The 71,196-nt window shown below is 48.9% G+C and overlaps 2 protein-coding genes across 2 annotated transcripts; both read right to left on the reverse strand.

The window, feature by feature from the left end:
• Nucleotides 1–23,559: 23,559 nt before the first annotated feature.
• LOC308046391 (galanin receptor type 1-like) lies at nucleotides 23,560–24,885 on the reverse strand (the record flags this gene model as incomplete). Its single annotated transcript, XM_080354169.1, has 1 exon — nucleotides 23,560–24,885. One exon carries the CDS (start codon nucleotides 24,883–24,885, stop codon nucleotides 23,560–23,562), a length of 1,326 nt encoding a protein of 441 aa, XP_080210295.1.
• Nucleotides 24,886–36,942: 12,057 nt separating this feature from the next.
• GRIFIN (galectin-related inter-fiber protein) lies at nucleotides 36,943–39,188 on the reverse strand (the record flags this gene model as incomplete). Its single annotated transcript, XM_080353945.1, has 4 exons — nucleotides 36,943–37,107; nucleotides 37,534–37,696; nucleotides 37,791–37,870; nucleotides 39,177–39,188. 4 exons carry the CDS (start codon nucleotides 39,186–39,188, stop codon nucleotides 36,943–36,945), a joined length of 420 nt encoding a protein of 139 aa, XP_080210071.1.
• Nucleotides 39,189–71,196: the final 32,008 nt, after the last annotated feature.

Consider the following 71,196-nt stretch of genomic DNA (forward strand, 5'->3'; position numbering starts at 1 on the left):
AATGAACACATAAGTTTTTGATCGGGTGAAATATATACAAGTTATGGCCTTCTGCTTTCTATAAGCAGAGGATCCTTTTGGGGCTTACAATTAGTATGTTGCGATGGTTTATAATTTCTAGGATGGTCAGTCCTCCCTATTAACACCGTTTTGTTCTTCAGTTCTCCCAAGCAAGTCCCCGTTGTGTCCTGGGGATGCTTGTGCTGTGCAACCACCGTGCAAAGGCAGGTGTTGCGTTGGGTGTGGGACAGTCGGGCTGTAACAGCGGCTGTGGACATTGCTCTGGCTGTACATCCCTCAGCTCCTGTTCCAGCTGCCGTTAGCAGCCAAAGAGCGAGCCCAGCACACGCAGACACGGCTGCCGTGAGCACCGGCCGCTTTCCACTGCCTGGATCCGGGGATTGTAGCGAGTCCCTGGTTGGTGGGGCTGGGAGCTAATCCCTGCTTCAAAATGATGGACTCAGGATCCTGTTGGTTTTTCCTCTTCTTGCTTAAATGTCTCAAACCTGAGCTTTCTGGATTTCTTGGCTTCTCAAAATAGCATCAGGTTTCCTTCTAAGAGCTGCCAGCTGCCACAGGAGAAAGTGTGTAGTGTAGGGTGGGCGGTAAAACCCGTAGCGTTGTTCCACAGGTACTACCGAATCGTGGCAATTATCAGGTTGATTTTGCATTATATACACAGGTTTTCCTGGGGAAAATGAGGGTGCAAGGAGCCAGCCTGGAAACAAAAGCACTTTGTAAGACCAGGATGAACCGTGTTTTTGTTCCACCCCACAGCGCCAGGTTGAGAAGAAGCTGCTGGGTGATGAGGTCCCTGTCACCTACCAAAACTGGGTCAGGTTGGGACCAGGTCCCCCAGCACAGCCACAGCTCCAGGATTTCTGGGAGCAAACCTGTTTGAAATAAAAAGCAAAGCGTCTTTCATCAGCAAGTGAGAATGTGAATTCAAGATTTCGGGGCAGGTTCCAGATACTGTTGCACTTCGCATTTATTACATTTTTTAGAGCTTAGCGAAAGGTCAGTGCGCTTGGATGCAGTTCCTGACTCTTGGAAAGTCTGCAAGCTTGAGAGTAATGCTTTTCATTTTATTTGTAATAGGAAAACAGTCTGCTCACAAAGTTTGCCTTTGGAATTGAGATGCTTGCGGAAATCTAGCTCTTGAGTTTCAGTTTAGGCTAAAAAGACAACTAGGGACAAGTTAGTGGTTTTGGTTTGGTTGGTTTTGGTTTGGTTTTCTTTCTTTTTATGGTTTTTTTTCCTCCAATATACAGGGAGAAGCTTTCGGTATAGATTAGGCTGCTGGTGTTAGTTTAGCTTTTCTTTCCTGGCCATGTTGTTTGGAAGGAAATTTCCAATACAGCGTAGTTGCCAGAAACAGATTCTTTGGAACATTTTTGGTTAAATATTCTGACTTTTTCCTTGCAGCGATGCTGTTTAGTGTGACAACACACGGCAATTGGCTGCTTTGTTCTTAACTGAGCTTGACGTTTTCTTTATTTTTATTGGTTTGTTTGTGCTGGTGTTTGCTTTGCACAGGCCTGTTATCACGCTACGGAGACCGTGATGCCACTTGCATGTCCACACACAAAGTCTTTTGGCAGGATCCCTTCTTGGCCTGTGTAGTACGGGGAGTCAAGAGCAATGCAGGAGGGATCCCGTCAGGATGCAGTTAATATTCTGGTGAAGGACCAACATGTGGGTAAGGTCTTGGAGACAGCCTGGTTTTAGTCTCATCTTCTGATCTTCTTTCTTTCGTGAGTTAAACACTATGTATTTTCCTCCAGGATGTCATTTGCTGTCTTCCCAGTAAAAATGGGGGAACTGCATATCCATCTTGATCTGCCTGCCCCTGGCAAGGCGTTTCTGAGGTCACAGTGCTGCTGCAGCTCGAGGATTGACAGCGTGGTGTCGAGACATCGCTCTTCTCAGCCCTTGTTAGACAGTTACCCAAAGATAGCGTGAGCTGGATTTCCATTTGTTTTTCTTCTATTCTTGTTTGGTCAAAAGCAACAGGGGATGTTTCTCCACTGAAAGAACAGCAGTGTTTGGTTTGAGAAAGGATGAGGTCAAGACAAGGCAGGAAAAGGCTGTCTCATTGTGTTTTTGGTTGCTCGATCGCTTTTTTGCACCTGCACCAGACTTCCACTGGTGAGAACTGGGGCTTTGCTGGGCTCCCAGGACAGTGCTATCGGAGAGGAAACGTCTCCCACCCCCAGTTGCGTCCTGTGTTTTCCTTCTCACTCTGTCATCACCTTATAGAGGAAAATCCCGAGCTCATGTCAATCCCTCCAAGGTCTCTGGAGCAGCTCCGAGCAGGCAGCTGTGTCTGCAGAGCCCACCGGGCACGCGCCGACTCCATCCCCAAAGTGACGGAGCTGAAATTAGCTCTTCAGAAGGATTTTTCTGGCTCAGAGTTCTATCACAGGCAAAACATTTCCACTTCTGCAGTTAACCTGGAGATGGGTTTGCCTTGTGTGCTGGAAAACCGCTTTTAGGTTGAGAAACAAGCAACTGGAGTTGAGCTTACAGGAAGGTAAAGCTGTGTCTTCTTCAGCAAACGCAGCCACCACCTGCCACGTAAATTCTGTGCCCTCCTAATCACTGTGGCACGGAAGGGGAAGAAGAACCCAGGAGGAGCTGCATCAAATCTTTGTGTGTCTTGGCTCATGTCAATGGGACTTAATTCCATATGTCTGGGCAAAAGCTGATTTTATGCTTTTTGGTTCTTAAACACAAGCAGAACAGAGAAGCCCTGGGGTGAGGGATGAAGAGTGCTTTTCCCTTGACCCCCAGCCAGGGCTGTGGAGATGAGCCCATGTGCACTGTCCATGGCCGGGCTGTGGAGGAGCTCAGCTCTGTGATTTGTGCCCCCACATCAGCCCCGTCCCCCGCAGACGGCAGCTGCTTTCCGACAGTCGGATGCTGTAACAGCATCGAGTTTTTCCTGCTGTGCAGCGCAGGCTTATCTGCAGTGTGGGCCGGGAGGCTGAAAGGCTTTTAATGCTTTGACATTTACACAGCCTTGTGTTCCCGGCTGCCGTCAGGCTGGCAGAGTGGAGATCGGCAGCTGCGAAGGGGTTAATGAGTAGGTGATTTTAAGGGCTTCACGCTTCTAGGCTGTTTCAGTAGCAGTTTAACAGAAACAAACTCTGTGTGTGTAAATGTCTTGGAGCTGCTTTTGCTTCGCTTTTCCCAAGAGCAGAGAGCACCAGGACTGCGACCGTGTCCAAGGACCGGGATATATGACTAAGAGGTCGTGGTGAAGGGTTTTCCATCTTTAGTTCTGCAATTGGGTCACGCTCTGATCTTCACTGAGTCACTTATCTGCTCGATGCCTCCAGTTTTCCTGCGGTTACAACTACTAACATGTTTCTAAGGATTCAGAGACACTTTGGGCCAGGCAGATACAGAGGATTACAGAAAATGTGTTTTAGGTGAATGGCTGCAGCACCAAAACGGTTTCAGTTATTTCCTACCCCAGGCTGTGGTTCCATGGCAAGTTAAGCACACAATTAGGTTACTGCTGTGGCTCCTGTAGGGAGGTACTGACCCATTAAAAATCTTATTTTGCTGGACACCTTGTGCGGAGGTTTTAGTTTATGCTAGTTATCCTTAATCTAAATCAAGTGTACGTGATAGTTCCATGTGCTGCAGTTGGATCCTTTCCTGTTGTGTTTTTCGACGATGTGCGATACGTGCCTTGTATTAGCTCCAGAGCACTGTACACAAGATTTTCTGCGGGCAATAGTTTCTGGATTTTAATAGCTTACCGGGCAGGCTGATGGTAAGTTGACATCTGTCTAGTCCTATTGGCACCTCCTTGGTTTTAGTTTGCCTTAGGAAACTGCTGTGTGAAGCAGGCTTTTTTACTGCCAAATAATTTTTTCCTAGGGATTCTTTTTTCTTTTGGTTTTCCGATTCCTGTTTTAGCTTTGCCTGCTCTGCCTGTTTTAAAGGATGAAGTGGGCTACCCCCTGTTCTCCTTCCCTGCTCCCACACAGGCACCTTTTGAAGAGAACCGCAGTCTCAGTTCTGCAGTCTGAGCAGTTTGAGTGTGTTAGATACGCTGGGCTCTGACACCAGCTATTAGGTCTGTGTTTAGTCTAGCAGTATTTGAGATTATATTTGAACTGGTGGGGCTGGGAGAGGATTTTAGAGAGACTGGAGAAGCAAAGTTATTCCAAGAAACTGATATACTCAGGAGCCGCAGGGGCAGCAAGAGAGAGATAATAGAGATAGGTTACCTAAAGCCCAGGCAAATAAAATATTCGTATTATAACTCCATGGGCTCTATGCCAGCTCTGTGTAAGCAATATTTCTCTTTGCATCTCGCTTTGCCAGTTAATTGGACATCTATTATTTCATGATTTCAGCAGGAAACATAGCCTGAGTGATGGCTTTGGTACCCGGCCCAGTGCTACTGTGCACTTTGTGAGCCCTGAATTGTGGAAACGCTTCCAGTTGGTCTCTGCTTGTTCTCCAAATGTGTGTGTGGATTGTCAGCGCTGCTTGGTGACATTTTCTAGGGACAGCAGTTGTGCGACACGTTCCCCAGCAGACAGCTCTTTCCATGACGCTCAGGACCCTGCGAGGATGCAGAATGGAGGCAGCTCCTGCTTCCCCATCACCTGCTCGTCTCCTTGCCCTGCCTGGGGATGGGTTTTGCTGCCCCTTAGGGGACATTGGGGCAGCTGGAGGACAGAACCACACACAGGGATGTGGCAGCCCAGTGCTGGTCCCCCTGTGCCCAGTTCTCTTTGCTGTGCTATTTCAGCCGCAGTTACACCTCAAAGCATCAGTGGAAGCAGCTCATTTTAAGCTGATACTTTTTTCTTCTTTTTTTTTTTTCCCCAAGATCTTTATTTTGTAAACAAGTTTATTTACCCTTCTCACCTAACTCTGGTGTTATGCACACACAGCCAGGGAACGCAGACTGGAGTCTGAGCACAGTTATAGCTGCCTGCCCGGATGCTCCTAATGAATTGTTTGCAGACAAGCTTCAGACCTGCAATTACTCACAGAAATTATTCAGCAAATAGTTTTGAATAATGAATCCCTTTGAGAAATATGAGTTGTTTTGCAGGCAGATTCCAGACAGAGAACATGCTCAGAAAGCTGGAGCTTTTAACACATTTTCCCCTCTATTTGCCAAGCTGTGGATTTGGCAAAGGATCCATTTCCGATACCTTCATGTAGGATTAAACTCCTCCACCAGACACGTGTAGCACAGGGTGAAAGTACCAGCCCGAGAGTCTTCTGCTCTAATAGAGCTACAGGCACCCTGTGCCCCCAAGTCGCCCCACATCTCCTTGATGTCTCAGTTGATGTTTTTCCAGTCCAGCTTACCCGGAGGGAGGCAGAGGGGATGTCTTCACCCATAGATGCTATCAGCAGTGCAGAGCACCAAGGATTAGAGAGCTGAACCCTGCCCGGTGTCATCCCTTTTGGCCAATATTGTCTCTGTGGTCTGCAAAATCTGCACCTGAAATTGCCGCAAGGCTTTTGAACAGAGGGGCTGTAGAAATATAAAGAGTCAGGAGAGGTCTAGGTGAGATTTTGACATCCTAAGAACTAAAAGAGGAGGAAAAAGCAGCTTGTGAGGTCAAGTTTCAGTGGGTTTGGTCCAACTCCTGCTTTCCAGACAGTGAAACGTGGTGTGTGATGTCTTATAGCTGGGGGATGAAGAGCTTTTGGCAGGGAAGGCAGAAATGACTGACACCGCTTTGCAAGCTGAGGCTGCTCAGTCCCTGGGTCCCAGTGAAGGGCTGATTACTGTGGAATAAGAAGATTGCACCTGCTAGCAGGGAATTGCGAGGGCAAGGAGCTGAGGACCTGGCACTTTTTTTGTGCAAGTGACTTTCAATCACCTGCTCTGAACCTTGCAACTGGCCAGAGCGGTGGATGCTATAGGACAGACAGGGCAGATCCTGGTAAGTGCACTGGTAAGTAAAGGACACAGATCCTGGGGTGAAGAGGAGAATTCAGCCTGGTGGCGCAATAACCTGTGTAACCTCATCTAGGTGTTCCTACTCCGGCAGGGGGATTGGACTGGATGATCTTTCAAGGTCCCTTCCAATCCCTAACATTCTGTTTAAACTATTGGGGCCTGTTACTCACATGTCCCTAAATCTTCAGTATCTGTTTTTACAGAGCAGGGAAAGGCTCTGGCACCAAAGGAGAGAGGAGAGGTGATTCCCACCGAGATCTGCTTGAGCCTGGTTGGGAGATGCGTTTGGGGTAGGTCTCAGGGTGTTGTTCAGGTGGCCCCCTGCACATATGAAGGAGCTGCAGAAATCTCCCCTTTGAGACAAACCCTGCAGGGTTAGGCTGCATCTGTGGGGCTGGGGACCTTCAGAGTGAAGGAGAAAGGTTTGGGAGCTGTGATGGGTCTCCTCTCCTCCACATGTGGTCCTGTTCGCCCCAGTCAAGGGATGGGGGGGTCCATAAAAACAGAGGTGGCATTGCCACATCAGCCAGGTTTGTGAATCCTCACTCAGCACCCTGCAAGACAAACCTCCATGTTATCCCCCACCTACCTATGAGCTCCCATTGAACCAGGGCTGGTTTCCAGCCGCCTAGGGATTTCCCTTAGTGACCGCAGCAGTGGCACCTTTTCCGCCCCAAAGGGGATGTGGGAGGAGGAGAGGGGAAAGTCACAGATGGTGTGGAGAGGTGTGGGGCAACCATGCTGCCAAAATGGTCCATTCCTCATTTTGGAGCTGCTAAAGGGAGAGTCCGGTGGTGCTGCCCATGCAAAAGGCTTGCAGGCATCCACAGACCACGTGCCACACGTTCATTTATCCTGTGCCCGTCACAAGGAGCCCGCATACCTTTGTAAATAGATGGGCTCTGCGCTAACCAGGCACTGTTGTTTGCATATTTGAAGCACCATGGCCACAATCTGTCAGCGGGAGAACGGCAGTGAAGGAAACAGCGTTAGACGCTTGTGCGCAAATACTTCTGCCTGAAGGTAAGACTAGAATACAAATTAACCCGTGACCCTGTTGGGCTCTACACATTTAGATTTGCAAATCCTGCATTTGAAAGCACTCTAAAGTTTCCACAGCCTCTTCCGAAGGGGGAAATTCCCTTTCCCGGGACGTTTTGCCACCTAGTGCCCAGCTGGGAAATCTCAGCCAGCTGTGGGCAAAGCTGGGGCTCTGGGGAGGCTGAAGCACCAGGGAGGACGTTTTTGGGAGACCATCAATATTTTAGGATGACGAAGTGATGCAGCAGTCTAGATTTAGGGAATTCTGTGGGTGAGACTCATTGATAATCCACAGTGCTTATTGCATCTCATCTCATTTCAGATAGTATACCTCAAGTTTAAATTGTTCCACTGCTGTCATTCCTGTTGCATTTCTGAAAAGGCAGTGGTGGAAAGAGTGGAGAGGAGCAAAGATCTGCAGACCTGGGAGATGAGTATCACAAAGGGTTGTAGAGCTGGATGTGAAGAGAAATGCCAGAAAGGACAGGGATGACCTGGGGGAACATCAGGCAAGAAAACAAGTTGCACCAGTTCCCGGTCTGGGTCTGTCTTGGTTCCCTTATCCTTCAAATCCCTCTGCCTTGTTTTTGACCAGCCAAGGGCACCTCTTATTGCCGTTCCCCTGCTGCTCAGGAGGTGCTTGAAGAGATGCTGGTGATGGACAAGATCTGCTTGTGTGTCCTGGTAGGAAGGAAGAAAAACAGCACTACAGACCCAGACAGACCCAGTACTCGAGCAAACTCCCTCTCTGCCTGGAAAGCAAACGTCATCAGCTGGGAAATCAGATCCGTGATGGTGGCAAAGCACTTGCATTACTGTGACAGTTTCCAGATGATGGAGAAAATGCCCTATGGGTTGAGAAGGGTGAGAAGGCAGGAGATAGAGATGGAGCTGAAGAAGCACAGGTAAGCAAAGCCTGCCAGAGCATCCTGCTTTTTTCTTTAGTTGGTGTCAGCTCTCTCACTTGCTGTGTCTCCTACAGACAGGGCAGGAGCAGCACATACAGCCATTTCTGGTGCGGGGATTTGGCTTCTCTCTTCATCATCAGGTTTCAATGGGAAAGGGGGATTTGGAGAGCCACTGTCAGAGTCAATTCCTGCTGCTACGATATGCAGCCTTAAAATGACACTTGGAAAATGCTGAGGAACAAACGTCACAGTGCCTGGGAAATGGCTTGGGTGCTTTTCCTAGCCAGAAGCTGACTGTGGACAGAAAGGCCTGTTCTAAAGAAGCCTCCCACAAGCATCTTGCGGGCATCTGGAGGATGCTCCTGGAAAGACAGGGTGTGTACTTTGCCATCTGGGGGACCAGTCTGCCCAGCGCTGGCGTTAGCAGCACTGTGGCTGATCCAAGAGCAAGGACGGGCAATTGCGTGTGTGTCCTTTTGGCACTTTGTGCTGCCAAGTAATTCGGTGCTGCATGCATCTGATATCAAACACTTTTTGCTCACAAGGATCAGATTTTCAAAGCTGTTCGCATCCTAAATATGCCAATAGGTGACTAATGGCTTCTAAGTGGACTGTGCTCTAACAAGCCTGAGATGTATAAAGGGGCTCAGAAAAGACAGAAGGCAGCTCAGGGCTTTGTATAATTTTTTAAAATCCTGCTGCTCTCAAGTGTTTTGAAAGAATAATGTATCATATTCATGTCTAATGAAAAGAAGAACCTGAAAGAAGTACCTGAAATATTTCAGTTACTTTATCGATTGGTAATATATGTTGCTAAACTGTGTTCTGTTGTGGTTCTGCAGCAGCTGATAAACAGCATCCTTGGCAAGTGTTTTCACAAGCCCCTTGTTTATACTCCTCTAGTTTTCAAAATGGAGCTCCGTGGAGTTCAGCTTACTCCTATCTATTTATCTTAAAAGCAAAGTCCTAAAATACCACTGTAGCAAATACATGGATCATTTCAAGTAGTGTCCTTCTGACGATCTTAAAAATGGAAATACAAAATTGCAAAGCATAGGCATTATCAATGGCTGGAACAAAAATAGAACCACCGCTACATGCATTTTTTTATCATTATTTTGGAAGTTTTAAGGTCACACAGAATCCAGTTTTGTTGTTTGCTTTAAAAGCTCAGTTTTTGAGGGAGTTCAGATCAGAGCAGAGATAAGGCTTTCTCCCCATAAATGAAAATTGATGTAAATGACAGAATCCAGGTCTCTGACCTGTGGGAGACATCAGGTTGATGCACAGGGAAGAAGCTACAGTTCAAAATCACCATAAAGTCATCAGAAAATCTTTTCAAAGTTGTTTTTATCTCCAGCTGGGAAATATGGTGAGATGTAGAGTTTCCTCATGCCTCACAAAAATTGGTGGGTGAAGTAACTCGTCTATAAATAATTTAAGTTCCACTTATATGGAATGAAGATTCCAGTATGTCATCATAAAGACAATCAGCAGCTTGGATCCTGTTTCATCACAAACCCCTGTGGAAATGTGTTTTTATATATTTTCCTGAGCTGTGGTGCTGTAGTGTTAAAGCGAGCAGGGGTGCAGGGCCGTGATTCTGCTGAGGCATTGATGACATTTCAAAGCTGAACTCTAAAAAACAACCCTCTCAACTTGTCTGTCTGGTATATGTTACAGAAGCATGGGAATTAAACTTAATGGCCTTTCTTTGTAGAGTCCAGAGTTCAGTTCTGGGCCCCTCAGGTCAGGAAAGAGATTGAAGTGCTGGAGCGGGTCCAGAGAAGAGCAACAAGACTGGGGAAGGGACTTGAACACAAGCCCTATGGGGAGAGGCTGAGGGAGCTGGGCTTGTTCAGTCTGGAGAAGAGGAGGCTCAGAGCTGAGCTCAGCACTCTCTAGAGCTTCCTGAAGGGCAGTTCTAGCCAGGTGGGGATTGGGCTCTTCTCCCAGGCATCAGCAATAGGACAAGGGGGCTTAAACTTAAATTTAGACTGTATATTAGGAAGAAATTCTTCACACAGAGAGTGGTCAGGCATTGGAATGGCTGCCCAGGGAGGTGCTGGACTCACCGGCCCTGGAGGTTTTTAAACTGAGATTGGACATGGCACTTAGTGCCATGATCTAGTCAACGGACTGGAGTTGGATCAAGGGTTGGACTTGGTGATCTCTGTGGTCTATTTCCAACCCGGTTGATTCTGTGTGATTCTATGACTCGGTAATTTTAATACTGGATTGTTTTCAAGCTCATTTTTAATGTGACGTTACATTTTAAATCAAGTGACTTACAGAATGGCTGCATGGTACAAGTGAGGGATGGGCCAGGAACCCTGGGCTGTTTTCTATGGAGCTGGAACTGACAAAATACAAGGAACCACCATTTCAGATGTCCCACAATTTGCTCTCAGGACACTGGGTGTCTCTAGGGAACAGTGACATGCCCAGCCATCGTGGAGAACTGGGTCATAAAAGCACTAATAGCTTCTCCGTAGGTCAAATGAGGTATCGTATTGCAGCGGCAGACCCAGGAAAATGTGTGACTTTATATTCATTTCAGATCATCTTAAGGATCTCTGCACCAACTACGTCATGGAGAAGTTTATTACTTCTTCAAGAGCCATAGAATCTGTGATGGTGGAGATAAATCCAGATATCAAATGTTCCAGGTATCTACCTGAACACAGTTTTGTGAAAAACTTGGGTTAGTGTCAAGCAATTTAACAGAGGACAATACCAAACTGGAATCTTCTTGTTACAATCCCTCGGTGACTAGCACAGCACATAATTCTTTAGGAACAAGTTTTGGGAAATCTTTATACAGTCTGTGAAACCTGAAAGGAAAAGAGTAAGGATGTGCATTCTTTATAAGAACAGAGTGAGGTCTGCTCCTGTTGAAGGAAGCTGCCCGTGAACAGAGCACAGGTGAACTCCATGAGCTCAGAGCCGGAGCCTGGGAGCTCAGGGCTTGGGAGGAGGACTCTTGTTGGAAATCCACGCTGACCTTGTGGATGTGGGCAGCAGGGGCACGGGAGGCCACTTCCATCACATGGTGGAGGGGCTGGGTGCTTTCATGCATGCCAAAGATGAGGCCTGGAGCCACCAAGGAACACAAGGATTAGGCAGGTTGGAAGCCAAACACATCAACTGAGGGCAAAACCGAACGAGAGTTAGTTCAAAAGCAGTTACTTAACATTTCTGTTGGATGTTCTCTTTGGTTTATATTTCTTGGATGTAGGAGGAGAAATGCGCACATAGCATTTCCTAGTTAAAAGCTAGCATGTGGTTCATGTGTGCTCACCAGAAAAAGAATAGACGTATCCCGCTTTGCTATTTTCTTTCAAGACTACAGAAGGAAAGAGCCCATGGAGGAGGGTCTCTCACCCATTTGCAGGGAAGACTCTGTGAGATGGAGCCAGTAGCTCTATTGGATTTTGGAGGTGCTTTTGTATACCCTGCACGTCGACAGTCCCATGTTACAGCCCGGCTCTGTGCTGCGTTTCCCCAGACACCACGCACATGTGTCTTGGACACAACAAATGACTCAGGTTTCAATTCCTCCATTTCTCAGCTGTTTCTCTTGACACCCAGTAGATGGTGCCACCATGTAGTGCGTTTGTTTGAGGGGTTTCTTATCGGGGGCTTTTTATGTTTCACTCAAGGACTGCACATATCCAGCAGAATTCCTTCCTTTCCCCTCTAGAAAGACGTTTCTTCCCCCACTTCTGGAATATTACCCCAGAAAGCATTTATACCTTTAAATTTTCCCAATTTTTGTCATACCATCCATTTAGCATCATTTTTACAGTAAGCATATTTAGAAAAAAAGCCCAAATTGTGATTGTTTATATAAAAATTTATATAATTTCCTTGGCTTTTCATGTTCTTTGTGTAAAACTCAGTGCTCGGAGTTTTGTATTGGGCCAGAACCTGGTGTTAGAAAAACCCTACAAAGCAAGTGGCTCTGGAGAAGTGTTGCAAGTGGGTGCTCAGTGTCCTTGGTCACGTCTTGAGGAGAGTCTTACTCTCTCTTTTGAGGGCCCTTGGCAGCATGTTTGTAATCACTGAGAGATCCACCATTAGTTTTACCTCTGGAAGTCATAGTAGCTAATTTCTTGTAACCAGAGCTGACAGCAAAGAGACAAATGATGACCTCCATTTCTGGCTTAGATGTCTTCTGCTGCATCAGCCCCCAAATGAGAATACCTTCTGTGTAACACAAATGCTTTGATAATTCAGGCTGTCAACTTGTCTGCAAAAGGCAGAAGAAAAGGGTATGGGAGAAGGCTTCCCTGTGGCCAAAATGCAAGGCTTCATTCCCGATCCTTTGTTTTCTTTGCTTGTTGCAGGTTTCACCCCTGGAGCATTTGGGTTTCTGTGTCTCAAAGCATGGGTTTCCTTTAGCAGGCTGTTTAAATATTTACCTTCCCTGCCCTTCTCATCCCACTGTTTCAAACTGGAAGAGGGAACATTTATCCACGTGCAGACTGGAAGATGCTTTGTCTGAGCGAGTAACAAATATTTGCAGGTTAATAACGACTGGAGCTTTCAGTCTGTGTGGGAGCACGTATTTCAGTCTCAGTTTGGAATAGGTGATGAGGTGATTACTAAACCCTGGTTGCCATGGGGAAGGGAGGAGGGTGATTGCTTTTTGATTGAAGAAACCAAGAGGTACCTACAGTAACTTATTGCTAATATACACTCAAGGTGCACTCGGCATCAATGCATCTTACAGCGAGCAGCATTCCGTCTCGCTAACACCTAAGGAGACAGCTTTAGCAATATTAGTTATTGATGCTGAAGGTCAGCTTTTCATGACTGGCCATTCCTTGTAACGTCCTTTGAATTTTGTGCGGCTGTGGGAGTGATTCCCACAAGGACGGTTGATTGAATTTGTGAGCAGTTCCAGGGTACCTGCAAATCAAGCCGACAGCTGGGTACCTACAAACCGGCGCTTCGGCAGCACAAAGCATTGGCACAAAATGGAAACTGAAGGCTGAGGGCTTCTTAATAAGTCAGATTATTGAGCTGGTGTGCTGGAGAGCAACTCCTGCCTCAGAATTCAAAGATCTTAGAAGGAAAGCTGTGCTGTGTGTGGGCTGTTCATGGGGTTGTAAAGATGCTCCAGCTGAGCGGTGCGTGTTGGAGCATTTGTGTCTGTGTTTTGGTGCTTGGAGCACAAGGCAGAGACTGGATTAAATATACCAGGCCTGACTCTTCCCTCCCTGGGATAAAGCTGCAGCAATCCCTACCCAGGAAAAAGAGAAAGGCAAGGGGAGTACAAGAAGAGAGCAAGAATTGCGCATAGCAGAGGTCATTTTCCATCACTTCAGCGATTGTTTAGAGGGAGACCCCATGGGCTCCACAGCTGCTGGAGGCTGTGAGATGGTCTGCAATCATGTTGTGGCTCTTGGGGAGGCATCTGGACACCGGCACCTTGCCAGGGCACAGCTTGGCCTGTGACAGCAGCACCAGGCTGCGGGTGGGATGGGGTTGAGCACATCTTCAGGAGCTCGAGAGTGATGGAGGGACTGGAGCAGGTCGTGGCTGCTCTATCTGCTGGTGCTGGGAAGCACCGAGCACCTTCATCCTTTCCTACCTGCCCTTCATGCATGAGCGTGGCTGAGGACTGCTCTTGATGTCTTGTTTCTCTCTGAAAATGGGAAGTATTTTGGGTGCAATTATTGAAAATATGGGCTAATTCCTGTTGGCTTTACTGGTTGTCCCCCCGGCATTTCTTTGTACACACAGGTAACAAGCCACTTGAGTCACTATGGGTTTTCCACCTTGCCCTTTTTCTCTGCTTACTGCTTCTCATGTTGGAAACAGTCCCCAGGTCGCCAGAGTCTTCAGAATGACACTTAATTCTCTTATCGTCGTCCTTAATGATCAGACAGCAGTGGAGTCACATCACTGTAATTGTGTTTGTCTCTTTCACTGGTTTTTCCTGGTAAATTTGTTTCTTGCGTTTCTTTCTGGATGGCAGATGTGTTAATGGATGGGTAGTTTCGCTGTGTTTATCTTTTGTGTGCTGTAAATTCTGGACGTATAAGCACTGACAAGAGATAAGTGCGTAGAAACCACTTCTGCATTAATGCCAGTAATTCAGAGATTATAAATATATATGAGACAGTTTCTGTGATTATGAGTATATTTTACTGTTTTGCTTAATGCATTGACTCTCTGAGGACCAAACAAGAAAAAAACCCCTCTCATTTGTATAATTTAAACAGCTAGCAATAAAAATAGGAGCAGAGAAGGGACAAATTAAATAACTGTGCTTTCAAATGTACGCAGATAGCATTTCATTTAAGGACCTGGTCCTTGCAATGGAGGCTTCAGCCCGTTGTTTCAGGGACCAAAGCCTTGAGCTGCGGAGCCTGTGGGACCATAGTCCCAGCATCTTCTTGGGGGTGGCAGGACCGAGGGAAGTGGAGTCCCAGCCTGTGCAGTGGTACAAGGGAGGCATGAGGAGAGTCTCATGGCATTTTCCATTTGAGGGGGCCATGGAAAGAGCAGCAGGGACTGCCAAAACCAGTTGTCATCGCCTTCTCCTGGGTGGATGGCAGACCATCACGTACTGAGGGGAGAGGCACATAGGATAAGACAAATTCATGTAGTTCCCAAGTTGGCTTTCTTGGTTTTGGAGCAGCTCCTCCTAGCAGAGTAGGTACATACGTGTGCTTACCGAAGGATACTTCATTTATTAATATGTTCTTTCTTCCTGCTTCACAATCTAAGCTGTTTACAACTCTGTATGTGTCCAGCCTTTTGTTAAGAGTCACACTCTGTCATCTCACCCCTTTATTTGTAGATTTCCCTTGTTCCAGCACAGTGTGCCAAGGAAGAATAATAATAATAGTGATAATAATAATCATCATCATAACTTTCCTCACAGTTGAGAAAGGACTTGGGAAAACAACAACAACCACAAAACAACAATAGTCTAGCAAAATATTTCCCATGGGCAAAGGCTGCTTGACCGAACATGCTCAGGCTTATCAGCAAAAATGAAACACTACTTTTCTCTTTCTCACTCCTTTTGAGTCCTTCTCATCAGCAGAGCACATCTCTGCACCCACAGGGCAGGACATGGACCTTCATCAGAAGGTGCCATGCCCTGAGGATTTCCTCCAGTCAATTCCAATTGCCAAGGTGAGAAGACGCAGTGGGTTATTAACCATACTCTTGTGCTACAAAAGCAGGCAGCAAAGAATGCCTCTGGTTGTCCGTCTGTTTAGTGCTGTGTTTAACAGCTTCAAGTCTGCAGGTAAGAAATTTAAGGTCTTGCTGTCTGGTTGCATTGTGCCCTTGCAGTCAACTGAACGTGGAGTGAGGAGCTTTCCCCGAGTCCCAGCGGTGTCTCTCTTGGCTTCCCTTGGGGATGGGCATGGAGGAAGGGGAAGCATTGTCCAGACTCCTGCATCCATCTCTGCCCCCCATTTTTGCAGGTTTTACCTATTGCTTGCTGGAGCAAGAGACTTGGGAAAGAGTTGTTTGCTGTTGCTAGGAGTTCTGGCTTCCAGTTCTGGCATCGTGCCTTGCAGAAAAGCTTTGCTGTTTCCATGACAATTTTGGCAGCTTTCTGGCTTCTGGGCTGTCCTGCCTTGAGATCAAGAAGAGTATGTTGTTATTTTGCTTGAGAACAAAGACTTTTGCACCCTACAGAGTCTTCCCGCACTGTGTGTGCAGATGCAGACATGTGTCTGCTGCAAATGTGCTTTTCTTTTGGGACGTGTGTCTCTGTGGATCCATTTCTCTCTCCTGCAGTCAGTCCTGTGTGACGTGATATTGGTTAAGCCATGAATTTCCATTCACAACCTATGGTCACACTGATATTCGCTGACTTCTGGAGAAATGAGGGTGTTTTGAATTTGATATACCTGCACCATTATGGGCTGGGAAGGGTACTTATATGTAAGTATTCTTTATTTCTGAAGTAGGCAAGAAAACTCCATATAGCTGGAAACCTATTTTTCCTTCACTATCTTAATTTTCACCTCATCAGGCTGCTGCATTGTTCTCGGTGAATTGCTGGAGGATTCCCTGGAGGATACAATTGCCTATATTGGCCCCTGAGAGTCCGTGAGGAATGAGCAGATGGCTGAAAAATATCCAACCTTGAGACTTGAAGGGAACCTGAAAACATTAGCGAGAATTTCACCTGGGAGAAAAATGAATACATTGCAGCTCAGACCTCTTGGAAAGATCTAATGTGGTATTTATTTCAGATATAAATTTGACTATATAAAAATGACACCTTTGCACTCAGCCTCTGGTGTGGGATCCATCTCTGACTTGTAAATTAGGAGCAGATCCATTAAGTCGATGGAATTACCGCAGCTGATGTGACAGCAGCCTCACCTTGACAGTATTTCATTCACTGGGGGCTTCACTAATCTCCTGCTGGTATAAAGAAGAAGAAACTCTGCCAAATTCACCAGCAGTGGAGAGGAAATGAAAGAGAAGCAGAATCTGCTTGGTTTTGGGCAGCGTTTTTTTGCGCACCCTCCTGGACGGAGGAGGCAGCATCGACTCCACCTCTCCAGACACTTGGGAGCTGCGCTGAAGCGATGCCATCAAAACCATTTTTGTGCAGACTCTCGGCCATCCTTTTGTGTTGCTGCACGGATGCACCTCTGCACCCCCTCCCTGATGTGCCCTGGTCACCACGTGGACCTCACCAAGCCGCTCATCCCACCCCAGCCTGTTTCTCCTCCTGCTCACAGAGGAGCGGACTGCAACGAGGATTTAGGAGGAGGATTTCTGATATTTCTGCTATTGAATATCCTTTTCTTGATGCATTTCTGCCAGAGGCTGTGTTACATTGTTAGCTTTTGAAGGAGAACATCCCAGCCTTTGTGGAAACTTTGAGTCAGCCCACTCCAAATACTCATCCGTAATGCAAGGCTGCGCAGGAACTTCTTGTTTTCTCCTGTGCTACCCAGAGCCCAGAAGAACAGCCTGAATAAGCAGAAGTGTTGAATGGAGCCTTAGGAAATCTGTGTTTGCTTCCCAGCTGAGGGAGGCAATTAGGGAGGTTACTGAATCACAGCCACTCAGCAATTACAGTGACAACTCAGGTGCAGGTGCAGCTTACCTGCTGTTAGTTGTGCATGTTCCTGCTGGAAATGGTCTTTCTCCAGGCACATCTTGGGCTGCCTCTGGTAATGACTACTGCAGATTTAATAGCATTATAACCGTAGACAGTCAGACCTTTATCAGAAGAGATTAGAGGGTGTGTGAGAGCTTTAATATCCTTGGTAGCTCTATTTCTTCACAGGTAATCGCCTTAAGATGGTTTTATTTCACTGCCTCACTTTTCTTTCATTCCCCCTTTTATTCTTTTACTTGTTTCCTGAATGTTTTTCCACGTTTTCCTTCCTCACACTGAGAAATAACAGCTCAGAACTTGTGAGCACTAGGTAATGGGGTACATCTGCCTAGAGACCCATTCATACAGCTCTCAAATTCAGCAGCTCCATTCTCGTGGTGAATGGCTGAGGAAAGCAAGGGTTGACTGAGAACACCTCAAGTGGAAAATGAAGAAAGACAAAGCCTATGTGGCACCTGAGGTAGCAGCTGCCCAGAGGTGCTGGGAGCATCACTGGTGGGCAGGTCCTCGTGGCCACCAAGCAAGCTCAGTCTTGCTGCGGTGATTAGAAACAAGAATAGTTCAGTCTGCCCAGCCTGCACTGGCCAAGTACAACAGGTCCCCTGGCTGCGGGACATGGGAGCCAGCCCGGGAATCTTCCCTGGCAGCTCTGCTGAGGACGTGGTCCTTGGCGTTGGGAGTGTGGAGGTGAGGGACTCGGCTTGGCCAGGCACTGAAAAGCCACATCCTGCAGGGACAGGGACAGGCCAAGCTGCCAGGGAATGGGACAGCGAGAGGCTGGCCCTCAGCAATGCTGCCTGCTCCCTCCTCTGCGAACCGGACCCAGAGAGCCTGGCAGAGACCTGTGGCTGGGAAAAGCCAGCCTGGTTAAGGAATGATTAAAGTTTGGTGATTTTATCCTGTGATGCACACAGCATTTTGTGCTCCATGGTATGTGTTATCATAACAACTCACAGAGACGGGGGGTAAGGCATACAGGGACGAGCTGTTAATTCCCGGATCTTTCAGGTGTAGAAATATTTCATAGGCATTTTTAAAATTAAAGCCTCCCTGGATAATTTCCCCCCCCCAGTTTTCAACATAAACCAGCTGTCTTAGTAAGCATGCAATGAGGCAAGAATGAAAAGGTTGAGCATAGAAAACGTTTAAAATCAAAGGTCATATTGCAGCTCCGTAAGACTCCACCTTCCCCATGTGGTGAGGATAATCACAAGCTAATCAGTGCCCCAGGCTCCTGCAGTCCTGAGCCAACTCTTTACTGGTGTGCTCCAGGCACTGATTTCTTCAGGGGGTTTCTTGCAATCAGCAAGAGACACCAAATAGGAAGACTCAGGTGTAGATTCCTCACTTCAAAAAAATCTTTTCTGCAAGTATTGAATCCATCTTTGTTGCTGAAATATTTTTAAATTCTTATTTGAATAAAATATTAATGTAATAATTGAATTACATGACTGCCTCACAACCTTTAGTGAGCAGGTACCTTTGTAAGATGGAAAGCAGCTTTGTTTTTTCCTCTCCAGATTGGGCACTGTGGCTCCTCCTCTGTCCCAGACCAGCTTTTCCCAGTCGATTCAAGCTGATAATGAAAAAGTCAGGACAGCTAGGAGCCTCATGAGATGAGCTGACAGGGAAACTTGAGGATAGGCAGTTGCATGGGACTGCGTTGACTTTACAGCTGTGTTTTGTCAGCTCTGAGTCCTGGGAATTTGCCTAACGATGTTCAGCAGGCAGAGAAAGCAACCACTGCGATTCCTGTGCCCCTGGGGCTGACGTGAGCAGCCGTCATTCATTCCCAGAAAGTTTGGGAAAGTCTTATACAATCCCCATACGTGCCAGGTGAGCAGTACTTGCCTGGAGGCCGACTCTTCCCTGGAGGGCTCCAGCAATGGCTTTGGTAGTACCTGCTCATAGCTGCTCTTTTATTTGTTCTTCTAGCAGCCTCCGGTGATTTATTTTCATGCTGAATATAATCACAAAGGTAAGCTGAGCTACACTGATTTTTTTTCCTAGAAAATTTGTGCTGATGGTTCTCTGATTCTTTACAACAAGGGTGTCTCAGCACACTAGAAACTGAGGCAACTCTTGCGCTCTCCCCATTCATTTAGTCATTTCAAGTCAGGAAAGCTCAGGTGTTTGTGTATGAGATGTGCTGCGGTGGGGGGAGATGCAGGAGTTGTGCTCGGGGCTGCTGGTGCTGCAGGTAACTCACCAGCCAGCTTCCATCCTAGTTTGAATCCCAGCATCAGTAGGCGTAACACATAGAATACCAACAGGCAGGAGCATCCCTTTGGAAGACATTCTTTCTGGGATGCTCAGGGTTGTTGCAGTGGGGGTGCTGATCCACCGGGAGGGATGATGAATGTTGGAAGAGGGACAGATCTGTTACATCTGTTGTGGTGCACTGGTGTGGGCACTGTGCACCATCCTCTGGGACTCCTCAGCTCGGGCTGCTGAGAGGGCATTTCTCAGCCTGTGTTGTGTCAGCATTAATGTGTCCTACCTCCAGATACCTCCTGCAAAGCTTTACTGTTGATCAAATTATGCCAGGTCTAAAATCATCCCCTGCTCTCCTTCTGCTCATTATAATAGGACTCAGGTTAATGTGGAGCATTTTTTGCATAGGAATGTAAGAACAAAGGTACCGAACAGACCAAACGATACTCAGCCCAGCATCCTGCTCCCAATGGTGGCCAGTAGTCCATGTCCTGGGAAGAAGCAAAAGCAGCAAGTATGGCTTTTATACCAAATGCTCACTAAGCCAAAAGTTGCATCATTGTTTTTAACAGCCGTTAACGGCCCTTTCTGCTACGGACAGTCCAGTCTTGTCTTGCACCCTTGTTATTCCTTTCAGCCCTCAGCCCCTCCTCTGCCCATGAACTCAGCTGCAGCTCATGGTCTAAGAAAAGGTGCTGTCTTGCCACTACACATGCTGTCTAATCATTTCACTGGCTTCCTCTGAGTACTTTGTTATACAAAATAGTGATTCATCATTCTCCATGCAAGGGCTACATACCAGTCGTGATTGTCTATGATACCTCATATGAAAGATTATCTCTTTTTTCCTTGCTCTGGTGGTTCACAGGCAGAAAATAAACCTGTAGCATCTTTGAGACAAAACTGGCGGTACAGGAACCGATCATGGGATATTCAGCTAGAGAGTTACCAAACAGGAACTCTCTGTATGTCCTTACTGCAGCAAAGGGATTCAAGTAAAGCTGTTTTAAACATCCTGTTTAGTAATGTGGTAAAATGCCTGTATTGATTCTAATGGCAAAGCAGAGAAGAAAGTCCCGTGGGGGGAAAAGTGGGACTGAGATGCATTAGCAGGAAAACCTTGTCATCAAGACACCTAAAATTCCCATTTGCAGTCTGCCTGGATGCATTTAGAGAGAAACACATTTCCTCAACCACACACCAAGTGTGAGATGTTCGGCTTCAGCTCCTTTGAGGAAACCATCTGTGTTCATCAGCCAGAGCTGTGGCTGCTCCCAATTCCTCGAAGGGCCGTGAGTCCCTTGAATGCCTGTCAAAACACCTGGTGTCTGAAACAAGGAGCTTGGGTGGCCTGAAGGACCCTCAGTTGTCTTCTCGGTGCTAAATATAAAGAAACGTTTTACCAGGTAGGAGGGGAAAAAGCCACTTTCCCAAATGCTGAGGTTTCACCTCGCTCAGAGCCAGCGTGAGTCATCCAGGCACCGCTGCGTTAACGGACCTGTTCAGGTTAATAAAATCACTGCCCGAGCCCGGGCGGCTTTCACATTGACGTCACCGATTCTCATTTACCCTTGGGTGATAGTGACCGAAATTCATTACTACCTGGCAGCTGTCGGGTAAGCCGTGCAAAATAAATCAGTGTTCTTCGCAACAAACAGGTGTCTGCAGCACAAAAGGAGCCATTCAAATCAGCAGGGCAGGAAGGGATTTTTCATCAGAGGAGTGAAAACATGAATGAGTCGTTAGAGTGAGGGGAATTCGCGGGCAAAGAGTGATAACGGTGGGAGGCAGGGGGAGATTTTGCTATAGAAATAGTGGAGAAGAGGTTGGAGCTTGGTGGGTAGGGAAAGAGTGACCAAGGGAGACAAAAAGGAGTTAAAATGAGCAATTCAACTTTATTATAGGAAAACAGGAACACTGAATGAAACTGGAAAATACATTTGAAAGTGTGAAGAGGCGATGACCTTGCCCAGTGGAAGTGGTCCTTGCCACAGTGTGTCTTGGTGGTCAGGAGCTCTGTGGGGCTGGAGAAAGGCAGGGACACATTCAGGAGAACACACAGCCCCTGGTTTTTCTGCTTCCGTGGAGAGTACAGAGACTTTCAGGGTCTCAGGGCCTGGCAACGCTCATGAGCTGAGAGAAAACTTTAAAAATCCCCTCTGGGATACTTTATAATGTGGGTTTCTCGCACCTTCCATTGCATCAGTTGGTGCTGGCCATTCTCAGAGCCAGGCCACCACGTGGCACAGAGCTGGTCTGGCATCTCCACTGTCCTTTCACTGTGGTTTATTCAGGACAGATTTAAATATATTGGTCGGGGCAACGTAGGCAATTTTCAGTATTGTGTTACATCTGGTCTGGGGGTGGAGGACATCTATTTCCAGGACCTGGAGTCAGTGGGCATTCAGAAAAAGCTTTTAATGCTCCTCAGCCTGATGCAATTTGTCAGCCCTAAAAATATGCCTTGAAAGAGGAAATAAAATGTTCACAGGCTTTTCTCCACAGCTACTAAAAGATCAAGCAGTAGGTACACTCCTGTATCACCTGAAAAAATGCAGATGTTCTCATCTCCTAGCACATATAAAACCCATTTCTCACCTGAAGTAAATCTGGGTAGTTGTAATGTCTTTGTTGTTCACACAAAAAGAGAATAGAAATTGCGGATGGCACTGCCTGTGAAGGAGGAATCTTTTGTTTTCTGGTTAGCTCATTAGTAACACAAAATGTTATTGTGCAATCATTACAAAAGTGGGAATCTTTTTGAGTTGAATGACTATTTTTCATCTCTATTTTTTGGGGGGGAGCAAAAGGCTCCCTAGAAGGCAAGACAATATTATTTGAAACTTGGATTTCCCAGAATATCATTCCTTTGCTCAGTAATAAAAAGAAGCCCCCAGTCATCAAAAAGTCTGTGCTATTAAAGGCAAACTCCTCTCCCAGGAAAGCTGCTGCATCCGTGTTGGGACTTGCCAAGAGCAGAGCCTGGCAGCACCTGGCACAGGTACCCGAGCAGCCGGGACACGGACTCCCCCAGCATTGGGGACAATGTGTGTCCCCTCACACTCAGCGTTGGACACAAACAGGGAAGGGGCAGATCTCTACTTTCATTGCAGCCTTTTGGGTCTTTGTTGTAACTGTTTTGTATGTTTTGGTTTGTTTTTATTTTTTTGTGTGTTTGTTTTGGTTTGTTTTGTTTTTCTCCCACTTCTTGCCTGGTCTGATGTATTTTCACTTTGAGCTCTTTGGGAGAAACGTTTCTTTTCCTTATGAATATAGATCCAGTTCTTAGCACAACAGAATTCTCAAGCTCTAGTGAGGCCTTTCGATGCTAACATAATAAAAATATACAATTTATTTATCAAAGCCTTCTTTAAAGGAGATGATGGAAGAAATAGGTTTTCACCTACTTCAGATCCTCAGGAAAGGCGAGCACTTTGATTCTCTCCTTCCCAGACAAATAGCATTGCCTTAGTTGATTCTGATTTTATTAGCTATAAGCCACTTTCCATTTTTATTTTCACATGCCATTGACTTTGTTTGGTACAGACACAGCTGAACAAGGGCTGGTTTTTCAAGTGCAAATCACGTTAATAGATGTCCAGCTCTTTCCACTCCACTGCAGGAACATAGCTGTAAGAAAGAGACCTGATGCCCAAAGAATATTTTCCTATTGCATTTCTTAAATCACCTCTGAGGCCACGTTATCCTTTCTGAATTCCCAAATGTGAAGTGGTGATGGTTGCTTTACTGCTTCTGGCACTTTCTCTTCACATCAGGAGACTTTATTTGCATGGAGGAGTGAAACAATATGATCAGACAATGAAATCTCAAGTGGTAAAGTGTGTGAAATTCTCCACTACTATTCCTTTTTATGATGCTGTTTCTAGCATTTCTTCACTGCTTGTAACTACAACTGATGGATTTGGAGCAGAGAGTGCCTCTTATCACTGCTCTTATCAGCACAGGGTGTGCAGCAGCAAACAGTCAAATCGTTGCTGTATCCAAATGGCATCTCTGCATGCAGAGATGGAGCTGTGGGGAGAGCCCACTTGTTGGGAAGTTGATCTATCTAATTATGTGACTGTTGACTGGGCAACGGGCTACACGTCTAGTTGTCCCTGGTGAAAATAATTTGTCTAAAAACTTGATCTGAGTTAAAATATGTCACCTTTTTCTCTCTCTTTTTGCTTCTTCCTCTGTCTCAGTATTTTTGAACTGGTGCTAGGTGTGATTAGAAGAAAGATGTTTTCCATCATTAAAATACCTGGTTCAGAAAGGCCTGTAAAAAGTCATTAAATGCAGATGAGGGTGCAAGGTGCACTTCCTGAGCAGAATTACAAGGAAGTGTTCTCACTGGAGACTGTGTTCAGAGGTGGATGCTGGCAGGAGTTCAAGTGTCCACACTTGTTCTTATGGCCATGACCACCCCGATATCTGCCCATGGTGGGGGTGGTAGAATGGCCTTTCCTTGCAGGGTCCATTGAACTCCGGTAAGAGAGCAGCTCTGGGACTGAGGAACGGGTTGTCCCTTCGGACAGAGAGAAGTTAAAGAGAGATACCATTCTTTGGTGGTATTTGCTCTTCATTTCCTTGGCTGACCTGTAGAGGTTTCCAACAAAGCAATAGCATATAGGGTTGAGGCTGGAATTGGTGAGGCCAAGCCACTGGGCAAAAGGTCTGAGCTGCAGGATCCAAGGAGGAGGAGTCACATCCTGCAAAGATTTGGGGATGTTGAAATCAATCCAGATGTCCATCAGGTAGACGGGCAACCAGGAGATAGCGAACAGCAGGACCAGGGCCACCACCATCTGCGCTACCTTCTTCCGGATCTTCAGCCTGGAGGCTGGCAGAGAGCGGTTCAGGGCAGTGCTCTCCTTCAGCTGGCTGCTGCGGCTCCACAACCGGCGCACCGTGAGGAAGCAGATGACCATGTTGAACAGGACCGGCAGGCAGTAGAGGGCACAGAAGAGCAGAAAGTTGTAGGCTTGCTTGAGCCTCTCCTGAGGCCAAATCTCCCTGCAGATGGAAAACACCAGAGGCAAACCCTCCACCACCCCAATCTCATCCCGTTTGTTCATGAAGATGAGGGGCATGCATATCCCTGAGGACAACAACCACACCACCAGGATGGTGCTGAGAATCCTCTTCTGGGTGAAGAAAGACCGGGCATTGAGTGGATTGTGCACACTGTAGTAGCGGTTCACGCTGATGACGGTCAGGCTGAGGACACTGGCGGAGACAGAAACCGCCTGGATGAAGGGCACCGCTCGGCAGAGGAAATCCCCGTACACCCAGGCTTTGTAGATGAGGTTGCCCACGGTGATGGGCATGCAGACACACACCACCATGAGGTCACACACCGCCAGGTTGATGAGGAGGCTGCGAGTGGCACTCAGGCTGGACACCCGACTCCGGCGCTTCCGGGTGAGCACCCTGATGGACATGATGTTGCCCACGAAGCCCACCACAAAGGACACGAGGTACATTGCCGTGAGGCTGATGGTGACGGGCTCCTTCACAAAGAGGAAGAGCATCTTCTCCAGCTCTTCCCAGCCCAGCTCCTGGCTCCCATTCCAGAGCCCGCCTTGTGTCTGATTCTCCTCCTGCCAGAGCTGCAGAGGGTCGGGGGCAAGCCCGGGGGCGGGAAGGGAGGAATTCATGGCTGAGCCCCCCCGGGCACCCCGGGTTAACGGGGCAGAGCCTGCAGCGCTGCCCCGAGCGCTCTTAGCATGTTTAGCTGAGATCAACCATGCCTGCAAAAGACGGTGCGGAGAGAAGGGATGAGCGCGGGCTCCTGGAAATGTTTTCCCTTCCCGGGGAAGGTGTCGGGTCAGAAATGGCTTCTCCGCAACTTATTTGAGAGGCGGCCGTGGGCGCTGGGGCGGGCTGGGCAGCGCTGCGCGGCTCCGCGGGCACCGACCGGGCAAGGGCGGCGGAGCCGGCGGGGAGCTCCGTGTCCGGCCGCGGGGACACGGCGCCTTCGGGGGGGTCGGAAAGACGAAAGGGGACCCCATCCTCCCTGAACCCCTGGTGAGCAGCCCTGGCCGCGATCCGCCACGACTCCCCTCCCTCCCGGGAAAGTTGTGCGCCCCGCAGCCGCGCTGCCGAACCCCGGTCCCAGGCTGCCCCCACACCCCGGGTTCCTACCCCCAGTTCCTCGGTTGTCCCCGGTCCCGCGGCGCGGTGCGGCGGCACTCACCGTGCAGAGGGCGGGCAGCACCGGGCCGGGCTCCTCCCGCGGGCAGCTCCGCCGTGTGCCGGCAGCGCGGGGCTCCTGGCACACGAACACCCCCGAATTCCTCCCAACGCACCCCCAGCCCGGCGCCCACTCTGCGAGCGCGGCTGGCACCCGCGCGGCCCCCGCGCTCACACGCACACCCAGAGCGCTGCACACGCACACGGTCCTGCACACACACGCCCAGCCCTCTTCACAGACCTGTCCTACAACACACGCACACACTCCTGCGTAGCTGCCCTCAGATCTGCATGGGGACCCCGACAAAGTCCCCGTCCCTACACAGCATCCCCCAGAACACACACACACTTATAGATCCCCCCACACGCACCCACACACTCTGTGCAGATTCCCCTTGCAAACACTTGGCTGCACGGACCTTCCTACAGGTGCCCTGCACACCCCCGCTCTGCACACACACACAAGCACCCCGCACATTCACTCACCACCCTTTTCTGTACCTCCTGTGTCCCCCCACCCTCTCCCACATCTCTGCATGTTCGCACCCTCTTTGCACTCCCCCCAGCCCTCCCGCTCACATCCTCCTTGCACACGCAGGTACAGCTCAAACTTTGCACCCCTACACGCACACCCTGTGCACACGCACACGCCCCCTACCCTTGCCCTGCCCTGCAGGGAAGCGACCGCCCCATCCCCTCCATCCCCTTCGCCGGGAGTACTGGCTGGGACTGGTCCCTGCCCGGGCCGGGCCGTGCTAAACCGAGCCGAGCCAAGCCCACCGTGGTGCTGAAGGGACAGCTCCTCCTGGGCCGGGCAGGGAACGGGCAGGGCTGGGAAGGACCGGGCAAAGATGGACAGAACCAGGCAGGGACTGGCCAGCGACTGGACAAGACCAGGCATAGCAGGACCGGGTAGGGACCAGACAGGCAGGGACGTGAGTACACCCCACCGGACTCGTTCTGATGTTCCCTCCTCTCCTGGGGGTTCCCTGGGCTCAGCTCCAGCGGGACAGGGAGGTACCCCGGCACTTCTGTGCTTACTTCTACTCTAACATCAAATCCACCCTCCTTCTGTACTCTCCAGCAGAGACCGGTACGCCAATGGTTAACACCACAGCAGATATTGGTGGGAACCACTCAAACAAGAAGCGCTCCAAAAAGAAACACAACTTTTTGTCTTCTCTCTTAAACTGAAGCAATGGGGGAAATGGGTCATGGAATAAAGTTACTTGCAAAAGTTGAAGGGCTTGGTTGGGAAACAAGGTTGGTTTGTAAAATGAAGCTTTTGACCAGAGGTGCTCAGATGATGCCAGTGAATCACAGGGCGGAATATTTGACAAGAAGAACTGATACCTCCGCCTGAGGTGTTTATTTTTTATTTTCTTTCTTTGCATTCTCTGAGAGCGAGGTAACTAATGCAGCACAGGTGGAGGCTGTTTGTCACCGGATGGTGAATGCCCTTGATTTCAGCAGGAAATTCTCCATCCATTTTAGTCTATTTAGGTGAAAGAAGAAAGTAAATATTTTTGGTCAGGCTTACGTGAAATGAAAGCAAGATCAGCAGTGGAACCACATTTGCGGGGTAGGAAATGTGATCAGCTCTTCCACATTAGAATGCATTTGCTTTAAGCATGTGACTGCTTATTCCCTTATAGTTTTATGTATGTGTATTTATAGATCTTCAGAGACAAACGTCTTCTACAAACTAATTATAATGTGTTGCCCAGAGCACAAGGTACACATTATGCTATGCAGTGAAATGCATGGATACTCTCATGGATACCTAAAATCTGCTACAATTTCACAGCTGCTCCACAAGCAAATGGATCTGTTGCAAACAGGCAACTACACAGCCCAGGTTCAAAGCTGGCAATTGGAAATCTCCATGCACCCAAGCCCTTGCCAGCCACTGCCCGGCCTCCCTAAAGCAGACCTGTCATTACACACAGAAAACAACAGAATGGAGGTGTTAAAGTCAACAGTTTTAGTAGGGCATTAACAGAATACAATAGAAAAGCGTGAAGAACTGTGCCAGGGCTCTTTGAACATATTTTGTCTGGGTAGTCACCTTCCAAAGGCTCAAGCTCATAAATACAGTTATGTTCTTTTTTTTTTTTTTTCTTTTTCTCCTCATGCACTTTATTTGTAACCTGCATGATTTACTGCTAATGAACCTTTAGACCTTAAAATATTAGGCTAGGCTATTAAGTTCATCAGTGGTTCAATATAATTAGGATTAATCTGCTTTTGTATCCGTTGACACAACTCACAAATGCCAAGTCATCTTTAACAACAAATGACAAATCTATATGCTGTGTACAGCTGAGAGAGAGGACAAGGGCGTTGATTATAATGAGTTAATTGATTCTAACAAGTTCAAAGTCACCAAATAACTCAAGACAGAAAACGTCCAACAAAAAGAAATGCCATATCCTTTTCACATTGGTTCCCGTCTTACGGAACACCTTTGGCATGGAAGCTAAATAAATCCCACTGGAGACACGAGCCATCCTTCACCAGCAAGGGTAATGAAGTGGACTCTGCTTGTACAGCAATGTACATTAGAAATAACCCACTGGTCTCACCGGAGTTCCAGCTGTGAAGAACTGACCTGAGAGGAGTGAGTCAGCCACTTTGGGACTCCGCCAGAGTCTCAGAAAAACTCACATCTCCCAAGCCTGCTACTGCTGCCCAATCCCACTCTGCCCACTGCACGCCAGACTCGCAGGACAGGGTAAATTTAGCATAGCTGTCTCAGCACATCTCCCTGCTCCTGCTGCACCACGAGCTGGGTGTTGCACATCCGCAGTGATGCTCTGACTGTCCCAGACCCAAGATCTGGTGCAAGTTAAGGAAACCTCAAGGCTTTTCCAGCTTATGCTGGTGACCAAATGGACCATCTCCTGGAGAGTGTGAAGGTGGAGCAATTCCTCTGGTTGTGCATCTACTTACAGCAGCTCATTCTCCCTGCTGAGTACACAGGGCATGGTTTAGCGGCTGGGCTCTGGGAGGGGTATTCCCCCCTGCCAGTGCCTCCCCATGGGGAATGCACACTCCTGGGTGGACCCACCAGAGCTGTGTCCTTGACATGCTGTTTGCTGGCTAGCACCTAACCAAAGGACACTTTTGTTTCTTAGCTTTCTTTCAGTGTGTATCCCAACATGCCTGATGTGTCTCATCTGCTGCAGTTTGATCAGAAAGCCTGTTTTGAGACAATGAGATTAGAGGATGCAGCTGCTTTTCCCCGCACTGGGCTTGCCCAGCAGATTTGTGGGGTGGGGTCTGCTCACTTCACAGAGACAAAACAAAATCAGGGCTTGTCTCAGTCAAGTTGGGGGGGGGCTCTCTTGGTGCTACTGGGATGGACTGTCCAGGGGTTGTTTGTGTTTGGGAAGAGATGGTGAGCTGGGAGTGCACCCCAGCTTGATATGGGGGGGCAACACTGAAATAATTTCCCACTGTTTTTGCTGGGAGGTGCTGGTTGGACTGCCCTTGAAAAGCACTGGCTAAACCCCAGCTTTGTTGCCACTTAACCCTTCCGTCCTTCACAAGTTTTTGACTGATGGCGTGGAGATGGGGGGACCTTGGGGTCAGGGAGGCTCCCTGAGCCCTCACACCGGCCCCATGCTGTGCACACTCTGCCCCCCACCTGGCTGCGGCTGCAGCCTGGGGGTGTCTGTGTGAGCATTTATGGTGCTTGATATAAACAGGAGTAATATGGAGCTTGTCTCTCTGCGTCTCTCTTGCATCAGAAGAAAGGAACGGCATAATTGTTTGCTAACGTGTATTGAACAAAAAAAGGAGTCCGTTCTTCTCTGGGCCATTTTCTCACAGATCTCTAACCCAGCAACTAAACTCCCCAAATCCTGGGTGCCACCGGTTTGGGGGATCTCTGAGCGGCTTTGCCGCTCCCTCTGCTGGTGGCTGCTCTGTCCCTGTGCCGCTGCTGCTCCGGCACCGCGGTTCCAGTGGGGACACGGGTTATTTCTGGCACTGTGGTCCATGTCCTCAGTATAGCTCTGATGTTACGTTCCCTGATGTCAGTGGGGCTGTGAATCCAGGAGGAGATATAAGAGGCCAATGCCGCACACAAAGACAATACACAGAAGATGCCAAGTGCACTTCAGATTCTTTGAAAAGAAAATCATAAACCAAATGAAAAACATCTGGGAATCGATGTTTGTTGCTTGTAATTACTTTTATGAGAGCGAAAACCTTTCTTTTCCCACTATTCTTCCCTCTTAATCAAAGAATGAAACATTTAAACTATTTCAAGTGTCCTTTGGAGGATTTCAAATGGAGAATGTATGCATTTTTATGCCTGAGAATATGCACCAAAGTCTGTTTTCACAAACAGATACGTGCCAAATTCCTTATCTTCTGTGCTTTTTTATTGGAAGCCTCTTAGATTGAGTGCTACAGAAATGTAGTGGCTGAAATAAAAAGATAATTTCATACAGAAGAATTTGTCTGATATGATGTTCACTCACTCAAGAACAATGAGACACTGTTTTGGCATTAGTGTGATTGAAAAATCTGTCTTTCAGATATCTTTGCTTTTGATTTGTGCAGAAATGCAGGCAAGTAGCAGGCTGGGGAATATAGGAATGAACACGCTCATGCACGGACTCTGCTTGGAACCAGCACCACACCAAGTGAATTTGACCCTGTCTCTTTAAAAGGAGAGTCACTAATTAGAGATGTGCTGCAGAACAAAGTGGTGGGTTGTTTGTTGTTGATTTGGTTTTTGTAAAAGAGACATCAGTGCTGTGGATCCCTAATTCATTGCACAAATGTACAGACAAGATTTTGAAGCGATACTGAAGCACTAAGTCAAGTCTTCCAGAAGTGAAGAGAAGCCAGGACTTAGCTGACGTGGAAGCTGATGTACAAAACAACCATCTAACGCCGCATCCAGCCCCTCTGTCCTCTGAGCTGTGATCCAGGGTTGGTTGAAGCAAGGGTGGGATTTCCTCTGTGTCCATGATTTGTGGGGTGGCCTCACCCCCTCGATCAAATCAACCTGGGGAGAAATAATTAGAATCAGACTGAAAGTAAAGCCTAAATCAAGCAGATGTGGTAACTGAGCAAAACTGGTGGTCTGACCAGGTTTGTGGAGCTCCATTTCATCCTGTTGTAACTCCAGCGGTCCATGCAGTTTTCCACTGATACAACTGAGAAGGGAGGCAGATAAAACAATATTAAGAGCAGGGGCTGCTAAGGCAGTCAGTCCTCTGTCCTTCTGCCCAATTTGCATAACAATATTGCTTCCCTAGTGCTCTGTATCCAGGTGCAACAGGCTAATAAAGAGCTTTTTAGATGACAAAGCTCTTAGGGCTCCATCAGCTAATTGCCATCTGGGGGAAGTCTCTGACAAAGGCTTTAAATTTGCCACTATTTGCCTGTTCCCAGCTGCAGAGGCTTGTGGAGGGGAAATGCAGGGAGGAAGGGCTGTGAGAAAAGCCCTCTCAGGGCCCAGATCTGCTGGTGTCAGGGAGGAGATGAAGATTGTAGAAAATACAGCAGGAGGGAGTTTGTCTTTCTGAGCAAGATTATTTATTCTCAGCCTAGGTGATGCTTTGCAGGTAGCTATCACAAAACAGATGCTCCTGGGGTGAGGTTGCAATAAGAATTGTTATTATTATTGTTAGAACTTAAGTATGTTTGCTTGATGGGCATGTGTTTAAAAACAAGCTTTCCTCTATTTTGTACTCCTAATCAGGAAATCCTTAGGATTTCTGCTGGGTGGATTCAAGAAGGCATCAGGTGGGAGAGATGTGATCCTGGGTCTGAATGCACTCCAGCACCCTGCTCTAATCTTCTGACAAGGTAAGGGGGAAAATACCAACCCAATCTGTGAGCTGTTATTTATTTTGCACAGCTTTTTAGGAGGAATCTCCACAACTAGTCATAGAAAATCAGGCAGGCAGAGATTTTGAGAGGTTGTTGAAGTTTGTCAGGATCATTTGCAAACTTTTCTCTCTACTGATAATGCCTCACCTCTCTCTGTGCAGTGACTCGTCTAGAAAGACTTGGGCAATTTACTGGAGCTACAATCACTGCCCTCTCATCACCACTGACCGTGTCTGTCTTTCTGCTTCCAATGTGTGTTCACAGCACCTTCAAGAAATGAAAGCTGACAGTAGCTGGTGTTTAGCACAAAGGTGGGGGTTAGAAGGTGAAATAGCTGCATCTCGCTTTTACTTCCAATTTTTGAAATCGGAAAGCTTTTTGTGTGATAAATCACACAGCGATTGCTAAGCCTTTCTCTGGACAGATGGTGTGTCAAGGAAGGAGAAGAAAATGAAGGGATGTTGGTGGCTCTTTGATCATTGTTTGGGCTGGAGCATAAAAGAAGGTAGAAAAATGCTGATTAGCAGCTGAGACCACAGCAATGATACCTGTGTACAGATGAATGGAAAACCCTTGGGCTAATGAGCTGCTCAGCAGCCTGGCCCCTCATTTCAGACACAGGCCTGGCTCATCTGTGTGACCTGGGCTGTGCAGGGCTTCAACATAGAGCCTGCTGGCTCATTAAGGCTCTGGGCAACACCTGATGGATCACAAAATGTCCAGCCAAACTTACCCACTGGCTACATGGGCAGGAGCTGCAGGGGCAGAGCAGGAGACTGGAGGCTGAAGTGTCTGGTTCTCTCCTTCCCTTTCTGCTCTGCTCCTTTCCTCCATGTGCCTCTGTTTCCTCACCTGCACGGCTGGTTTGTCATACTTCCTTCTTTTTATAGTTTATTTGTATCCCCATAGTTTTAAAGTGCTTTATAGGACCCAGACAGCCTTGTGATGGTATGACGGTGCAGAGAAAGCATCCTCATAACCATAGGCTGTTGCCTTGTGCTCTGGTAAAACCAGAGATTTGGCCGACTCTGTTGGTATAGCTTGAAGGAATAACATGAGAGGTTGCATCCAGCTTTGGCAAGCAGGTCTTGAACAGACTGTGGAACTGGAAGGCGAGCAAAATTGTACATTAGACTAATTTCTGTCACTGTTTCCTTAAGCAGCAGTGATATACAGTCATACAGCTGCCATATAAAGTGATACCATCAGCTTTCAATTCTTCAACCTTTAGACCAGATCCTTTCTTTCAGAAAATAATCCCTCTCCAGCCTTCATTTAGTGTCTGCAGCTGGTACTTGCCACCACACATGCAAGACCAGGGCTGGGAGGTGTACTTTCCTATCTGAGCTGGCTCTGGATGGGGATGCTGTGAGTGGAAATGGTTTTATGAAGCTCTTTTAAAGGCAATAAAAGAAATATCCCTCTGCTTTCCAGCAGAGGCTCCTTTCTAGCTGCAATCTGAAGCTGCCTAATGCCTCAGAAGTGCCTCTTCCCAGATAAAACTGAGAGTTACTCCTCCTTTCCTCTTGTTTTGCTCATGCTCTTCAGAAATATGCCGAATATTTGCCCTTTATGTTCCTCAGTGCTGCCAGCTAACACCTGTGACTCCTGAGCATTTAGTGAGTTTGACAGCCCATGTTGTTGAATAAGCAGCCTCTTGGATAAAGGCTTAGAGGTGTAAGGAAGAAAGTCAGTACCGATAAGCTCCGTGCTTCTGGCAGATATTTCTGTGGTGAAGTGTTGGGAAAACAGAGACCTTGGAGGACCTGGGAAGTTAGAGATGCCATAGACTTGGGTCCATGATCACTGACCTGCCCCACAACACAGTGATCAATGGAGAGGTGAAGCTCTCTGCAGCAGCCCAGCTGTTCTCCATCAGGAGATGCTCATGGGGGCATTGAAAAGGGAGGAGAAAGGGAATTGTTAGTTAAATGCTTAACGATTGCCCCCGTCCTGCCCTTCACCACCAGAGCTGCTCTCTAGCCATCAGTAAGTAGCTAAACCTCCAGCATCAAAATTTGGTGTGTTTGTTTGGCTTGTGGGGGTTTATTTGTTGTTGTGTGTGGGTTTTTTTTGTTTGCCCTTTTTTTTTTTTTCTTTTTAATGGGATGGTCATGTGAAAAGAATAATTAATCAAGTCAGAAAGTGAGTATGAGGCAGATGCAACCTGCATGACTTTCTCCTTTGTGCTTTCCTAGAAGTCTTTCCCACTGCATTGGTGACAAGCCCTTGCCCTTTCTCACGCTGCCTTTGCTATCTCAAAGCAGCACCCTGTGTCTGATATTCAACTGTCCCTTGCTAAGGCTCTCAGAGACAGTGTCACTCAGTCTGATGTCTCCAGGCTGCTGCTCTGCTGATGAGATGTGACTGTTGCTGATGTAGGAGCCGTTTGCTCACCAACTCATGAGGAAATTGCAGGTGTTTTGCTGCTGGGGTATGTGATGATTGCCAGCAGTGTCAGCGACACCCAGGAGCGCGCTCTGCTCAAGCATCAGCAGGTGCTCCTCAGGAGATCTGCACCACTATGACACTGCCAGAGGGGACTTCGGCCCTAGGAGTCCAGGCACAGCTCGAGCATGAAGGATTGTGAGCCTGGTTTTCCCCTCACTGACCTAGGGGTAAGCCAGAGCATTTCACTGAGCTCTGCAGATCCAGCCCAAATGAGGAGAATCAGTGGGAAAGGCAGAGCCTGCATGGGACGTCATCACCTCTCGTGGCTTTGCCTCCTGAGGGATGTCTCTCAGGTGTCCCTCACCAGTTTCCATGAGCTTTAAGGGCAGAAGCTGCTGCTTTATTAGCAGATCCTGCCTAGGACAGTCCCAATCCTGTCACAAAAATAATTGCTCTCTGGAAGCTTTTCAGCCCAGCTCCTGTGCTGCACTTGGCCACAGCAAAAATATTGAGCTTGGTCTTTAGGTTGGCCAGTGAAACACTGGTCCCTCCCAGAGCTGCAGCAGCAGCCGCCTCTGCTCCTTCCCCTTCAAAAGGCCTCCAGCTCTTCAAAAGTACCCCTGGGCAGGAGCTTGTTTCCATCAGTTCCCTCCTCAGTTTCAAACCCCAGGTCTTGAATCAAAAGGTTGGTTAAAATTGGGGAAAAAGGACTGATTTGTTCCTTTTGATCACCTCCTATAGCAGCAGGCAATGCCTCTGCGCAAGTCTGATGTGCCATCCCCCTCTTGAGAATTTAATTAACTGTCATAATCGTGGGGCTTCATTTTTCTCTGGAGTTCCCCCTCAAGGGACAAGTGAGGGTCACACACTTGGAGGGCATCTCTCATTCCCCATAAAACTGTGCAGAACAGCTATAAACAGCCAGCCCTGGAGTCTTCCTCCCAGAAACGCTCTGCAGCTCCCCAGATGTCTCTTGCTCTGAAGACCCTTCACCCTGGGGAGTGTTTTGGCTGGAGGATTCAGCAAATAAAGTCCTGAAGCCAGCAGCAATTCTGTGAATGTGTCAGGAGGGACTGAGATGGGAGTCAGGACATAACCTCTGCTGCTGCCTGATGTATTTTGTGTTTGTAGCATCTCTTTATTTATTTACACTTGAAATATTTTTTTCCCTTGTTTGTCTGTGGTTCTTTGTGCTTGGTTCTGGAAAACAATGAAATTGTGGTGTGTTTTCTTCAGCAGTGGCTATTGATGGAGTTTGCAGACATATAAGTACAAAGTATTATCCTTATAAATAATTTCATCACTTTCCCTCCATGAAAAATGATCTGTCTCTATCATCCTCTGAAGAAGCCCAAATAAAAGGAACAATTTATTTCAAATGCAGTTCAGCATCATCAGATGCATGACACAGAGATCCCAGCAGGCCTGATTTTGTGTTTGTGCCTGTTTTACTGAAGAGATAACTATAAGAGTAAAGTTTGTTGAACCCCTGAGTTACATCATGACAACCAGAATTTGAGCTGACCCTCTGGTCCTGGGGGTGATGGATTTACTCCTTGTCAGAGGAAGCTGCACCAACTTCAACCTTCTTGACTTGCCAACAAGACTCTGGTTGTTTCCAAAATGTATTTTGTGTTCTTTTTGGAGGAAGGAGGTACCATTTTGGGACTATTTTGTGTTCTTGTTGTGTGCTTTGCCACATGAACAGGATGATTTCCGGTTGGTGTTCTTTATGGTCTGGAAAAACATTATAAACTTTTTAGCAGGCTCATAAATGTTAAATTTGGGGCATCCTGTGTTGTGGTTGGCTATGTGGTCACCTCTTCCTCATAAGTCCTTGAAACTATAAATAGAGGGAAGAGTTCGCAATGGCCAATTTAAGCAGTGAGAATTTCTCCTTGATGGAAAGGGCTGGCAAGGCAGGATCGTCTTTGCCTTTTGCATCAGGAATGTGGTCTGTCCTATGTCTGAGGAACAAAGGAGTGATTTGGGGGCAGCTGTAATTGCGTTTTTGGAGTGAGTTCCCGTTCAGATTTAACACTGTGACATTATGCTTTTTATGATGCATGTAATTAAAACAAAGTAAAAATAACATCTTTTAGCCTGCTGTGGCCTGGTCAAGGAGTTAAGAGATATGTTGTGCTACAAGGAAGAGGGTGGCAAAGAGAAGAGGGTGCAAGAGACAAGAGGACTGCTTTGAAAAACAACTAAAAAGGAGGAGAGAAGGAAATGGGAAAGCAGAGCAAGGAGAAAAAACAGAGGTTATCCACAGAAATAATGACATTTTGTTCATTCCAAACTTTTATCATAAGTTCTAACCCCTGATTTACTCAGATCTTTGTTTGGAGTCCAGCTGCATTTCTGATGCATGATGAAGAAACCACATTCTTTTATGTGTTTCTTTAAGCTTTTGCCCTTTTCTGACCCACTACGTCACTCTTGGGGTCTGTCTGAGAAGCCTGGAGCTGGCAGGACTCAGGCTGGGCAAACATCTCTCAATTGGTGAAAGGAATTTCTGGAAATATCTTCCAAGTTGAATCTTATCACCCTGATCTGCCTACATAGAACCTTCATTTCATGTTAGCCCTCAAAACAAAATTGTAGCATTTTCCCATGTCCTTGTTCATGCCAGGTGTCTAGAGATTTGCAGGGAATAAAAAACTCGGTTGATCTACCCAGTGAGGGACACTCCAGCAGTGTTTTCCGTATTTGATTTTATTGGCAAATATGGCAGCATTTTTACACAGCTCCTCGAAAGAAAAGTGCTTTTCCATCCCTAACACCCATACCCATTGCATCCTTCACCACATAGCCGACTAATACGCACCCTACTCTTGGGCAAACACAATTTCTGGGGTAGCATTCAGGTGTCCAGACTACTTGAGGTGTTTAAAAGGTGTTTAGACAAGGCTCTTAGGAACATGGTTTAGTGCTATGTTAGGTTATGGTTGGACTCAATGATCCTGAGGGTCTCTTCCAAACTAAATGATTCTATGATCTGTCACATTGTCCAACAGCAAAAATAAGACCTACAAAGCCCATTGTGCACCCTAAGGCATAGTAGGAGCAGAAGGTCTTTGGTGATCTGGGGTGAAGTTACTGACATGCACTGGTGGCGTGCGATGGGAATGACCATCGCTTCCACTACAAGGACATATGCATTGCTATTTCCTTGACCGGTGATGGTATGTGTTGGGTGGGGAAGGGGAGGAGATGGTCTCCAGCTGAATCAGGAGCTTAAGGGGGAATGGTCTGTGAGACTGTCCCAACTTGGGTCTCTAGTAAAGGTCTCGTTTGGTGATTTCCACTGAAGAAATGGCAATATCATTGAGAATCTGCAGCTTGGTGATGGACGAAAGCTGCTTCTGGCGATGCTTGTACTGTAGTATTTTGTTTTCATTGATAAAAATGTGGAAGTAGTCTTGGTCAGAGTAGATTTCAACCTGAAAGAGAGACTGTGTTAGGTTCATTATGCTGCCATCATATCAGTGAGTGCCCAGATCTGGGCACAAACATGCTGCCAGAGCTGACACACGCTGCTCATCCCTTCTTTGGGCAAAAGGAGGCAATAATTGAGCTTCTGCTTTATGATAGCTGAAATCTGTGATAATTCAAAGTTTAAATTGAAAACAAATACAGCATCCAGGATTTAGTCCTGAGGCTCTGCATGTTTGTGTCAGAGTTGGGTGTAAATCAGCAGCAAAATCAGGGGACAATGGAGATATTAAGAGGGGATGGAGCCAGAGAGGGGATGTCACTGTTTGTGGTGCTGGCAGGGAAGGCAGGGCTAGAGCCAGGAGGAGGACCCTGGTATTGGCTGTGTCACTCCTGTCCTACCCAAGGAGACCGGTGGGGTGACACAGTGTTACCTGGAATGGCTCCATTGCCTCAAAGGGGAAGGTGTTAATAACCTCTTCCTTCCCCCAGCAGTTGGCGAGGAAGGAGTTGCAGATGATTCTGGAGCTGGAGAAGCAGGGGTTAAAATGGAGAGCGATTTGGTCCCCGGGATCACACAGCAAATTAATTTCAAACCTAAGATGGTGAGAGAAAGAAGTGATGGAGAGCCGTGGAGCGATGCTGCTGGCTCTCACGAGGCAGGAGAGCTGCGAGCGGAGTGTGTCCTTACATGCTTGTACTGGAACTGGTCTCGCCCTTGACCACGATGCTCCAGCCGGGACACATCCCCTCTGGGTACAGGGCCTCAAACTGTTGGTGACAGTGAAGCGTGGCAAGGTGGGAGAGATGCACAGCCCTGCTCATTTCTTACACTTCTCTATATTTCTCACCCTCTCTTTATAGTCTCTATTGTCCCTGTTTCCCATACAGGCATGCTCTCTGCCACCTTCTCACTCCTCAATAATCTCAGGGCCTCTAAATTGATAAGAAATGAAGAAACATCCAGTTGATGAGGTGGGATTTGCTACTACCCAAGGTCTTTTGTAAAGAGCTGGGTGGAATCAGGGAGCAAAAATTAAAGGAGGACCTGAATGCCTTCATTGTCAGCAGGACAAAAAGATGCTCTGCTCCTCTTCCTGCCTGAGCAATACAAAATCTAGAGCAGAAGACTTTGTGGTGCTTTGAAACAGTGAGAAAGACAAGAACTGATCAAAGAATGGGTGTAATGTGGCATCCAGCCTGTCCTCATCTGGTGTTAGGGGGGTAACTCTTTCCACGAGCTCCTGCCTTATTCCCTGTTCCACCTCCTACCCACATCTCCAAGGTTAAACTTGCAAAAAGTGAGCTGGAAAATGTTCCCTTTTGAATAATTAATAGTTTTATTAAATAACTCATTTTAATAAGAACTGCTTGCCATTTCACCCCACTGGTGTGTTTTTTTTTTTTGTAGGACTTTAATGATCTTGCATTTCTGAGCATCCTCCTCTCCCAAACTTATTGTCTCAGGAGCTGAGACGTGGTGATGGCCCATCTCATGCCTGGCTAATTTTGGAGGGTAGTTTTAAAACCTGGTGTATTCACCCCTGTAAAGCACAGAGGACTGATGGAGCTGACAGTATGGTTTCAAACAGCGAATGGTGACAGCAGCACCCAGGTTAGCCTTGCCTTGATCCTTAGCTTGTCATCATTGCACACACCCCCAGCAAAAGCCACACCACATACACAGAAAACAGCAATTCCCTCTTTGCTGCCAGCTGTCCCAGCAGAGATGGATGGCAAAGCACAGATCTCCTCTGTTAAAGCGCTGGTTTTATCTTGGTCTCAGCTTAAACTCTGTGCTGCTACCAGGGCAGAATTACTCCAGACCAGCCCTGGCATAACTGAGATGAAAATCTGTGCTATGACCTTTTCTAGAAAGCCACAAAGCTCTGAGCTTCGCAATAGCCTGGACTGCACTGCATTAGAGGGGCTGCACCACAGGTAGCATCCCCACATCTTTCAGGATTTCTGCCTTTCTTATGCTCATCTGTGTCTCTTTCCTTTATCCACCGCCTGACCCTGTGCTGTCACCCATCAGACAGACCAAGCTGTGCCAGACCCTGTCCCCACCACTTACCCGCAATGCCATCCTGCTCGCATGCCCCAGTGCCGCAGACCCTGCTGGGTGTGCAGCCAGAAGGGTCTATATAGGGACCACCAGCCAGGAGCCCACGTGTGCGGGGATTGGCGGTGACAGCGGGCTGCGGGCACGGCTGGGAGATGGGGAGCAGCAAATCCCACTGCTCGCCCAGCGGGGTCAGCCTGCTCATGCGTGCAGGGCTAATCCAGCCCCGCTGCTGCCCGCACAAAGGCAGTGACGGCTGGGCAGTCCTGAGCCATGACGTGATGGAGCTGGTGTGGGGCAGCGACAGGGTGGAGGGGCATCAGGCTGTTAATGTGGGGGGGCAGATGTGTTTGATGCATGAAGAAAGGATGACGACTTCCAAAGCTGGGGGAGATACTGGGAGTAAGGTCCGGAGAGAAAGCAGATAACAAAGGAGAAATGGTGGCTCCTACAGGGACTCAGCTTCACCCTGATCAACAGAGATTTCTTTTTCTCCCTATTTTCCTTTTTGCTTACTCTTTGTGGGTCAGAGCCTGGCCTGAAATGAGCTGATGCAGCTTTGTCACAGCCGCATTTCCACCTCGCGATGCCCTGGGGCCAGTGGGGCTCGGGATGCTGCTGTGCTGAGCTCAGCACCACCCAGCTCTGTGTTTTCCTTCCCTGCTGGGGACAATACAGGGATTTGGGAGCAGGGCAAGGGAGCCTTTGTCTGATATTTCCTGTCATGAAAAGGCACCAAGAAATGCATAGTGATGAAACTAATTTCAGTGATGGGGGTTTTCATACTGACAGTCAGCATGTGCTAATGTACAGCTGCGCATCCCCCCATCCTTTATGGGGTAAATGCATTAAAAACAGATGCTGGCCACAACTCTGTATGCATGGGAAGCTGTGATGCTCCCTGGCTGGTCCAACAGGAATTCATGGCTTTCATGGTTAAAACCTCCTCACTATAGGGACCACAGTGCTAATGTTATTTAATGTGCTTATTATATTTCCAGCAGATAAGAAGAATGAGAGCTACTATCCCAGGCTCTGGTGCCCTTGGCAGATGGTTAAAAATGCAATCCAGTGGACACAGAAGCCAACAGCCTCTCTCAGGGCTGAAAAAGCCAAGTCCCAGGCTGGGATTTGCCTGTTTGGACTCCAACAAAACCAAACCATGTGAAGCTGAGCTCTGCCGTGGTCTTCTTGCTCAGCTCCCTGCTCTCCAGGTACGATGTGCTGAGGTGGTGGTGGCAGGGCCAGGGACATCCCACCCATCCTGCCTTGGGCTGCTGTAGGATGCTGGACATCGGCGTCTCCAATCTGTCCAGCTGCATGTCTCCTCTACTTGTGACCTGAACCCAAAGTTGTGTTTTCATCCCCCAAATCATCCCACCCTGCTTGTTTCTCCTGCCAGCCAAGCAAGGGACTATGGGGAGAAGGGGTTGCTTTTGAGATACGCACTGCGGTGGTGGGTAAAACCAGGCAGCGGTGCAGTCCTGCATGTAGGACAGGAGTGACTTGCAAGCTAAATAATCATGCCAAGTTTATTATAATTATGCTAATGAAATCAAGGGACTGGGGAAAGCTTGGACAATACAGTGTGGGTCAGTGGAAAAAGGTTGTCAGCCATTGGAACAGGCTGCCCAGATATGTGGTTGCATCACAATCCCTGAAGGGGTTCAAAAGACACGTAGATGAGGTTCTTAGGGCCGTGGTTTAGTGGTGGACTTCACAGTGTTGGGTTAACCATTGGATCTGATGATCTTCAAGGTCTTTTCTAATCAAAATGATTCTATGATAGCAGAGGACTTTGCCCAGCAAGTGGTGGTGGTGGCACAAATCCTGGCTTCTTTCTGTTCCCAGGGGCTGCACCTGGGAAGCTCTTGAGGAAAGAGAAGGAATCTAATTTGCTCCAGTTTTGGGGGCAGCAACTTGTAAGATGCTCAGCACTTCCCAGAATTCAAGTCTTAGCTTCCTGTTAACGTTTCAGTGAGAATAAGAATAGTTGTTGGGGAAAGATGCAAACACATGTTTCACCAGTAAATGGTGCCCAAACACCAGCTGTTTTACAGGTGCACCTTTATTTGCCTTCTGCCTGTTGTGCCACTGCTCAGAAGCCATTGTAGCATCTGTCTGTTTAGGAAGGAGGAAGGGACTGAAAATATGTTTAAAATCTCAGATGTGGAGGCAGGTGTTTAGCTCTGAATGCTGTGACTTTTGTCTCTGGTGATGGATGGGAAAAACCCAAACAAATAAACAAATGCACTGTGAGCCACTGGGATACAGAAAAGACAGAGTCAAGGTGGAGGGAGCCTGATGTAGGAAAGGACACAATAACTTGATGGCTTGGTGAACTGCAGGGGATGCATTAGCAGACCTGCTTATGCATTTGCCAGCCATTTGGTCATACAGCCATCAGAGTTCGCACCTTTCCTTAAGCTGTTATTATCTGTGTCCTGCTCTTGGTTGTTCATCCCAAAGTGTTTTTCCTGCTGCTCACAAAGTGGCAGAAACACTCAGCGAGGATCTTGGCACTGCATTTTCCCATGGGATTTTTTCATGCAAAGCTCCCCTGTGCTACAGCGGCTGCATTTCTGGACGTGTGATTATTTCCATTAGTCTCTAGAGGTCTCCAAATACACAGCCTGGACTTTCAGGACCTGAACACAGTGCTTGCCTCTGCACCACACACCATACGTTGGTTTTCTCCTTGTTGCACTGCCTGGCTCTGCAGTTCACCCACAGCATGATGCTCTGGTTTCTGACACCTGCTCAGGTTTTACTGTCAGGTCTTGTAGGAAAGAGGCGTCCATCCTGTGATTAACTCAGTTGAGCCCTGACGTGAACAGTGCCATTGGAAATTGCCCCAGGTGTCCTCTCCGCATGTGTTGATCCATATCTACCTTGTCCCATCAGCCAGAAATATCAGCCCACAGCCTTAGCTGTGCCCACACCTATGCTGTATATGTCCTCAGACATTATTGCACAGCCCTGTCTCCTATTAATATTCACCTATATATGTACTCACATATATATATAGCAGCCACTGAACCTCAGCAATATATACCCACTGGAGGTCTGTGACCACAAATCGACCCGTATTCCTTAAACACACTAATGCAAACAAGCCAGCCCAGTGCTCCTGGCCCACAGCCATGTGTGGCTGGTGGACTCAGATGTGCAAGGTGCTTTAGTGTGGCTGTGGCCACAGGGATGCAGGCAGAGCCGGGCTCCTCTTGGAATCACCCTTGGCCAACTCTCTTGGGACTAGTCCAGGCACCTCCAGACATGCAGCCTTATGAAATAATTTAAGATTAAGCTGAGAAATCATGTATTTTCGGTGGTGGGCTCTAACCAGCAGTTAGGCTGGGCACAGCAGTGAGGTTGGAAGTGGTACCATTGCAAAATCCCTCACTTTTTCTTGCTTTGAACATCCTCATCCAGGCACCAAACACCACTTGTCTGGGGAGAGCACCGTGACTCCCTCCTTCAGCCCAAGGACTCGGGGCTTTTCCTCCACCTCTGCAGCCAGAGTGACTCACTGGCTTTCCTAAAACCCCACGCTCTTTGTTTTAGGACAATAGATTTGCAGGAAAAAAACACACCATAAAACAATAGCCTGGGTGCAAGCAGAGCCCCACGGGCATGGCCCTCAGGCTGTGCTCCAGGTAGGCTCAGCTCTTTCTCAGAGGGTGGATCAGGATTACTCTAAATCCAGATGGGTTTACCAGAGCCTTCCCCACCGTACCAAATCAGGGGCTGCGATTTCCCCAGCACATGCCTCTGTGTGAGGCTTCTCCAGACTTGCTTATCTGTCACTTGGCAGTATTTGTACTTCCTCCGCAGCCACTTCAGTTCCTCCAGGGAATTCCTAAAACTCCCCCATGCAATTGGGAGTCAGTCCTCTGCTCCAGCTGCGCCGCCTTGAGCATGTGTTACCCCAGGAAGGGTTTTTGACACATGGCTTTGCCAGCTCATCCCAGTTCCCTTTCCCCCAGACCTACAGCTCAGTGTTAATTCTCTGCTCCTGGTTGCTCAGCTTAGGACATCTCTCCAGTGCTGCTGTCTACAAGCAGCATCCAGGGACCGGCCATCTCGGTGCCACGTCAGGGCTGGATGGTGCAAATGCTCCTCCAGGTTTAGTGCTGGAGAAGAAAAAAACTATATATGGATGCAACTCCTTTGAGTTAAACCTTGGTGCAGCAGGCTGTGTTATATCTATATTTCTGCAATCTCACACTGCTGTGCTTTACGGGACCGGCCAGAAGAGGGCTGGAGACTCCAGGCAAATCCCTGAGACAAATGATAATCATAAGAAAAATCACACTTGGGTCTAACTCTAGAGAAGCCTGATGCAACACTCGCTGCTGCTCTGGGATAGGGTCAGCTCTGTAGTTTGCACCTCTGATACCTGCTTTAAAAAGAATTCATCCTCTCTGAACATGCATTGCAGAAGGAGCCCCTTGCAGCTGCACAGCCTGAACACTCCAAGGCAGCTTGCTGCAGAGCAAGAGGAGAAAAACATCACACCCTGCAAGGTGGCAAGAGAAACAGGGAGAAGGTAACACCCACCGGCACACGCTGCCAGGTGCCGGCACAGTGTTGACTGAGCTTCATGCACCTTGTTGGAGTGTCAGCTCCACGAACGAGCCACCGGGAATGGCTTCTGTGTTGGTGGCTGGTGGGGCTGTTGTGTTTGTCAGATTTTCCATTCTTTGCCTGCTTGTTATCATGTCCTGTCATCCTCCCAGCTAGGCACTGGTGCTGCTGAAGGGGAGGCCATGTCCTCCCCATGGCACTCGTCTGGGCAGCTGCTGGTATGGAATCCTGCTTTTACACCTGTTGGCTGGCAAGTGAGAAAAGGAGCCTGGTTCGGCCCTGTCAGTGCTGTGAATGTGAATCTCTGCAAGCAAAATCTCTGCCTCTCGGTGCACTATTCCCCCGTGCTGGTGAAAGGGCAAGGCGATCCCAGCCCCACCGGCGCCGTGAAACAGCACAAGTGCAACTGAGGCCAAGCCAGGAGCCGCTGCTGCTCCCTGCTCAGGATTTCCCTTTCACGCGGCTTTGAGGAGCAGGGATGAAAGGCAAGGCAATGGAAACACAAAGCACATCTGGTTTATTTTATTTATGACTAGCCTCCGCTTAAAAGGAAACCAGTATTATCAGCTCCAGCACCCCCAGGTCAGATGAGTAAATGAAAGAGGAGGGTTTCGTTTATGATCTGGAGCTCAAGTTTGCTCTTATATGGGCATCCCCACCAGGCATTGCTTGCTGCCACCTTGCTGCTACTCGTGTCACGGGGACGCAAGGCTCCAGCTGAGCCAGGGTCCTCCGGAGGTGAAAGGCACAAGGCAGAGAAAGTGGTTGAGCTCATGTTGGATCTACCCCTATTTCCTTGGCTCAGGGCAGCTACACGTGCTGCAACACAAACATCGCTGCAGCCAGCACATCCCAGCCGGTCAGTGCTCATACTTGCAGTGTCGTTATCCAGCCAGGCTTTGTGAACCATGACTTCATCATTTCTTGCTCAGTTCCCTGGGAAGAAGGTGGTAAAACTATGTCAAAGCAGGTCCCGTTGCCCTCACCAGTGTCTCCAGCTGGAAAGGGGTGCTGGATTTGTGCATCGCTGGTGCTGGTCCTCACCCACTATCCCTGCTCTGTGCTGCAAGGTGTAGGCACAAGGTAAACCCATGACCTGGCACGGGCTGTTGTTTATTGCCTGAGCCAATATTTGATCATCCGTAAATAATCACTCTGTTGGATATGCAAGGACCTGATTTATCCTGCTCCTCGGTGATACCTTCCAAACTCCCTGGGGAGACATCTGTCTCCCTCTTCCTTGTGATTAATGGTGAAGGAGGAGAGCTGGCACTGGGCCTCTCCGTGCTCCTCAGTCAGCGTGTGGGTGTACTGTGTGTCCTCCCATGGTGGTCTCTGGCTCAGAGCTGAAGCAATGACAGATCCTCAGGGGGAGGAGGGATACATGTGAACCCTCCTTGCGCAGTTTTATGTTGAATTCCTGGTTTCTGGGGAGCAACGTCACCATTGCTGAAGGCCCTTACACTCTGCATCACCTCACTGCTAAGTCTTGCCAATTCAGAAGCGTTTCCCAGAGGTTAACCAGGTGAGGTTAGCCTCCAAGGGTGAGTTTTCCTTGATCTGAGCAGTTCTGATTCTGTGTCAAATGATTTACTGCCCCAAAACACAAGGGGAGGAGGAGAAGGCACATCAGTAGAGGGGCTGCAGCTTGGCGCTGTGCTCTGCTATGCACACAAGTAACAGCACGACCATGTCTTGCGGATGCTCTGCTCTGCAAGCTTCATGCCAGCTGCTTGGCCAGGGAGACCACACGGCAACAGGCCTGAGCATGGCACAGGCTGGCCACGATCTGTGTATCAAAGCCTGGATTCCTCTCCTGGGGACCAATGCGTGGGTTGGAGCTGCAGTCGTGTGCCCACAGGTGGGCTTGGAGAAGATGTGGAGGAGAGGGAAGCCTGGAGCTGTGAGGAAGGAGGGAGACAACCTATGAGGTTTGAGGAATGTTCTGAGGTTCAGGGAGCTGCAGATGCAGGTGCATCCCACGCACTGGCGCACTGATGGCTCTCAGCAGTTTTCACAAGGGTGGCTAGGCTTAGGGACGTCAGGATTTGTGTAGCCTTCCTTTTCAGGGTTATTAACATAAGAAGTCACAGTTAGATGCTGGAATCATACGATCCTTCCCATACCCGTGTTGGAAATCCATATAAACCCTGAAAATAGCTGTCCTATATGCTGACTAGTAGAGAAGGTCCAAGTTGGGGTCAGATCACAACTGGCACCAAAGGAGGGAGAAATACTCAGAAGAGGAGAAAATGATGAGACCATCCGTGTCACAAACCTTGCAGCTTCTTCCAGCTGCTGTTCAGCCCAGCCCTGGGTGACCTTTCCTAAGCACACAAGGTGCAAATAATATTTACCCAGGAAGAAGACACACTAAGCCCAGGGGCAGCACAGCCCCTTCCCCGCAGGCAGCCAACCTGTGAAGCTCTGCCTGTGGAGCTGCCACCCTTCAGGGCTGGCCAGACATGACAGACACATGTCCATCAAGACCCTGTACATATCTGCCTTGGGTCACCAAGCCAACAAACCCCTGAGCTTGGAGACTTGGTCCTTTCCACGTGGGCTCTGACCTTTGCTACACAGGGCTGGTGGCTGAGAAGTGCCGGGTGTTGCAGCAACCTATGAGAGGCAGCTGGGGAGGAGGATGCAGCTTTCTGCTATTTCGGGGAGCAGGGAGGAAGAGGAAGGGCTGCTGACAAAGACTGAAACTAGAAAAACGACGGCGATGACAAAAAACCTCCTCCCATTTAGGGAACCAAATGCATTTGTTTTCTGAGGTGACCAAGATAGCTCAAACTGAGAGATGCAAGTTCAAGTTACTAAATTTTCATCATCCCAGGGCGTTGGTACCCCTTTATCACTTGGAAAGAACCAAATGCCCTACCAGACCCCTCAGTCCCTGACCTGTTCAGGGGTTGAAAGGTGCCTTTACCCAAATGTCTAACATCTCCTTCACCTGGGTCCCCTCCCTCTTCTTCCCTGGCTACCAGGAGTAGCTGCCTGGTGGTTACATCCCAGAGCCCAGGGCTGCACCAGAGAAAGCCAAGGAGGTGGCAGCCAATAGCACCATACTTTTAGGAGATTTTGGGGCTCATGGTGGTGCTGGGTGATGAAGAAGGGGAATAGTAGCCTTCCCTATAGCCGTGTTTGTTTCTGCTCATCCTCCTGCCCAGCTCTCCCTTGGGAGGTCTGCTCCTCTTCCTGACTCAGCTCCAGCTTCGTGTTTGCAGACAGTAAAGTTGTTCTTCTTGAGACACACAAGAAGACAGTCGCTGCCCCAGGGAGCCTGTGGTCAAGGCGAGGAGATGCCGTGTTATTTGGTTTCTTCTTTATTTTCATTTTGGCTTTTGTAGTTGCAGATGGGCTCCAGCCACAAAGTCTGGAGGCAGGTCCCACATCCACTGTCTCCTGACAGTGGAGGCTGAGTCCAGGCTGCTAATTCAGACCTTCTCTATTGCTGGGGCTGGATTTATATATGATTTTATTCTATATAGTTGTGGATATAGCTAGATGTGAGAATTTCAGTGGACAGGTGAAGAGATGCTTTATAAAGGAAACATGTGGTTTTGAAAAATTTCAGCAAAAGGACGAGATATAAATTGGAAGTGAGAGCTTGGTGTGGGGGGATCTCACATGCCATGGGAAGGTTTAACCCATACCCATCCACACCTTGACTGCAATTTTCCTGCTCGTAAAGCATACGTGGGAAGCGGGATTGAAGCCCCATCTGCATCTGAGCAGCAGCTCAGGACCTGAGGACAGAGCTGCAACTCCAGAATGTGCTGTACCTATCTTCCCCACTGTATACATCTGGCCCACCATGGCTGATGATGAGTTTCCAAACCCTCAGGTTTGGGGAGCAGGCACGGAGTGAGATGCCTGTTTGATGCAGTGAGGGGCAAAGCTCCCATGGATGGGAAGGAGGACGAGCTGCAAGGTTTCAGCCTCCATCTCCAAGAGTGATCTGGGTTAGCTCTGATCTGCCCCTGCACTTCATCAGTCCTATTTTGTACTTGATGTGGATTGTAGCCTGGGGGAGAGGGTATCCGATCATGGCTCTGCTCCCCACATCTTCTGCTTCTCCTTCTCCTCCTCCTTCTTTAGATATGGCTGCTGGGAGAAATGCTTTTTTTCTGGAGCTTTTACCAAACTGCAAGGCAGTTTCCAAAACATCTGGAACAGTTCATGGAGCTGGAGTGGAGTGTAACGCCGAGGGTGGAAATAGGGTCATGGAAACAGAGGCACCCTGTTGGATTAATGCTTGAGAGCAGCACTTGAGAAGGGCTGAGTTCAAATTCTTACCCCACTCACGAAGAAAAAGAGTTGGAAAAATCCCAGTGAGACCCTGTCCACACCACCATGTGCCTCTGGGTCCTGCTCCCCAGGGCCATGTCTGGAGGAGGTCCCACCAGTCCTCATTGGTGCCCATGACCTTCAGGCACAGACACGGCACTGTGCTGTGAAGGGCAGCATGGGCATTTTGGTCTCCCAGACCCTAAATCTGCTCCTATGTCTCAGGCTGGGAGGAGATCTAGAAAGAAGCCAGTATTTCAGAAAGGGCAATGAGGCCCTTCGGGTTTTTCAGAAGCTGCCAGCTTGACATCCATCATAGCCAAAATACTGAGATGGCTTTTACACAAAGCAAAATGTAGTTAATTAAAGGAGGGGTGCAGCTGATGCCCATTCCAGAAAATGATGAAAATAGATCTCTGCTAAATTCCTGATTTCTACAAAGCTGGATTTGGGCTGATAAAGATGGTCTTCTCAATGCAACAGCCTTGCTTGTGTGGTTTGACTTGGCATCAGCCATGGTACAAATGGGGCTGGAGTGGATTCTGCTGCTTAGATAGATTGACAAATGCTAATGATACGAAACCATCAGGGCTCAGCTGATGGGAGGGCAAACAGGGCTGGTTACAGGCTGGGATATGCAGCTGCCCTGGGGAGCTGCAGTCACGCAGCCACCTCCCAAATTTTACCTGTTCAGTGAAATTAAACAAACCCTTGTAAACATTTGTAAATAATATTTACAATAACCCTTCATAACATTTGTAAATTATGTTTATAAGAACTCTTCATAACATATGTAAATGGCTGTTACAGAATAAGCCAGGTCACTCATCTTGGTGCTAGCCAAAACTGCCTCTTTCAGCACAACCACATAAAGAGTCTAGGAACAAAAAGGGAAGGTGGTATTTATAGGATGGGACAACCTCTCTGTCTTGGGAAGTAAAGCATGTGAAAGCCATGGTTGAAGCATGAGTTTTAGCCTTATTTTAGTGGGTTTTTGTGATCCTTTGGGCTGCTCCAGACTCCCAGGGCCCTCAGATTGGTAACTCTGACTGTGCCCTCAGTGCAACGCAGCAGCCGTGAGGGCAATCATCCTCCTTGGATGTGGTGGGGCGAGGATGGAGGTTTTATTTGCTGTGGCAGCCAGATGAGAGCAAGGAGCAGTGTCCCCAGCTCCGGTGTCCCCTTGCCAAGGAGGAGGGTGGCACATTGGGAGTATCCAGGAAAGAAAGCGCCAGAAATGATTCAGCGGCTGGAAATGTTGTCTACTGGAAGTGTTGCCTACTCAGACAAGGTGGGGAAGCTCACTTTATTTACTGAGTGTTATTTGTTTTAGCATTATACATGGAAGATTTTTGGCTGATGGATCATGGTATCCCTAAATGTCAGGGTTGAGATGGGAGAGGTTTCCTGGGTCAACAGGAAAAAAGCAGGATAACATTAAATGCATGGGTACCAACAGGCACAGCTTTGGGTTGGAATGGACAGTCAGATCATCTGAAATATTGAAATGGAGAATGAGACACCCTGTTCCTCCTGCACCAGCTGCCTTTAAATCCTTATTTTCTTCATTTGGGAGACAGGTTGGGGGACTCTGGCATGCCGCAGCGGGTGCCTCCACCTGCCAGCCAGCAGCAGGCTGGCGGGATTTAAACCCTGCTGATGGCCTCAGGCTTTCCCATCCAGGCGAGAAAACAAGCTGTGAAAAAAGTAAACATGTCACTGAAGTATTTTCCTTTCAGACGGGTTGATCTTTCCGAGCTCAGAGAAAGGACACAAGGAAGCTGCTGTCAGATGTGAACCCACCAGCCCGCACTTCACAAATATTGGAATAACATTTACTGAGCTTTAGGTGTTATTCCACAGGAAATTTTAAAAAATGAAAAAAAAAAGAAAGAAAGAAAGAAAGTTTCACTGGACCCTGTCATATGCGATTCCCTTGGGTGACTCTCCCTGCCTTGCTCAGCCCCACACTCAGCAGCCACTGTCACCACCGGATGAACTCATCCTGGCATCCCCGGACCAAATCCGTGTGGCATCAAGAGCTCAAATGGAGATGCTGGACTCAAGCATATCATCCATGGGACATCATGCCTGGAACAGCACCAGAAGAGAGCCTGCCCTGACTCCATCCCTGCAGACACCTGTGCAATGCCACTGTAGGGGTAAGTATGGTCCACCCCATCCCTTACTTACACTACAGACGGGCTTTCGTTTATGAGGGACCTGCCTGAAGAGCTTTTGCTGTTGAGCTCTCTCTGTGTTTCCTGTATTTGAACTCCTTATCACAGCCTTGCCCTGAGAATACGCACTTGGGAAGGTGCATTTTATGGGTTGATAAGTTTTTATTGCAGCCAGCCTTATTGACATGATATCTGAAGCAGAGAGATGGGGACCCTGCCTCTGGGTGGGCGGAGAGGGTGTCTAAGCAGCTCTGCTTTCCACTAGACTTTAAAGTTTGGACAAAGGTTTTAAACAAAGCTCAGGCAGTTTTGAGTCCAGCCCAGAGCCATGTCAGAGAACTTCAGAAGTGGCTGTATTTTGTACCAGGGGATTTGATTTCTTTGAGATATTTCTTTCCATTCCCTGCAAGAGGAAGCAGCACACAGCGACATGGTGTCCCCTGTGCCCCATCCACACCTTGGCCCCATAACATGTCCCAGGAGCCCCCCAGCACAGAGAGGCCTCTCTGCTGCACCCCGCCAGGCCACCACACTTGCTTATGGAGTGATTTGCACCCTCTCCTGCCTCAGTTTCCCTCTCCACTCTGTGCACCTCCACCACAGCCTTTCCTCCCACGTGCGCTGAATTCTTCTCTTGGAGACAGTTTGGATTTCACTGTTTGGGGTTTTTTTTTAAGCATCAGATTAGAAATAAATTAAAGTGTCCAATAATGACTTTGCCAGGTGCTGGCTCCCTCTGCACTTCAGCTCGGAGCATATCTTTGTGTGCGTGTGTGCGTACAAGTGACGAACAATGATTAAAGAGGCTTTATTAGTCCCATGACTAAGCTATAATAGGAAAAACCTGTGTCCTTCCTGCCAGCAAGCAGCGCAAGGGGAACAGCTTGCTACAAACGCTCTGTCCCAGCTCCCTGCTCTGGCACAGAGGACAACACAGTGGCCACACTAGAGCATTTTCTCATTCACGCCAGCAGATGCCTGGGGAACACGATGTTAGACATGAAGATGGTTGTATGTGGTCTCTTCTAAGCTGTTAATGATCCCACATGTCTGCTCCCGGGTTGCCAAAGGAGCTCTTGCCATGCAGCTCTCTTCCACCAGCTGTTGGTTCAACCTGCCCTGCTCATGGAGATGGTGACGTCTGTCCAGGGACACGGGGCAATGCTGAGGCTCCAGTTCTCAGGAATGGCTTTCTCCCCAGGGACCTGAATCAATCTTTCTTGAAATCAGTGCTGCAACCTGAGCTGCAGAGAGAGGTTGTACAAACACCTTAAAAGTGCTACCAGGGAGCCTGGTCTTCCTGATTTATCCATCCATCTAATTCAAGATAATACCTATTTTTAAATTTCACCTCGCTTTTATTCGGCCAAATATACCAGACCTCACAGGTGTCCATTTCCAGGAGCACATTTTCTGTTTCTGAGGTGGCAGATACCAGGACATTTCCCTGGCTGTTGTTTAAATAGCAGGGGACAGGAGTGACACCGTCTGATGCTGGCTGTGTTGTTGGCATCCCCAGGTCCCTGGAGTGTGTGATTGCTTTGGACCTGGCACTGTGAAAAGGAATTAGCAACTTCTGCGGCCCAGGATGTGTTGTGAGATGGGACACACAAGGTTTGTGGAGATCAGCATGTCAGGAACACAAAGCAGCCCCAAGTTGCTGTTGCTTTCTCTGTAAGAAGGGGCTGATTATTCAGACCTTGCAAAGCCTTCTGCAAATGCCCCCTCTGGGCCAGCCAGCACATCCCGCTCTCCTGCAGAAACCATTGTTACCATCCCCACTTGCATATAAAGGAGGTTGCATCATAACTGCTTTTTAAACTCTGGGGCTTTTGAAGTCAAAGCCAAAGTTTGTTTTTACGCCTGCATTGAGCCAAGTCCCTTGTTCTGGTGTTTACAAGAGTCTCTTCAGTTAGCAGGAGCTCACCTCACCTTTTATAACAGTGGGGTTATCTCAGTGGTGTTTGTCCAGACTGGCAAGAATCTGGGCTCTTGAAGGACCGAAAATCAACGTCATGAGAGAAACCAAATTGCAGCTCTACTGGAAGACTTCCAGCTCTCTCTTCAGCTGGAAGATAATCAGGACTGGTGTTAGGGAGTAGACTGCTTTACAATCAGGATTACCTAGAGAGGATGAGACAGATTTTCGAAAGATGGACATCCTCTAGGAGCAACGGGAAGAACCTTGAAAACAGGACCTTGAAATCCACAGGATAGGGATGGAAGCAGCCGCGCCATCTCTCACCCCACATCTGCACTGCAGGAAGAAGATGCTCCAAAGCGGGTGAGAGAGACCCCCAGCATCCCCAGCACCAGCAGGTTTGCACAAGCAGGGACTTTTTCCCCATTTCTGGGCTCATTTTGGGGTTGCAAAGCCACCATGTGAGCTCCATCCACAGTACCTTGCTCACTGGCAGGAGTGGGGCTTCCCTAGGAGCCTCTCTCTACCCAGGATGGCTCATTGCATGTTCCTCCTTGCATATTTACAGGGCAGAAGTTTGCAGACACCGCTCTGGCTGCTCACAGCATCCAAATTTTCCCCAAAATCAACTAGTCAGGCTGTCTGCTTGGCCTAAACATCCTGACCAATGCACTGGGGCAGAGCTGGCATTGGTGGGACCCACCCCTGCCAACAGGAGAGCAGGGACTGGGCTGAACATCCCCGACCCAAATACTTCACCCTGAGCACAGAGCAAAGAGGGTGTTCCAGGAAAATCTGGGCTGACGGATGAAAGCCGAGCAGTTAATGCCTTTTCTGCTCTGGCTTTCCAGTCGCGGCTTGCACGGGCTTCCTTGCGGACATCTGGCAGATGGGCCGAGCAAGGAATGTAATGAGTTGTGCAGATGGGAGGTGCTGCGCTCAGGTTGCAGCCTGTGGGGCTGGGAGTCAGTGTTTTGTTTATAAACACAGGCGGGATGATTAAGATAAGAAGAGGATGGTAATTAAATTTAATTAAGGCTCTGGAAGTCATTAGATGAGCCTGAAAGCATTGCCAGTCAATTTTAATTCCTATCTTTGAAAAACAGGGGCTCACTGTGTTGAAGCATTGGAAGGTGGTGGCAGGGGAGGACCGTGAGGCTCTTTCATCAGCTGAGTGTGGAGAAGATGCACACAGTTCTATCCAAACAGGGAACACGAGAGGAAGTCAGGTAAAAGGAAAGCACTAGAGCATCAAGGAAGGGAGGAAGATGTCCACAAATGTTCTCCCCGTGTCTCTAGAAACAGTCGTCTTGGTGCACAAATGGGGAACTGAGGCCCAGTGGGATGGAAGGCCAAAGGTTTCCACTGGGATTTCAGTGCCAATAGTGCAACAAACGATGTTTGCAGAAGTTGGTTCGGTTCTAAATGCCTCTCAGATGCAGAGCGTCTCCACAGACACTTGGGAAACCCTGCATGGGCCATAGGGAATGCCTGGATGAATGGGGAAGGCAGGAACATTGAAGGCAGCCCCAACCCAAACTACCCTGGAGGCACTTCTCAGCCAAGGGGGTGGCAAAGTTGGTTGCCCACTGGGTGGACGGTAGGAAAACAGGTTCAGAGAAAAATGGGTTAGGAAGTGTAACAGCTGATGCGCAGGTTTCAGGTGTGTTTCTGTCTCTGGCACAGAGGCTGCAGCTGTGACTGTACCATCTCAGAGCAAATGACAGCAAAGATACCCAGAGCCCAACAAACACACCCACTCGGGGCACCAGGAGATACCAGCTCCTCTTCTCGCAGCTGCCAGTTTGCCAAGAGATCCTGTGCTTGTTTATTTTGCTTGCTTGCTTGCAGTGGCCCTGATACCCCTCCAAGCTTTAAATGCTTTCCCTGATGCACAGATGAGGTAAATTGGTCCTAGGAGCTTTCATACCTCTTTGGGAAGAGAGAACGGGCTGACAAGGTCCGGATGCTGCGGGGTAGGCAGGATGGGGGCTGGAGAAGCTTAAGCTCCAGTGAAGGATGCTTCATTGACTGCCTGTGACCCAGAGACTTAGATCTGCTGTTGTTGTGGCTTGGGAACCTGGCCCTTGAGTGCCTGATGTAGAAACATGTGCTTTTTAGCTTAGAAGGTCATCAGCTTGGTTTTCTGGTGCCAGCCCTTTGCAAAGGGCTATTGGGAAGCCCAGAATAAATATCAACAACTTTCAAAGCTGCAGTCATGGCGAGGATGGTGAATGAAAATAAAAGGCCCCTTGGCCAGATGCTTGGAGAAGGGGAGAGAGCTTTTCCCATCAAGTGTTTGCAGGGTGGTGGTTGATTGTCCACCCCAGGGTTGGGCTGGGGGAAAGGGTGTCAAGGGCAGGTAATTGGTGGTTGCATGTTTCTAATTAGGACAACTATAAAAGCCAGCAGGCAGAGCACCCTGCTGATGGCTCTTAAGCTGTGGCTGGGAGCACTCTCTAGTCTCAGTCTGAAAGCCTGGGAAATCACCATTTCATACCTATTTCAGAGCCTGGCTGGACATTGGGGACTACAGGAAGGTGGCAGCTTGGTGGGATGCTGATGAAGCAGGAGGGATGACACTGGTGAAGAAAACGGTACAGCTTGAAGGATGCATAACAGGTTTTTAGGGATGGGGCTGCTGCTGTACCCCTGTTGGTGTGGGTAGTTACATCCTGCATGACAGTTAACACATTCCCAAGTTGGGTTTGTCAGTGCTTCTTAAACATGGCAGCTGGCCTGTTCACACTGACAAATCCTCTCCTCTTCGCCCACTAGCCCCCACAAAGCCTTTTTCCTTCCCGTGGGGCTGGAGGGAGCGGGCTGGCGGCAGGGAGGGGACGGGAGCTGCTGGCCCTGCAGCGTGCCGGGCTCGGGGCCAGCATTCCTGCTGCCGCTCTGCAAACAGCCCACGTTTGTTCAGGCTGCTCACAGCGGCGAGGCACAAGCGTGCCAGGGCTTAAGACTGTGGGGCTGAGGTCTGAATTTGGCACCCGGCACGGACTGGGAATGTTGTGGGAGTTCAGCATCCCTGGAGGAGCAGGGGACACTGATCCGAGTGTGCACTGAGCTGTGACTGCTGGTCACCATCACCCTGTCCCAGCTGGTGGGACATCCTGAAGAAGGTTTCACCTGCCAGGGTCTGTCCTGGGCTGTGGTTCCAGGAACAGGCTGAGCTCCCCATGCAGCTGCCTTGATGGGAGGGGGGACCCAAGTACTGGCTGGTGCTTCTAGGGGTCAGTACGTGCTGGCCTTGCTCCTGCTGATCTCCCCAATTAGTCTCCCATCTCTTTTTTTCTCCTCTTCAAAGCATTGAATGTCATTAATCCGCTAGGGGTACTAATGCCAGGCTGAGCTGGAGAGGATGATATCTCCCCAACACTCACATGCACAGCCATGCACACTAATAGTTTTTTGCTGTGCTGTCACGGCTGTTAAGGCCACAAAAGCCTTGAGTAATGTGACCTTCTGAGGCCATTTCCACCCAGGCCTGGGCACCTGAGGCCCTTTTAAAGGCACGAATGTGACCGAGCATGAACAACTTTGTCCTGGTGATGGCCCTGTGCTCTTCTCCTTGACCATCTGAGAGGGAGTTAACAACACGTGAAGAATTGGATCAGCCGGTGGGATTGCAGCCCATGGTGTCCGCCCCATCCACCGTGAGCAGCTCCTGCCACCACAAAGGGTCTCAAGGTCAGGAACAGGTGGCCTGAGACATAGGAGAATGTGCTGGAGGAACTGGCAAGCATAGAAGGATTTAAGCCTGATTTGGGGCAATGAGCTTGGCATAAGTGTAACTATTCCAGACCTTTGCCCACGATTGCTCTCTCTCAGGAGACAACAGGTTGGTATGAGACATGGAAAAGGGACCAGGCTGCACGGGAGTGCAAGAAAGCAGCCTTGTGGATCACTGGCCAGGACCAAGGGGGGACTTAAGAGAGATGGGTGACAGCCAGGCATGATGTAGGAGGGTGCTTATTGCTCTGGGCGGGGGGGTTGTAAGAGCCCCACTCCAGATCTGAATGCACTTTTCCCTTACCCCAAAGCCCATGGTCCCCTCTGTGGTACCGGGGGCCACGATGCTGTGTCCCATGGGGAGGGACGCCAGCTGTTGTTTTAAGCACTGTCTGCTGGAGACACTCCAGTCTGGATTTCAAAGCAGCCGCTAGCTCTTTCCTTGAATCAGAGGTGGCTCGGTGGGATTGTGGCAGCTTTGTAATTTGAAACAGTGGGGTTAGCAAGGACTGTGCTGCCCATGGCCCCAGCCATACAAGGGAAGAGGATCCAAATGCCTGCATGGCCCTGCATTCCCCATTCTCTCCCTGCCCCAGCCTTGGACGAGCAGCACCCGGGGGTGCTCCAAAGCACCCAACAGCAGAGGCCAGACAATGCTGTGATGGGGGCCAGGCACAAGCTGGCTCCTGTCCTTCTCCACACTGCCACAGGTTGGGCTTGGGTTTCTCCCCCTCTTGTTTTCTACTGCAGGTTGAAACTCTACTCCGAGGCGGGAGACCCTCGGGGGAATTTGCGACAGCAGATGGTGGGGAAAAGAGAAAAGAATGGAGCTTGCTGCCTGCGGGCACGGGAACACAACACCCTGGGATGGAGCACAGTGTGAACAGCCAAAGGTGACCGGCCTGCAATGCTTTTAATGTCAAAAAAAGTACATTGCTGCCCTGCCTTGCCTGCACACACACCTGCAGACAGGGAACAATCCTACTCCGGATGCTTTTTTCTTCTCTCTCTTTCTTCCTCTTGCTCTCTTACCCCTCTAAAACAAAGATGTTTCCCCAGATGTACTGGTCCCCATCCAACTGACTGCTTTGTCTTGTCTCTTTGAATTATTTTTTCTTTGTATGCATTTGCTGTCCTCCCGGCCTCGGCAGTGGTTGTCTCATTATAAGGGAGATACTGGTTAGTGGTGCCAAAACTGCTCACGATGGTGACACAGAGGGATCCTTAATAGACTGAAGATGCTAAAAGCTAAATCTCAGCCAAGGGAAGACTAGCATGAAGTCAGAGAGATACCCAAAGGGGATTAACTTTGGGGTGATTTTAGGTTTATAAATAGTAAAAGGGACAAAGAGAAATGGCAGTGGCAGGGCCAGAAGACCCACCCCAAGTGTATCATCTCCCATGCCCAATATATCACTGTCCCCGGCTTTCATCCATCTCCAGCCATGCTCCTGCTGCCCTGTGCTGGTGAATGTTCAGGCTCCTGTTGTTTCCTGACTCTTTACCCCAGATCTAAAAGAGCACTTGGGTTCTCCAGCCCAGACCTATTTCTCTCAGCTGGCTCAAGCTGATCTAGGAGAAGAAATCATTCTCCCCACAGGCCTGCCCTCACTTAACTTTGCAAGAGGAAATTTTCTGCCGAGCTCCAGGGATTGCAGGACATTTTTGATGCGAGGGAGATATGGAAAGCAAACCTGACCTTTTCAACCAGAGAACGGCTGTTTCCCCACAAGCCTGTGTTGCAAAAAATGTTGGGTTTTATTTTCCTTCCAACACAGCACTGAAAACAAACACCCAAACCTCAGACTTCACTACAAAGCACAATTGTCTCTCCAAACCAGCTCTTATATGTTTCTATCCGGTCCTGCCTCCCCGTGCTGCTCCCCACCTCTCTGCAGGATTTTGGGGAGTGTGGGGGGATCAGCCTGGGAAGTTATTTTGTTCCCACCGAACACCTTGGCCAGCAGTGGAGTCCTTTTATTGCTGGGATGTCATTCACACTGTGCTTGTTTAACACACATACCAGCTGCCTCTTTTCAGGCTACTGCTCTGAGGACAGAGATTCACAAGGACTGAGCTCATCTGAAGTTCACAGGAAGAGGGGCTCAGATGGGAACGTGGGATATGAATCCCCTTGAACACTACATGTATTTGCATCTGTATCTGAATTTACATCCTCTCTCTCATTGCAAGATTTCCCCTGTCATGGACTGTTGGGGAAATGCAAGACATCCTATACAGGTTGAGTTTGGGATCTTTATGGTTTTTTCTGTTGGTGTCTAGTTTACCTTGCACTTATTTTTAGGATGATACAATGACCAAACCAAGGCTTTTTTCCACCAAGTGACTGCTCCTAAGCCACCACGTGGCCTCCAAATCTGCAGCATGCAGTGTCCCCATCTCCTTGGGCAGGCGCAATGTGGCACATGCATGGAGCAAACTCTTCCCTGGTCACCGTGGCTGTTTTCCCACTTTAGGACATAACAGAAGATCCTTTCAACAACATTTCCTTTGAAAAATAATCCATCTAACTCTGTTTTTGGAAAGTGCTTCATACCCTGCACAGGAAGAAGTTAATTACTGTCCAGGGGGTGAGGGCGTGTGTTCTCAAATGTTTTAAATGTTTAATTTTCTTGAAAGAAAAACCATCTCTGATCTCTGTTGGATCTTCTCTCTGTTTATACAGAGGGTTTCTATTAGCAGGGCCAACAGTACATCCCTGACTGCCATGTCCGTGTCCTTTTCTTCTTCCCTCAAAACAGGAACCCCTCCCAAGGGGTGTGTGTCCCACTTCTCTGTGCACCTCTCTCCAGGGAGCAGGGGTGGCCCAAACCTTCCTGATGGTGTCTGCTCCATCCACACCCTGAGCTGAGACGATACTATCTCTGACTGCTGCAACTTTTCCTTTTCTGCCTGTTTTCCAGGAAGATGAGAGAGGAGGGGTGGGTTACCCCCTTCACATCCCCTTCCGGCGAGAGGATCTGAGCAAAACGTCACTGAGACCTTCACTGATGCGTTCAAGCCAACTGCCGCTCACATCAGCTGGGGATGGGCCATGGTGATGAGGTTTCCAGGCAGAGAGTGTCGTGCAGACGTTCCTGTTTTGGAGAAGAGTGCTTGCTGTAAGGACACCATTAGCTTTGCTTAGTCCCAACCTCCTCTAATGGGAACTGGGATCTCTTCTCCATTCCATTTGCACCATGGGGGTGGCACAGACTCCCAGACCCACCCAGGGGCTCCCAGTTGCTGGCCCCCAGCTTGATGAGTTCCTTTACAGGGTGCTGAGGGTTGCTGGTGTGGAGGCCATGGGTTCTTTGGTGGGACAGCCCTGAATACCTGACTGTGCATCACCTGCCAGGACACCCCAAGCCCCACAGACGGCCATGAAGAATTGATTTCCTTTTATTATTGCTGCTTATCTCAGCCCTGCTAGTGGCTCTATCAGGACATTGTTGAGGTTGCTAATTTAATGCTGATGAGAGGATAATGAGGACAGCCATCAGTGCCCTAATACTAATTTGATTTTTAATTTATTGTGGTAAGGAAAAGGTGACTAAAAGGAAGGGCTGGGGAGCTGAGCATGATGGCTACGTGCCATGGCATTTCCAGATTGTGCTGCAGATTGAGATAGGCAGACTCTGCAGGGCCTCCTGATTTCAGAGGTTGCTCCACAAAGATTTCAGGGCTGGGGCTGTCATCTTCCAGGGACCCTTGTATGACACCATTGCATTGAGTTGGATGATGGTCTCAGGATCCTATTCTCTTCCAGAACCTCTAGGGCAGCACGTGCTAGTGCTAAATGAGCGGCGCCCCACAGGAGAGCTTGCTCTTCATCCTTGTGTGTTGAGATGGTGGGGATTGGCCATGATGCTACTGAGTGGTGGAGATGGGCTTTGGCACTTGGCTGGGGGGCTGGAACAGGGGCCATGTTGGACAGGTTGAGGTGAACGAGGGGGACTTTGAAGGTTCTGCAGGCTGGGTTTCATGGCTCTGTCTCCCAGGGTGTCTTCAAACCTCTCCCAGCCTTAATTTTCAACTATCAAGTTCCTCTGGAGACCTCTCCCAGAACAACTAGTATCTCACACCCATGGCTTGTGTGCTCAGAAGTGTCCTACTTCCCCCAGTGACCGAAGCCCACAGACCCCTTCCTCCAGCTGGGTATACGGTGTAGCACTGTGAGTTGAGGAACAGGTTCAAAACTGACCTCAGAGCTTCTACAAAGCCTGATGTATTTTGGGCACAAAACATCCATCCCGTCCCCAGGCTGAGCTGAGCTCAGTTTGCAGTGAGTAAACAAGGCTGGTGCACAGACCACATCCTTGTCACATCTTGCATATGTGGACATAGCCAGAGAGGAAAGCAGCAATTCTGAGGGGAGAAATGGGGGATGGAGAGGACGGGAGAGAAGGGAGATGGGGTGTTGGACAATGCTTGAGCATTGGAGAGGCTGTGGGGGCCATGGGTGCGTCCAGCTGAGCCCATGTTCTGCTCTTTGCACTGAAAACTGCTGTGGCCGGGGGAGGGGGCTGCCTGGGGAACACTCCAATGTATCTGTACCGGGTCAGGGCTTCTCACAGCTTTATTTTGGCTGTGGGGGTGGCAGCGATGCTTTGCAGCAGGCTGTCGAGTGGCTGATGGTGCTGGAGGAACACCAGAATGACTTTATTTTGGAAATATGTCCCTGTGGAGCACTCAGTGTCCCTCGGCCATCCCGGCCCAGAGCCAGCCGAGCCGCTGGGACCTGCTCTGCTCACGACTGTGCTCGCTCCGTCTCTTATCGCTCTGCTGGGAAAAGAGCTGGCGAGAAAGTGAGCCAAACCCGCGTGAGCTATCGCTCCCTTCAGCATGCTTGAGCCAAAGGCTGGTCTCTTTCTTCCATTCGTTTTCCTTTCTTCTTTCTTTCCCAGGCGTGTTTTTTGGGTGGATAACATGACGGGGAGAGTGATAACATGGTGGGGTTTTGGCGGGGAGCAAGAAGGGAAGAGCAGTGTCATGGCACGTCTCTGCCGTCGGGCCAGCCGGTGCCAGGCAGGAAAGGGCGTCCCCAGCCCCGCGCGGAGCGGGACGGGGAGGAAAGGAAAGGGACGGGGACAGGAAGGGCAGAGCGGCACCCAGGGGGGTCACGCCAGGCGGGAAGAGCACCCAGCTCCCCCCAGGCAGGTTGTGCCCTTCAGCCTCCCCAAAGGCCGGGGATCGGGGTAGAGAGGGATGATGTGCTGTTGAATCTGGCCCAGAATAAACAGCCTTTGCCACTGGAGAAAACAGCCAGCTTGTTTTCCCGGCAGACAGGGAAATGGTGGAGCCTTTTTCCTCTGGCCCCGTTCCAGATGGGAGATACAGCAGTGTTAACCCGCTCAGCCCAGGTGGGAGTGAGAGCTTGTCCTGAGGCTGCTGCCAGCCCCCCTGGGGATGGGGCTTCTCCCATTTGTCTTGTGCTTCACAGAGCAGCAAGGTTTGGCATTGCCAGTGGGTTTTCTGCTCTTACTGTGTTGTCCATGGGTCCCCTTGGGTGCTATGGCTGAGAGACTTGCTGCCTCAAAACCTGCTGCTCTGCCAGCCGTGGTGGTGACCTGCTGGGAGGATGGAGGGAGCTGGAGCTGGGTCAGGCTGTATGTTCTCACACAGGCTCCAGCACACTAGGGTTGAATTAGCATCACAAACCATGGAGGGAAGGACAGCAAAAAGCAACCCACACCTTCCTAAAGGACTTATCTTTAAGGAAGACACCTGAGGAACCATCGAGTCCATCACCTAATTGTGTTATGGGTGCCAAAACCAGAGCCTTCCCCTCCCTACGGGGCACGGCAGCCACATGAAGTCCCAGCATGTTTGCGCTCTGCAGCAGAACTGAGCTGAGCACAGGCACGTGAGCGAGTTGGCTGTAGACCTCCTGGAGCTGGCGATAGGATGCCTCCCTGTGGGAGGAGCAGCTTAGCATAAATATTTAATAGCTACAGTAAATATTTAACTTCTCCAACATGAGTGAGGATGGAAAAAACAGACCCTGGCGGGCAACCTCACAAAGCCCCTGGGTGAGATGCTTCTGAGCGCTCTTCCCAACAGCCCGTTGCACTGGCTTGCAGGCAGGACCTGGCTTTCATTAGATGTATATGCAGAGCCTAACATAAGGAGGCTGTGATCTGAAATCAGCTCATTATAAAAATAGCATGCCCTTTGCATGAGTCAAAAAAACACCCGCTCCTAATTAAACAGGAACGTCATCCATCTGAAGTTTAGACCGGCACTTCAGCTGGCTCGTGCTAGGCATTAAAATCATCTCCTTGGGCATTTCTAGCTCGAGAGAGTGCTTCTGGGAGGATACTTTTGTAGAGGATAGGCATAAACTATGCAGCAGAGGAAATTCTTCTTTGCTATTGAGGTTGCTTAAGGCAAATATTAACTTTAACAGAAGGGTTTCTGCTATGGACAGCATACGGTGGATTGCAGGCAATCCAAAATCCTGCTGAAGGATCAGGTACACCCAAAGCAACAGGAGACACATACACACCCCCTTGTCTGACACATCGAACCTCAAAATTTGATTGCCAGCGTAATTTTCTCTCTTTTTAGATGAAATTCCACTTGCAGAGGCGATGTCCCACATGTGCAAGATGCTAGAAAAGCCCTTATCCCTTGTGTCCTGCTGCCTTGATGCAGCAGTCTGGGATCTCGGGGAGTGACGGGCGATCCCAGATCTCCATCCCAGCCTGTTTTATTCTGAAGAGCCAGTTTTGCACAGCAAGACCTAGAAACATTGCCATCTGGTTGAATGTTTCTGTGCTAATAATAGTGTGGCTAAATATTTGTGTGAGGGCCTCTTTTAGCACTGGAGCTCCCAGAGGAATATGGGCTGCATCTCTGGCATTTTTAATAGAAAGCAAGCAAGGCCATGAAGTCAGAGGAAGAAAAGGTGTCAGAAAACACCGGGTCAATAGGACAGGGCAATGGGGGACTCCAGCATGAAGAAGAGTCCTCCAAAGGCTTTGCGTGACCAGCTCCAAATGATGGCATGTGAGTGGTGTGGTGCCTCGTGGGTCTGGGCTTGGGTGAAGCTCTGCCTTGTGCAAAGGAGGAAGCTTGACAGGTCAGCAAGCTAAAACCACTCAGACTCATCCTTCCCGAGACACATCGCCTGATACTGGCTCTCTGAACTGTGGTTTCCTGATGCAGCTGTTTGATAAATATTTATCTCTGCTCTATTGCAAAGCAATTAGGACAGCCTCAGAAGTGGGTTTACTCAAGAGGCACCACAAAAATAAGACAATTTGGATAATGAATGTATCTATTTATTTTCCACTCCTCAGGACTCTCCTGAAAGCTCCTGCGGAAGCAGGCGTTTCCCAAAACTTCGTCCAAGTGCCTGGTGGTGCACAAAGGTTAAAACCCACATCTCTGTTCTCACTCGCCTCATACTGGTTTTACACCAGTGTCCACCCACCAAAGCTGCCAGCTTGCCCCAGTATAACGGGGTGCTGAATGCACTTCAACAGGCCATTGGCTGCAATTTGGGAAGCTTATCCTTTAGTGTCCACATGTGCTCCCATCTTCAGCCTGAGAAGGGTGGACCTTCTCCCAGTGCAGGCTGTTTGGTATCAGGTGTAGGTAAACAACCAGTAACAACAATTAGGCTGTGAGGGCTTAGTCTGCAGAATAGAGATGTGGTTTTTCCCTAAGGTAAGGTCTGGGGCTCTCATGTGAGGTGCTTGGTCATGGAGAAGACAGTGGAGCCTTCAAGCTATAGGCTGATGTGAGAGTTGGTTTTTAGTTTTCTGCTTAAAGCTGTTTTTTAGCTGTGTACTTTTCACTTTGCTTAGGACAGAGAAGGCATTGGAGCCATTGCTAGGCCACAAACCTACACGGTACAGGGTAAGTGCAGGCAGGTCACGCTGACCACTGTGGGCTTAGCTCAGGGGTCAAACCCCAGCTTCCTCCTCATGTCCATGAGCAGTCTGATCTCATGGTGTTCCTCATGTCTAGCAGTGGTTCTGTTGTCAAATACAGATGAATTGCACTCGTTCCTGGAGCTCAGCCCCAATGGCCTGTGCATTAAGGACATGTGGAGGGACCAAAGGGCTTGCACATCCTTCATGGAAGATTCGAGGGTGCTGCATGCAGAAAAAGGAGCTCTTTTTATGGACTTGTAGCACAAACCAGTGTGTCATGGCCAGGAGGTTAACTGAGGCCCATCCCTGGGAGGTTACAAAGGGAAAGAAGAGTTTTCTTTGTTGGATTTGGGAAGAGGTAGCCCCTGCACTCTCCTTTATGGGTTTGCTGCCTCTTGCACTGCTTTCTTCCCCCCTCCCTTCAGCCTGTTGCTCGACACAAGCCTCCCTGGCATTTGGGGCCATCCCACCCCCTCCCCAGCGCCCATCACCATCTGCTCACCACAACCCCACACAGCTCGGCCCCGATCCCTTGTCCACCGCAGATCCACAGCCCTTTGTGCCATTTTATCCCCTCGGCTGTAACTCTGCCGCTTGCCCCTCGCTCCCTTCTCCTCTCCCGGAAAGGCGAGAGGTGGGGAAGGGAAAGGTTTCCCCAGCTCTGTGCAGAAATGTTCAAGTGTGTCAAAAGACAAAGCCTGTCCCCTTTGCAACCCACCAGCTGCTGCTGCCACAAAAGCGGGGAGAGGAGGGGGGCTGGGAGCGTGGGGGGCACTTTGTGACCCGAAAGGAAAAACCTTGAGAAAAGAACAGAATAAATATCCCCTCCTTCCGCCCCTTCTTAACAAGAGGGGACAGAATTAAACACTTTTGTTAAGTGAGGGGCTGTCCCCCACACCAGTTAACACGGCTCCTGCGCCCTGTCCTGGTGTCGGACTTTAACTCACTCTGTGTCATGTCTTTCTCTCCGAGGGCAGAAAATTCAATTAGTCTCGAGCAAATGCCTTCCTAAAGGACACAGAAAACGAAAATAAAGAGGAGAAATCTGCTTTCATCATGTACAGAAAGAGGCTTTGAGGGGGAAATACAGATTAGGGAGATGAAGAGGCAGGTTTAAGGCTTTCAAAAGAGGTTCTCTCTCCCTTTTTCTTTTTTTCTCTTTTCTTTTCTTTTCTTTTCTTTTCTTTTCTTTTCTTTTCTTTTCTTTTCTTTTCTTTTCTTTTCTTTTCTTTTCTTTTCTTTTCTTTTCTTCTTTTCTTTTCTTTCTTTTTTCTTTTCTTTTCTTTCTTCTTTTTCTTTTCTTCTTTCTTTTTTCTTTTCTTTTTCTCCTCTCTTCTCCTCCCCTCCTTTTTTATTTTTCCTTCCTTTTTCTTTCTCTTTTCCCTTGGTTTGCTTGCTTTCTCTTTCTTTATTCCTCTCCCCCTCCTCTCTTTCTCTCTCTCACACTCTTTCTCTCCTACACCCATCTGATGACCCAAGCCTGATCCCATACACACCACTGCTGAATCAAGTCAAACCCCAATGTAAACAGAGCTGTGTTCATCTTGCTGTGACTAAGGCTCCAAACCAGCGGTGGGTTTTTTGGCTGTCTATACAGCTCCTCCATCCAGGTACAATAATACCCCACTGCCAGGGAAAGGGCAGGATGATGCTGGGAACACTCCCCTGCTGGGACACCGCTCCTGCAAACCCATGGAGATTTCTGTACGAGCCTTCTGGCCATTAGTGGCCACTGGGAATCAGGGGAAACATTGCTGATGGCTCAGTGGTGAGGAGCACGGTTTGGGCACTGCGCCGGGGACACGGAAGGGCTGGGTGCCTCCTCTGCGGGGCACTCAGCGGCTTATCGCGAGCATTTCCCGGCGATCACGCTTCCTGCCTCTTGATTGCAGATGCTGGTGTCTAATCACTGCTTCCTTCCCTGCCTCTCGCCCTGTGCTGGTGCTCAGGGCTCCGCTGCAACCCAGGGCAGGTTGGCATCATCCCATCCTCCACGTTCACCTCCCACAACTGTTTTTTCCCCATGTTGTTTACCTCCTCCTCTTCCAACGAGTTCATCTTTGGATTCTGGGCTTGGTCCCCAGCTGCCAACACTCCGGAGCGAGGGCTGGTGCCTGATACTGCTGCCTGCCAGAGATAAGAGCTAATCTCTGCTTTATGGTCGCAAATACAACTTGCAGATCAGAATCTCTGTGAGGAAATCAGGACTGTACAAACACTCGTGGGAGGAGGGAGGGGGGCTGGCAGCACAATCCTTTTACTGAAGTTGTTTGTTGTTTTCTTGTGGGCTTGCCCCTACAAAGTGCCAGGCTTTATTAGCAGGGAGGTAGAAAGGTACAACTCCAGCAAGCACTGGGTGAGAGGGACCAAACACATTGGTGGGGCAGAAGACTTCGTTTTTTGACTCATCAGAGGCTAGGCATGGGGAATTCACTCATGAGCTTTCCTTGAACACAAGCTTCTCAAAGGTATGAGGAAGAGAAGGGAAGAGAGGTACTGTACTAAATGATAACCTGGTTGCATGATGAACTAGCTCACAACAGTCCTGCACTGAGATTTTAAGGCATTTCTGGTGTCTCTCAAGGTCGAGCCTTGGGAGGGAAAGAGACTCCTTAAACAAGGTAGGAATTGCCTGGAGGACAGAAAATTTGGCTGTCCTTCCTTCCAGTACCAGCCACTGCCATCTCTCTAGGTGCACTCAACATCTGGTAGGAGACTTTGAGTTTTTAGCTTGTATTCTTCTCCCTCAAGGTCTCTATCTCATGAGCTCCCTGACACACAAACAATGGATATGCTTGGCTCTTTCTGCTGCCACTGTTTCCATTGCCAAGACCACAGAGGACAATGGACTGGACCATTTTCAGGTTGCTTTTGGAGATGAATGTGTAGCTGTGGCCTCCCAACATTTTCCAGTTGGCAAGAGGATGAGCCTAGTCTCTGAAGTGCCCAAGAACGAGACCACACGGGATGGAGTGAGGAGACGGCCGAGTCCCAGAGCAGAAGGGTGGACGACTAGGAAAAGAGCAGGAAAAAAAGACAGACTGCAGAATGAGGGAGAAAATCAGCTTGGACACAGAGGTTTGTCTCTTGACTTTTCCCTGTGTGCAGCCTCAGCTCGCTCTGGCCAAAAGCCTGAGTGGGACCATTGAAGGAGCTGTGCAAAAACAGTACAGCAGCTCTCGCAGCATCTGCAGAGCCGGGTGGCTGCAGCGCTGGTTAATCAGTTACTCGCTCATAGCCCCAAGCTCCTGCAAACTGCTTTCATCTCCAAGCCAAAGGAAAGGATGGATCATTCCTCAGCAGCTTCCTCTGCAACATCTGGGCTTTGCGAGAGCCGGCTCTGCCTCGTCGGGAGCTGCGCAGTGACCGCAGCCACCCCGGCACGGGATGTTCCCCCCGTCCAGCGCTGTGGATGCATCCAAGGGGGTTTGTCAGTCTTGGCTGTAGTGTTGGTGCCACCACAGCTGTCATTCTGGCTCTGATCCAAGCTGTGGGTCTTTCCAACGTGGACAACCCAGTGCACCCCAGCCTCCTGCTCCACTGCTGAGGTCTGAGGCTGTGCATCACCTGAGGCTTACATAATCTAAGGAGAGGGATGGCAAGCACTGCCTCACACCAAACCCCTTGTCACCTTAACCATTGCCCTGGACTCTTGTTCTCCTGAGGTCCCTGTTTTCCTTCCCTTTAAATAACAGTTTTTCTTTGCTGCTCTCCATCCCATAAACAGAGCTACCAGGATCCATGCTCCCAGGAAAAATTCCCACTCCTGTTCCCCTCATGGTCTGATGAGACAAAGTAGAAAAAATGTTCAGAGGGGAGAAAAAAGGAGCTGGTTTTGAAATGAATAGAAGCTGCTGGTCAGGCTGCCACCGAACAGACAAAGGCTTTCCAGCGTGTAACTGCTTGTCTATGCAGGGAAATTAATTGGAACAGCTTTTCCAAATTAGCTGCATGTGATAATGACAAAAATAATAAAAACAAATAGTGGATTAAGTTAAATTAGGAAAAAGCATCTTTATTCTGGAATAGGCGTGTCCACATTCCAGCATATTTTATTCCACAATAGCAGCTTTGCTTGGCTCCTCCGCGCCGACAAGCCCTGACACTAGCCCCGCGCTCGCTCCCGCTCCTCCTCTGCAGGGCAATCCTGCCTGCTTGTGCTCCCCGCCTGCTGCCTCAGGCTCCTCCAGACCTTTTCCTTCAGGCTGCCATTTTCCAGCACTTCTCCCTGCCTGAAAGTCCTTTGGGAACGTGGCCCAAACTGTCTTGTGGACTTTTGGTGTTTCTCATCCCAGTGAAGGCTGCTCCCAGCCCTTCCCAAGTGTGCAAATGACCCTGCTCTCCCGCTGTCCCTGCTCGCTGCAACAGCCTCTCAGACAAATTTGGCATCATTCCCACTTTGAAAACTCATTTGGGTCTTTGGTTTAGCATTCAATCCCTTCTGCATTGCCTGCAGCCCTGAAAGCTGGCTCCCCTATCGCACAGGCAGCTTGTCTGCTTTCAGCTTAGCTCCTAAGTGACATTTGCACACACATAGAAAAATCCTGGATTTATTTTGGATGGGGAAAGATGAGAATTTGGCACGCACAACCAAGTAGCGACCTCTCTGACCCTCTGCATTCGCAAAGCCTGGTTGCTGGATCCCATTTCATTGCTGCCAATTCCGTGGGCTGTCTCCAGTGGGGTGAGCAAGAGTGACTCCACTGACCGTACGGAGCTGCAACAGTTTGCATCAGATGAGGATCTTGCCCTTTGTGTTAGAAGAAAGACATAATTTTAATTATCTTGACATATTTATCACCGTGAGCCTGGGCCTGTTATCTCCACGGGTTCATTTTCAAATGTGCAGAGCCACGAGAACATGATTGCCTTTTATTAAAATCCTGCTTGAGGTATTCCTGCAGCTGCACTTTGTGTCAAAGGATAAAAAATGTGCAGAGTGACTTTCCTTGCATTGTTAACCGGGAGTAGCTGTTGTGTGCTGCGAGCCATTGCCTGCACAATGGGGCTTTAGCTATTACAGCTAATTTATGGGTCTGCATGTGTTTGCCCTGTCAAACCTTCTTGCAGGGAGGGTTTAAAGCCGTTGAAAAAATGGTTTGTGTTAGTTTCCCTAAAAGTTTCTTTGCTGTGCAGACTGGAATGTAAGAGCTACTGTTCTGCTGTGCATCACGTTGAATCTCGGTCCTTCCTGATCCCACACAGCAAAGCTGGGACAAATTCCAGGGGCCTGGATCTGTCCTGTGAGAAGAGCAGCATCACTGTTACCCCGTCCACCCATGGGACCACATGTGGTTTAATGAGTCGCCCATCAGTGTGCCCAGAGCAAGACCCTATTGGCTCTTCTTCTTTGACCCTCATTTCATTTCCATAAAGGGTTGGGTTTTTTTCTTTTGCATTGACATTGTCCATGCATATTTGGAAAAGACTTCAAACATCTGCCTTGTTGTCTGATGAGTTACCTGTCCGATTCTGCATCCATCTCGCTCTTAGATTGACCGAAGTCATCCCTGCAGATTTCCTTCTCCCCATTTGAACAGCTGGGTAGTTTGTATCAGACATAGTAAATTCTTGGTGAATCATTATTTGTATTTATTATTAGCCACACCAAAGTGCTCAGGCATCCTAGGCATGGGGTCCTTGACCAATGCACAGAAATTATTCTCTCTCTCCCACCAAGTTTTATGATCGAAGGACAAAACACAAGATAACTGGGGCTTGTCAAAGAGCCCCAGACCATAGTGTCAGCCAGATTCTAAATAGTCCCAGCATCATCAGCAGGGCTAAAAATAAGTCTAGCTGGGTTTATTTTCATTATTATTCTGCCAGAATATGCCTTCTCTACCTCATGGACTCACACCAGCTTTGCTCCCAAAGCTTCCAGGAGCAGCTTTCCCTCCTCCTCCTCTTCCTCATCCCTGTTCTGCCATCCTCATCCCCCCGAGGACCCCTACACGCAGCCTCCCACCAGCCCCGAGGGACCTGCAGGTTCCAGTAGCAGATGGCAGCCGTGGGGGCCGAGTGACCTGTTAAACCACCACCGCTCACTGCCCACGAGCCCCCGCCAGCCCCGGGCTCTGTTTATTTGTCTAACACGACCGAAAGGGCTGGTCCCTGCCGGCACCGCTCGGCTGGCAGCCTTCATCCCAGTGGTGCTCGTGCTTTCCTGCCTGGATCATGCTGCCGATCCCCAGGGCCAGAAGCATGTTTTCCCCAGACAGCAGCTTTCTCTACATTTTTTTACCCAGGGTCTATATAGTGCAATGGCAAGGCAGAGCCCAGTCAAAACCAGCTTCAGCAACATGGGAAGGAATAAAGCAGCAAGAACCAACCCAGGATAATTGTTCTGTACCTCGGCAAGCCCAGGAGACCATCATGTGGGGATGGCTTTGTCCCTTCCATAGCCCCACTGAGTTATTTAGGGCAACACGGGCACCTGTCGCTGCCTCATGCTGGTCCATGGGGACCCATCTTGGCCTCCCAGTCCAGTGCTGGGGGATGAGGGACCCTTGCTCAGGAGGGTGAGCAAAGTACTGCTGGCAAATGGCAGAGTGAAGAGGGAAGGTGGCAATAAGAAAGAGCCCATGGTCACAGGGGATGTGCAGGACTGTAAAAGCACACTGCGATGTGTAATTATCAGGAGGAGGTTAGGGAATCAAATACAGCAAGTGGGTTATGAGAAGGTGAAAAACAACAATGTGGCCAACAATTTTTAATTATTCCTACAACAATAAGGGGAAACTAATCTCCAGGCTGAGGGTGAAAATTCAATTTTGCCCTTCACTCCCCTTCCCATCATTCAACTGAGCACAATGGCACAGATGCAGCCTGGGATGTTTGTCCTTCTCCCGAGGGATGCCTGTCTGCTCTGGTGCTGCAGAGCCCATATCCTGGGGTAAATGCCCTAATCCCAGGGCCAGAAGAGGAGATTCCCTTGGTGGGCTCCCATCTCATGTGCCTTTCAGCTCACTGTCATGATATATTTAAGTGGGAGCATTGCAAGTCTCACTAGCACGCTATGGTGCAAGGCACTGTACGGACTCTGCCAAAAAAATGTTTAGAGTTTACAGAGGAGGCAAAAAGCAGAGGGGAAACTAAAGCATGAAGCAGGGACATGACATGCCCAAGTCTGCTTGGCAAGGAGCTGGCAGAGTCTTGGTCTTGGCTATAACACTCTCTGCTCCACTGACAACCCCTATGGCGGTGCTTAAGCCAGGCTTGGCCCTGCTCACATCATCAGGGATGATCACAAGAGGGAATGTGGGGGTGCCATGGGGGCTCACCCCATGGCCAATACAAAGCCTGTCACCATGAGAGGGTAAGTCTTTAAGATGCAAACCACTTTTCCTGCTGGAGCAGAATTGCTTTCATAGCCGCATCCTAGCACATCCCAGCCTCTCTGTCCTTCGCTTAATTAACTCCAGAGCTTGTAC

Source organism: Nesoenas mayeri (genome assembly GCF_963082525.1).
Source record: "Nesoenas mayeri genome assembly, chromosome: 15".
Taxonomy (NCBI): Eukaryota; Metazoa; Chordata; class Aves; order Columbiformes; family Columbidae; genus Nesoenas; species Nesoenas mayeri.